Raw genomic sequence first — 72,089 nt, 5'->3', positions numbered from 1 at the left:
AAGATTAGAACTTGGCCTGATCTCCCTGTCTACCAGGATTACAATGAATAGGGGTCCTATGTACATAAAGATAATGGGCCTCATTACACGGACGGCGGTAAGGGTTAACGGTCACCGTTAATGGCAACGGTGACCGTTAACCCTTACCGCCGTACTACGAGGTCCCTTAGCAGGTTGGTGCTTTAACGCCTGCTTTTTGCAGGCGTTAAAAACCAACCCGCTAAGGGACCTCGGAGCTAATTACGGCACCGCAAAATTGCGGTGCCGTAATTAGCGCCTTCCCCATTCCCATAGAGCCCTATGGGGCAGAAATGGGAATGGGGAAGGGCAATGGCGGAAGGGGGATTTACCGCCCCACCGACCTTGGAATGGGGCGGTAAATCCCCTTACCGCCAAGGCGGTGCCGGTAATTTACCGGCATGGTCCAGGGTGCTAATAGCACCCTGGATCACCGCCTTCCGTGTAATGAGGCCCAATGTGTGCACAAGCAGGTTCCTTTTTGGGCCCGGTTAAGACTGCCTTTATTGGTGCACTTTCAACAGCTAAATGAAGTCTTCTTCCATATAGGCTGGATCTCAAGATGGGCGCATGGATTAAGTCACTTATTCAAATGATTCAAAATTAGCTCTGGAAATTGGGATTAGGTGAATAGCCACGAAGAAATAGCTGGAATGAGCTTGTTAACCACATTTGCACAGATGTTGTTTAGATTTTTTTTAAAACACAGCTTTCCACCTGTATCACCCCTTCCCCTACTATGCGTAGATTATCTATGTCACCTCGAATTAATAGGCTGGATGTCTTGAGTAACATAGGTACATGGCTTGGCATTCCCAAGAGATAAACGTGTTTGCCGTTTGTGTACTGACAGTCACCAAGAGGAGTCAATCCAGAACGCTGCTACTTTGTGCCCGGCCAGGCATAAGATCTACATTGTATACTATAGCAAACATGCATATAATATCTGTTTCATCAGAACTGATAACCTCTGGGTGTGGTGTGTATCTGGTGCAGTAGGGGATTCATGGCTGCAATAATGCAGGTTTGGAAAGTTGTAGCCGCCAGGTTAGCCGAACGGGGTATGAATGACTGAGGTGGTCATGGTGGCAGCTATGAGTTTATTTTTGAATCTAGGTTTCAAGTGGTATTTTAGCTATGTAATATATATAGATTTTTATTATAGGGTATAAGTGACATGTATGTAATATGTGTAATGATCTGATTAATCACAGGTGTATGTGTTGGTGTTTGACTGTGAGGACTATAATTTTTATTGTTTTATTGTATTAAATGGCTGAGGAATGTTTTATAACTATATACAGAATAACATTTTATTTTTCAGAAATTAGGCAATTTGCCGCAGTTGTACACTGTGGTGAGTTACCTGAACTATCCATCTTGAAGGGGAGTGAGCCTCTAGGAATTGGGAGGGTCCAGCTGCTGGAAGATGTTCCTCCCTGAGAGTCATTGAGGTGGAATCCTGCATCTCACTGTCCCCAATGAGTGGAGCTAAACCCTGCCCTAAGGAAACCCGTCAGGCTACGGAATATAATGACTCAATGGGCCTCATTACACGGACGGCGGTGGACCAAGGTGCTATTAGCACCTTGGTCCATGCCGGTAAAATACCAGCACCGCCTTGGTGGAAAGGGGAATTACCACCCTATTCCAAGGTTGGTGGGGCGGTAATTCCCCCTTCCCCCATTGCCCTTGCCCATTCCCATTTTTGCCCCATAGGACATAATGGGAATGGGGAAGGTGCTAATTACGGCACCGCAAATTGCGGTACCGAAATTAGCTCCCTTGTCCCTTTGCGGGTTGGTTTTTAACGCCTGCAAAAAGCATGTGTTAAATTCTCCAACCCGCAAAGGGACCTCGTAGTAAGGCGGTAAGGGTTTACCGGTACCGGTAAAATACCGGTACCGGTAAACCCTTACCGCCTACCGTGTAATGAGGCCCAATGTATCAGAATTTATTGTCTGAACTCAAAGTGGGTCCTGTACCACTTTCTACAACAGACCAAGGATTTCTAAGAATGGCTCAGTGAAATTTGTGAAACTTGCAGAGGAAACATTCTTTGCATACCATAATGAGAAGAGACACCAGAGAGACCAAAAGATCAGTGCCCTGGTGAGCATACCGCTGCTGTGCAGAGCAGACAGGAAAGCTCCGCTCCCAGAAACCTGCGATTCTACTTCCTGAGAGAGGAAGGAATCCAAGATGACGCTGAATGCTGCAGACACCTCTCACGCTTTGAGGCACCGAGGTAACCGCCAGGTTGATCATCAGGTAATTAACCAATGTGTGACATGGACTACTAACTACTTAATACATGTAATTAGAGATCCCCAAGAGAATAATCAATCGTAAGAGAACATTCAGAACTGCAAGGCTAATAACCAATAAGAGCGGGGATTAGGAAACCCTTCCCAGCCCAGGGTGTATAAATGGGTTGGGGAATAGTGTGAATGGAGAATCAGATGTGCAAAACTCTAATTCCTAGATTTAAAGGGAGAATACTGCGGGCAGTGTAGTGAAGGTGCGAATTGCCTGGGAAAAAAGGTGATTTCTGAAGGAACCTTAAGGAAGGCTCTGCCTTAGGGAAAGTGGTATAAACTCTGAAACACAGGTAGACATCGCTGGGATCTGCTAAGGACTGGAAGCCCCAAAGAAGGGCGGCTGTCTGAAGGTATACTCAAGCACCTCCCAGAACCATAGGGCAGTCAGCAAGCTATGGGCCAAGGGTTACCACCAACACCTGCTGGGAGAAAAGCCAAACCCTAACCCAGGGGAACATATTACTGCCTGACTGACAAGGATCCTTGGATGTGCAGAGAAGTGAGGAATAACCATTCAATCAGTTGTGAATCCAGCGAGAGATCAGGTCCAGGAGGGACCTGTTCTGAATGTTGAGAAAGCTGAGGTCAAAGAGGGATTGTTTGTGAATCCTAAAATAGCTGAGGTCCAGGAGGGACCTGTTGTGTATCCTGAGATAGCTATGGACCAACGGGGACCTGTCTTAAATCATGAGTAAGCCAAGCTTGAGGAAGGTCATTTTGAGAAGCCTGAGAAAATCCAGGTGCAGGAGGGGCCTACTGAGAAGCCTGAGAAGCTGAAGGTCCACAAGGGATCTGTCCGGAAACCAAAGTGGTCAAGATCGAGGAAAGATCTTGTTGTGAATACTGACGTTTACAAGTATAGAGTGTGCTAATGCATGTTGAACAGTGATTGGAGTTTTATGCATAGGAAAAGACTGGTTGGTTTTCTGACCATGACATCAGGCCATTGATTCAGCCTCCCTAGTACTAGTTTGCATTGACATCACCTGTAAGAAACAAGAGCTTGACATAGCAAGTGAACACTAAACTGGTAGTTGTGGGTGGCATTGCCGTCAATTACACACATGCTGCTTGTTTCAAAGATTTGGGTACCATTTTTCCAAGCTCCCACAGTCTCTATTTTTACTTTGGGAGACCAATAAGCATTTCAATTCTGGCCCAGATAATGCAGCCAAGAGCTTGAAAAGGCCTGATGAGCATTGCATGTTTTTGTGGGCCTGCCTACGACTAGGGAGACCTGGCACAAGGTAATGAGAGCAGGTACTGTTGCAGATTCATTCTCTTTATTTAGTGAACCAAGGATGTGCTAGCAACTCTAGCTATCTGCTTGCACGAATTAACGGTATCAGGTAATATTATCCCCATAAATAATGTCGCCATACATATAGTCGCCGGGAAATGGCATAGGCAACATTATTTATGGGGACAATTTATGGGGTAAATGGGAGCAGGGGTTGCAGGGGTGTCCCCTGCTCCCTTAAAAAAATATTGGGGTTGCAAGGGTGTCCCCCGCAGGTTCCATATGGTAATATTGCCCCTAAAAAAACGGTGCCATTCTGTATGGCGACATTTTTGCGGGGATATTATCACATGGAACCGAATTAACTTGATTGGCTCAACCTCTGAAGGCAAAGTTTTAAATTTTTGCATGTAACCTGGACATTATGCTATGTTATGTTATACGAATTTCTAAAGCGCAACATCCCGATGGAAAGAAAGGGGGTTGGAGGTGTCGCGTAATGTGAACTTTAGCGCCGGCCACTGAAAAAGCCGGCCCACTGACCCGGAAACGCTTAGCAACCGGTACTTGTATGGTCAGAGATGTTTGAAAATGAAGTACTCTCAAGGGAGCATAGGGGCGGAATTTAGCCTGAAGATATTCAGCTCGACATTAGCAAGTGGTCAAAATCATTATGTGAATCTCTTCCCTTAAGTCTACAATACAGGCTTTTGTTGCTCTATGGCAGTAGATAGTAATCTACTGAAATGTTTCTCAGTGTGCTAAATGTGTGTGTAATATAGTTCAGTGTCATTGCAACAAAGAAAATCGTTTTGCCAAAATGTGTAAATTTGCGCCCAAGACGCAGTGTGAAAAATGAGCTAAAGTTTGCGAAGAAAGAGCCAAAAGCATGGCAGCTACAGGCCGAAATCCATCTGCATCAGGATCAGAGAGGGTCTCAGATGAGTACATATATATGATGGTGGTCATCGATCAAACTGCTGAAAATAAAATAGAGGTGATAGTGGGCGACCACACAACCAGGTCAGTGATAGACACAGGAGCCATGCTTAACATTACATATTTCCATTTTTTCTATCCTTTATTAGGTTTTTGTTCTCAAATATTTAGAGCCTGTGTCCTTAACATCTAGAATGTGTGAGAATACATATTCCCCTCTATGTCCACTCGATTTGTTACCATGGGCTTGTCGATACATTTACTCTATGACTTTGTCACTTGTTGATTAGCAGATCAGGAATGGTGTTTTTCTTTTGAGGGTGTTAAACACATAGCTATATTGACTTGACTCACCAGTTCAATACCTCCTTTCAGTACAGAGATACGGCCACCTGAGATACCCCCCATAGAATTGCCATTTATATTGATGCGAGATGGGGGCAACCCGCGAATCCTCCTGGTTTCGCTGTGGTGCCCCCACTCGCATCCCGGAGTAAGCAATGTCTGCTTGAGTGTTTTCCTTTACATATGTAATATAGAGACCCCGCTACATGGGTTACATTAATTCCAAGGAGCTCTCACCTATTCCTCTAGGGAGCTCCTCTCTCCGAACAACGGTGACATCTCCTGATGCCCACACCAATATGGCGGATTCCCCGGCTGGCCCAGCGCGCATGCGCGTGGTTACCGGGACTACAACAAATGCCTACCGCAGTTGAGCCGCTGCGCTTACAGCGGTCGGCTCACTCGGTGTTCGTCTGCAGCCTTGGTAAGTCTTTGGACTCCTTTTGGACGGCGCACCTGCGCATGTACTTTATTTGCACCCGCCTCTCTACATTTGGCGTGATGCATTGAACTTCATATATCTCATAGCGAGATACTAGGCTTGCGCTCCTATTTACATTGAATATCTGCTTCAATCCCCTCGGCGGACAGTTTAGATATATCTCGTAGAGAAAACTTTTTTATGACCTTTTAGATGATTCATGACTGTTTGGTCTGATCATTACCCTGTTACTATTCCTTATAGGGTGTCCCGGTCGTATTCTGTCACTTCCCGGCCTCCGGCGCATTGCAGCTGTTGACTGGGTAAGTGGGTTGTCCTGGCATATTATTGAATATCTGAGTGGGAGCGACTTGCTCTTGTATGTTAGATATTGACTCTAGTCATATTTATGTTTCCCACATAATAGGTCCGAATTGGAACTTTATCAGCCTCAGATTGAGGTTAGTACCCATTACCTCTCTACTTATTTCGGTTCAAAATTACATTAGTTAACCTCACTGATTAGCTTAAATGGTAATGTTTATCCTTTTGAATTCCCCGCAGGAAAGGCTTTTAGAACGCATTTAGCAATCACTACCCTACTACATACAGGAACAGTGAAGTCCCCACCCTGAAGATGGATCATTTGATCCGAAACGCGTTGGTTACCTATGTCACCCACTAAAAGGGGCTTCCCTGAATGGAGCTACTTCACAGTACAAAATCCCAAGAGGGAACTTATTGCTGTTTGTCAAGTTTATATCGCTGGTTTGCAATTGGTTAATGAAATGTATACATGTCCCTTTGAACATTTACAGGATGTAAATAGTTATGCTAGGCTTTGGGCTACTTGCTTACTGCTTTTGTTGCTTTTATGTACCTTCACGAACCAGGATATACCCTGTTTGTAAATTGGAATAAGAATTCCTGGATGCTTTACCATTGCCTGTGAATAATTCTTTTGTACATTGTTCTTTTGTTTACAAAAAACAGACCTGGAGAGGTCTACTAAAAAGTATTAAAAAGTATTAAAAAGTACCAGATCTGTATATTTGGTTACAAAAGTGATTTTACATGCTCGGTTTACCCTTTATTGATGCTATTTATCTTTCTATTTTGCAATTTGTTAAAGTCAAGACTCAATTAACACTCTTTCCACATGAGAGTATTAATTGATCAACTAAGAGTCAACTTTTAACTCCCGAATGAAGATTCGGTAGGAGTGCATTTGGGCTTTCTGCCTAGCAATAGGTAGTTTAGGTTGTTTTAACATTACATGTTTATCAGAATATGACCCATTGAAGAATAAATCAGCCTTGCCACCTTGAGAGTACCTGTGGGTGATGAAGCAGCATGTTAAAAACAGGGACAATCACAGAGCTGTTAGTATAAAAATCTAGAACAGTGCTAGAAGACATGCCCTATAGGCAGAGGTTCTGGCCATTCACCTACTCTGTCAAATAATGTCCCAAACCATGGGCATCGCTGTCATACATTTATTGATGTCGCAAGAACACCCGACTGTTGAAAGGCACCCATCATTATTTCAGGGACTCAGAGCATTAGGAAGAGGGTCTTTCACTCTGCATGTCAATGTATCTGTGAAACAAGTGGAATCATTGCTGGGTTTCAATGCATATCCAACCACCAGTTGAGCAAGAGCTTGGCAGCCTCCTTGAAAAAGACATTATAGAACCCGCAAAAGGTCTGATGCCGTGGATCTCAACATTAATAAAGGTTCCATCACTCCCATCCTGTGCAAGCTCCTGGAGAAACTGGCCATCTCCCAGCTTAATCTCCAATCTGTTGGTTGTCTTCATGACCATCAGTCTGGCTTCAGAGCTGCCAGAAGCACGGAAACTGCTCTCCTGAACATCCGTGAAGACCTTCTCTCCAGCCTTGATACTAACACCCCCTGCATCCTCATCCCGCTTGATCTCTCTTCTGCCTTTGACACAGTCAACCATGCCATCCTGCTCAACCATCTCCGTGATAACCTGGGTATCACTGGTCAGGCTCTGGCGTGGCTGACTTCTTTCCTCTCCGACCGACCCTCCCAGGTCCAACTTGGTTCCTTCCTCTCTTCTATCTTTTTCTCTACCTGTGGTGTCCCCCAGGTGTCTAACCTCTCTCCCTGGCTGTTCAACCAATACCTGGCACTCCTGGCCCACTGCATAGCCGCTCTCTGCCCCAACTTTCAGTGCTACGTGGATGATACCCAGCTCATCTTCAGGCTGCCCTCGGCCTCCTCCTCTACTTCCCTCATCTCTGACTGTCTGTCTGCTCTCCAGGAGTGGTGTGCCACCAATGACCTCTGCCTTAATGCCAGTAAGACTGAGATTCTCCTCATCAGCACACCCGCTCCCTCCTTTCGTGTAGCTCTCTGGCTGGCCTCTTTTGGCCCTCTTGCTGTTCCCACCTGTAAGGCTAAAAACCTCAGGGTCATCTTCGACTTCACACTCTCCTTCTCTCCTCAAATCTCCGACATCTCGAAGTCACACTACCAACTGCACCTCCTCAGAGGCATTCTTCCTTTCCTTTCCTTCCCCCAGAATCTCACTGTCTCCAGAGCTCTGGTTCTCTCTAGGCTGGACTATTGCAACAGCCTCTTTCTAAATCTGCCTGCTTCTACTCTCCGCCCTCTGCAACTTATCCAGAACAGGACTGCGAGACTTGTCCTTGGCTTCAAGCCCAGGTATCATAGCTCTCCAGGACTGAAATCTCTGCACTGTCTTCCAGTGGCTGCAAGGATTAAGTTCAAAACCCTCTGCATCGTCCAAAAGGCCTTCTGGGGCCTCAATACCTTCAACTCTCTCTTCCTAAACATCTTCCTTCTCGAGCTCTTCGCTCATCTGACTCAAACTCCCTCAGGGTTCATTGCTTCTCCAAGCAACGAGTTGGTGGTAGATCTATTTCTTCGGCTGGGGCCTCACTTTGGATCAGCCTCCCTGAAACTTGAGGAGAATCATCTTCAGTTCGGAAGCACCTCAAAACCTTTCTCTTTGCTTCTACATTATCTCCTCCTCTCCCTTACTGACTTCCTGGCTGACACTGAAACTGCACTGGTTACCTGGCCACCCTCTGATCTCGGGCCCAGATCCCCTCCCCTGCCAGTCACACTCCTGCACTGCCTTCCCGGTTACCCCACACTTGGGGACTGTTTTCTGTATCCATACAGTCCCACTACCAGCACTTGACGCCTGACGCCTGCACTTACCTTTGAACATGACACCGGCTGGCCGTACTTTTCCTTATTGTTTATTTATTTTCTTATCCCATGTACTGCACTGTCCTCTCCCCCTTGTCCCCGCACCTTCTCCTCCGTCCCCTTACCATGCACTTGCGCGATCTGAATGACACCTGGCCTAGTAGGACATTGTCTGTCTTCCCTCTGTGCCCCCTCCCTTGCCTCATCGCGGCTTGAAACACTTGGGTATAGGCGCGTTATGAATGCCATATCATCATATCATATCATATCATTTTGTGTCAGTACCTAAGAAGAACACAAGAAATGAGATGCATATAAGTGTCGAAATGTTACAGGCAGATTCATCCACAGAATGGGAGAGCTACCCAGGGACACACATTGATGACATGAAAAAACTATTCCCAGATGTTTTCAAAATTAGATCTAAACAAGTGACACACCAAACAGAAGTTAATGATCAATCCGGATACATTACGACCTTCTTTTCTCACATGAGTCTGTATTTATATAAGAGGTTCGGCTTCAGCATGTCATCAGCTGTGGAAATCTTCCAGGAAAGTTATGGGACAATCATCAGAAATGTCTTCAATTACAGTGATGACATTCCTGGAGCATCACAATAGTTCACTGGAGAGGTATGCAATGAAGTTACAGAAGCAGACCTAACTTTAACTGTTCACAATTTGAGTTTACCAAGTGGAAATTAAAATTATTTGGCCATATCTTCTTGAACAAAAGTCTGCAACATGACCCGGAGATGAAGACGGCCATTGCTGTCCCCACCAATGTTACTGATAGCTTTTTTTCATAGGGATGGGAAGTTATTATAGCCTCTCTATAAGGACTTTGCAACAGAAAGTACCTCATCGAGAGAAGTGACAACATGCTGTCGCTTCAGATGATCACATGCCATGCTTTCATTCTTCTTATGCACATAGCTCACCGTAGAAGCCCATCCTACTAGGATAGGAGCCACTCTTGCTCAACACCAAACGGGAAGAGATTCCGTGAGATATGTGGTGGGATATACATGTCAGAACCTGTCTGGTATTGAAAGGTTATTCGCCCAAGCAGAAAAGGAAACTTTGGCGGTTCTATAGACGTGCAAAAGCTTTCACATATTCATTTTAGCAACATCAGTCATCATCGCCACATGCCGCCAAACCCTGATGCCAATTTAAAGAAATCTGAAATGGAAGCTGCTCCTGATAACTAAGTGATGGTGGGGGGGGTCACTGGCTGCAGGAATATGACTTCAAAAAGGTCCATAAGCAAGGTAAAGCATTTGATCTTGCTGATTTGATGTTAAGACATATGATACCCACAGTATCATACCAGGATTCTGATGCTGAAAAGTACATCAGTTTCTTGACTCAAGCCATGCCAGATTCCGTGGTCTTTCCACTATATATTATTGAATGCACCATGATGGATCCAAACCTCAAGATAATTGACCTTATCTCAACTCATCAATGGATAATACAACGTCTTATGCGGGTATGCACCAGGCAGATTTGATAGCTTTCAAGCAGTTTCACAAGGAACCTTTGATGTCCATGGACGAGTGCTTCTCAGAGGGATTTAAATGTTCAAGGTAAAAGGCTTACAACAACAAATAGTTGATCATGCTCATGAAGGTGACAGAGGGTTAGTGGCTGCAGAACTACAGATAACGAACACTCTGTTGTCTCCATCCCTGGCAAGATGTTGGAAAGAACGGTAGTTGCCAGTGCACCAGCATACTGAGTGCGTAGGAGATATTAGTTATGCCAAAAAATCCTTATACACGAACAGAATCTCTTACGCCGGTAACAATAGCAAGGGGCGCCACAAGATTGTCGCGGAATTAATGAACACCCTGCACTTCTCATCCCACACATGACTCCCAATCTCTTTGCGACACCCTCTCTGACCATTTCTGCAATGCAGCGCTAGAAAGGACCTGCACCATCAACAAGAACTGACAGCACTCCCAAGAACTCTACGCGCCCGCCCAAATGAACCTGCCAACCAGCGCGCCCCTCCTATCTTCTATTTTCTCTCTCCCATCTCTAGACCCAAATTCCTTAAATTACAAACTGACAGTCGTCCTTCCAGATCCCTGAAGGACCTTGCCCCTCCCCTCCTCAAATGAACCTTCTCCAGAACCTGGACAGGCAGCATTGCTCGATCTATCCTTAACTCTTCCCTCACCCCAGGCATCTTCCCAGCAGCTTACAAAACACCTCATGTCAAACCGCCCCTGAAAGAATTCTTCCTAGACCCCCTCGGCCTGTAACCCGTAGACCGATTTCTAACACCCATTCCCTAGCCAAACTCACCAACTGCACAACCTACTCCCTGCTCAGTACTTTCACAGAAACCAACCACCTCTTTTATCACACCCAGTCCGGCTTCAAACCCCTTCATGGAGCTCAATCACCCCTAGACTCCATATGGGAAGCCCTCAAAAACATTGCAGATCCAGAGGGCTGTCCGGCACTCATACTCCTAGACCCCTCAGCAGACTTCAACACCATAAACCACAGTATCCTCATTGACAGACTCCACTCCCTTGGCATTAAGGATGTAGCACTGAGGTGTCTACAGACACCAAATCAACCACCTCCCTCCTTTCACTTCTTCCGCCTGCCCCGTCAGTAATGGTGCCCCCCAAGGCGCCTGTCTTTCCAATCTTCCCTTTAACCTTCACATGTGCCCTCTCCCCACACTTATCCGCTCACACAACCTCACCTGCTACAACTATGCCGATGACACAAAAATCATCTTTAAAATGCACAAGTCATTCTCCAACCCCCACCCAGATGGTCGACCACCTCCTGCTCAATCCCGGAAAAACAGAGATCATGGTCTACAGAAAGACAGCCCACTTCCCGCAACCCACCCCCTGGCTTCCCTCCCTAGCCCCGCTCCCGCTGCATCCGGCACAGTCAAAAACCTGGGCTGCACGTTGGACACTGACCTGACTTTCAAGCAATGTAATATCACGTAATCGAATTTATATAGCCAAGCTACAGGCCAGAGGCATCTAGGCACTGAGAAAGTAACAAAGGAGAAAGAGCATTGTCAACAGTAAATAAAACAGTATTACAAAAGATAGGTTTTAAAAGCTTTATCACACGACATTAAAACTGTGACAAAATCATGCTGTCTATACCTCGGAACACTCAGACGCATCTTCCCCTACCTCCCCTACCCCCACAGAGTGGCTGCAATCACGTCCATTGTCCACCCTGACTAGGCTATGCCAACTCTCTCTACCTAGGAGCCCCTAACTACCAACTCAGAAAGTTCCAAAGAGACCAGAACTCTGCAGCCAGACTCCTCCTCACCCTCGGTCCCAGAGAGCACATCAGCCCCGCCCTCTGTATCCTCCACTGGCTCCCAGTTGCACAACAGGTCACTTTCAAAGCCATGTGCATCACTCACCAAGCCCTACACAAGACAGGCCCAAATTACCTTCAACGGGAAACCACCCCACTACCACCCCAAAAGAAACCTGTGCTCAGGCACTGCTCTCTTACGGGTGATTCCCTGCTTCAAATCAACCGGAATTGGAGGCACCACCGTCGCCGTACTTGCCCCCTCTATCTACATGCATACAAATAGGTCAGTAACTCTTTTGCTGTGTTCTTGTCAATTTCAATTCCGTTTGTCTTGTTTTGTTCTTCACTGGGGATTTGGGGGGGGGGCGGGCTCACTTCCGTGGCAGCATCCTGCACCCTCCAGTGCAAGGCCAGTGTGAGCCAGCTCGCGCTTCCTGACAAGAGCAGCTTAGAACAACAGACAGCTGAAGCCGGCTTCCTCGCTACTTCCATCAATTGAGCTCAATCTGTGCTGCGATCGCCTTTCATTATTTTTTCATTTTGGGATCGGATTTCAAAGTTAAGTGTAAGAGAGATGTGTAACAAATATAATCTCCCTGCTGCCTTTGCCACAGACAAAAACCGTCAAAACAATAACACAAGGTACAGTTTTTCCCTTGGGGATTCTTACTGCAAAACCTTTCTACCTTATGTTTGAGACTCTCAGCAACCTTCCTCTGTGGCGGAGACAGGGTGGGGGGAAGAGGGGCACCCCCCCAGGTCCTCCATTGTGCCCAGTGCTCCCACTGGCACCATATTAGCTGCCCCGGCCCCCCCACACACACCCCCGCACTAAAAGCTACCTTCGCTGCTGACGTTACAGTTTCAAGAGCAGAGCACCTAAATACAATATTAAACTGTAAAATTGAATAATCTCACTGTAAAAAACAAAAAAAATCACTTTGGAGAGCAAAATGTTATAGATAATTTGTATTGTTCTGGTGCTGCATAATTAGCAAGACATACATGTCCACTGCATGTCACGTGCACGAACTGATACATACATTCAGAACCGGAGGTTCCAGTTGGAGTTTGTGAGCAAGGTATGGCAATGGCATATGTAATCTGTTTTATGTTGCCTTGTTGTTAGCATATTGTTCTGCTTCTGGAAGTCGCTCCTTGATTTTTTATCCTCCAAATAAAAGCCACAAAGAACCTCGAGAGGTGAAGAAGCAAAGGGAAGGATAATCAGTGGGTAATGAAATGCTGGAACACAGCAGGCCTGGCAAAACTTTTGTAGTGTGATGAATTCCCCTGCCTCCACTGGAGTGCAACACTGGAGTCTGTCTTCCCTTTCTTGGGTCATGTGACCCTCCCTGCAGGCCAAGCATGGATTCAATAAGCTGAATGCAAGAAATGGCATTTGTTATTGATCTACAGAGTAGTAGACATACCTCATTCCGTGTAGCAGTGAAGTATGGGTTCGGGGAGACGAAAACTGCATCTGCCCACCCGATATCGCTGTAACTGAGACGGGAATCTACGGAGCCCCATGTGAGACCAGATGGCACAGCGCATGTTGGATACTCAGAGCGCTTCTAGCCAAGTGGATTTGATAGTCACCTGTTCACTGTGAAGACCAGGCCAACACTTCTACGCACTGACCGTGGAACAGGCCAGGTAAAGTTTAGGCTGAATAACAGGATAACTCGTCTCCAACACATGCCAATCCGGGCACCAGGTCCCGAGACGAAGCGGAATGTGAGAGACAAAGTGAGCAGATGCCCAGAGAAAGAAGATGGAACCTCCTGCATCCTGCACATATCTTCAAGCAGAGTGAGCAGCGCCACAGACAGGTGAACAGGTCTTGGCACCTTGCCCAGTGACCCTGACCTCACTGAACTGAGGAAGCGTTTGATTATTGAAATTTAGGATCCTTCAATCATAAGGTACCAGACAATCATTGACTTTTGCACATGCTAGTCCTTTATTGTTGCTCCAATGGTTGTGATACTATTGATGTAACATATCATTTAAGAGATCATAGATGTGGTGTAGGACCCTCCCAAGTGTGCTGCACCTTTCAGGGGATGTGTCCTTCCCCTGTGTACTGCCCTTTTAACACGGGCCATGACTGCGTCATGGTCCAGGCTAATAAAAGGAGCTTCTGCAGACACATGCACCAGAACATCTGCAGACTCCAGAAGAGGAGCTCCTGAGTCTGTGTCTCATTTTATGTAGGCTGCAGGCCTGCACGTGGAGGCACAGGCCTGCATGTCCTGATGCCCTGGGACCCTCGTGCCAGCACGGTGGCAGAAGCCCGAACGATCAGGGGCATGGCTGGCTGTGCCCCCACCCCCGATGGTGCTGATGCCATATAGCACCAGGGGGCCCCTGCCGGATGTCCAGGGCAGGCCCCAACCCCCACAGGCACTGGGCTTGTCGTGTGCTCATGGTTACCGCACTATGGAGGCCTGACGGATGTCCAGGGCAGGCCCCAACCCCCACAGGCACTGGGCTTGTCTTGTGCTCATGGTTACCGCACTATGGGGGCCTGCTGGATGTCCAGGGCAGGCCCCAAACCCCACAGGCACTGGGCTTGTCGTGTGCTCATGGTTACCGCACTATGGGGGCCTGCCGGATGTCCAGGGCAGGCCCCAACCCCCACAGGCATTGGGCTTGTCTTGTGCTCATGGTTACCGCACTATGGGGGCCTGCCGGATGTCCAGGGCAGGCCCCAACCCCCACAGGCACTGGGCTTGTCGTGTGCTCATGGTTACCGCACTATGGGGGCCTGCTGGATGTCCAGGGCAGGCCGCAAACCCCACAGGCACTGGGCTTGTCGTGTGCTCATGGTTATCGCACTATGGGGGCCTGCCGGATGTCAATGGGAGGCCACCTACAAGAATAGATATAGCATTTTTTTAAAACAAGAAAATACAGATTAATGCTATGCCGGATGTTTTTGATTGTTAATTGCTTTTATATGTACATGTTTTAAGGAATTTGTCAGAGAATAACCTTGTTGACTGATTGGCTGAAACAATGCATCGTGGGAAAGTTAATTGCCATAGCACACTCACAAAGCATTTGATTATTGCAAAACAGCATGTTGTGTAACTGAGTGTTAACACCCACAGAAAACGGACGCAATACAATCTAATAGAGCTTAATGCGGGTAAAGTGAGTGTAAACGGCTCCAGTGAAATGACAAAGAACGTGATTGCAGAACTGCTGCAACTTGGGAAATGTTTAAGCCGAGAAAATATGCCATGTCTAAACACTGCATAATGGTAAACGGAGCGTCAAAGCCCACATAAAACTAAAAGACGCCTTAAAAATGAAATTGTGTATTTCGGGAGACTTAGGGTAACAGCCTCAATATAGTTCATGAACACCCAAGCACTGCCAGAAGGCCGACCATGCCTTTCACCAACAGAACCATCCAGTGAAAAGAATCTGACAGCATCCTGAGCCCACCTGCATCAATTTGATAACGACATATATGGCTTGTACTTCCGACTCCGGAATCACTGAGTCTGATACATATGCTGTCAGAAGAGGGCAACCTAAGGTCTTGACATAGAAGACCTGGTCTCTGAAAACCATTTTCACTAAAGAAAGGCCATCATGACCACCATGTACACTCCTTGCACAAGTGTTACTAAGTTGACTCCCCAAGCCTGACTTTGATAGAGCATCATCAAAAGGAGCAGAACTCAATGTACACAGCACACACGTGTACACCATGCCATCACAGTCTAGGTGTTTATTCCGGACTGATAAAGAAGAAATTGTACTTGGGAAATATTACCGAACTATTGACCACAGGTCAAGCAACCTTATAAACACTTAATTTATGTAGAGGCTTGAGTGATTTATGATAATTATCAGAATCATATATCAGAATCTTATATTTCAGAGGTCCTCCATTTTAGATCCAGGCCAGGTGTAAGGTGGTGGATTTAGCTGTTGAAAATAGCTGTCACCTAACATTGGAGGAGTTTGCATATTAAGTAACTACAGAGTGGAGACGAAACAGGTTTGGCACCGCTGGTCTATAAACCTCATCACACAAAACAAATGATACCGAATGTGTGGGACAAACGGTGAGCCCCTTGAATCACGCAAAACAAAAGAGGTGATGGCTGGAAGATTTGGATTGAATCTTAAACTCTGCCATTGCTCTGGGCAACCCTCAAGACCATCACTCTTCGCCTGCCAAGCCATTATAGAAGGGGAAATACCATATGCAAATCAGGCTTGGTCACACCCCAAAAGGGTCAGTCCAGCCCAAACTGCTAGGTCACATCCCTTCTGCACGAGACCACAAGCATCCCCAAACATGTTTCGGCCTTGTTGGCCCCAAAAGTAAAATCCATTTCTTAGATAAATGTTTAGTCAATGGACCTTATATTAAGAAGGCATGGAATAGGGTGTTCCCAACAGAGAAGAAGAACGAGCCTCATCAAGTAGAACCTGACCCAAAAGTAGAATGTCTGCCTAGAAAGCAATTTACGGGCCCTAAACCTTTTAACTAAGGATTGATTGAATGAACACATGGTAGCCAAACAGCAGCTCACTTGGGGATAGCCATCCCCAAGAAGCATGTGTTGAATTAGATTTACTGCTAGTTCTTTTTGCAATATAAATAACAATAATTAATAATGCAGGGAACATTGCCTTTAGAAAATCTGACAGTGATCCTCTGATTGATTTCAAAGATTGTACATTACCTCCTGATGCTTCTGAGGGCTCATTTCCAAACAAAAAACCTGCTCAATATATGATCCTGTGTTTTGGCAATGTGCATCCGAGTAGCAGGATGATGAGCATGGGTTTAAGCCATTACGCTTATGAAACAATTTTAAAACTGTTCTGCTCGGGACCAAGAAGGATGCCAAGACCATGTGCTTCAGTTCACTGTGTTTATCAGGGAGGAGTTTACAAGAATTGTGCAACTAAAATCAAAATGGATTCTTCCCAAATAAAACAAATGTCTAGATGGATCTCCTAAAGGGGACCAGGTCCTATTCCCTTAAGAGACCCTCCCTTGTCCAGTGTCTCTTTCAGAATACGCAGGTACCTAGCTCTTCCCCGTTTCTGAAGCAGTGTTTGAGTTTATGCTGTTCCAAAATGGGTTACCTACCCCATTCCTGCCATGACAGGATTTAGGGTTACCCAGCCCCTTCTTCTTGGTCTGAACTAGATTTTGGGGTCCCATATCCCATGATTCACTGTGTTGATTCTCGTGAGCAGATGGGTCAGTGGGTGAAATCTGGCTGGGTCTGGCCCTCGCTTTCCTTTGTTATGACTGATCTTGCAATAATCTCCTTCACACCCTCTGTGCCCGCAGGAACTTATCTGTTTTGGCTGTCTACATCTTTGTTCCCTTTCTTCACCTTGATCTTTGTTTCACCTCCTGGTGTTCTTATCTCCCCCTCTCGGGCTGTCACCACCATGTCTATTCTGGTGTTTCTGCACTCTCTTGGAGTCCGTAAGCCACCCTCCTCTTCTTGGCTTCTAGGCGTTAAGTCCTCTAGGGAATCCTTTTCTCCTCCTGATGTTGCACCTCCAACCTCATGCATAGTGACTTCACCAATACCTTCAATACCATTACCACTACCACAATCATCTCTGCCTTGTAATGTTCCTTCCTCCACCTCCTCTGTTTTAGCCTCTCCCCCAATGTTATCTCCCATGTAACACTTCCAACCTCAAATGTTAGCACCTCCTCGCCCTTGGGGTATACCACCCCAGTCATCTGGCTAATTTCTAGGACTTCCTCCTGACTTCCACTCACAGGTCCTGATGTTACTACCTCCTCCTGAAACCAAACTCCTCATGATGTCACCACCTCCGCTGCCACTCCTGTAATTCTTACTATATCTTTGTGTCGCCTCTCTCTCTCTTTCAGTAGCACCACCTATTTCACCTCCTTCCTTCTCGCAAAATTCATCCTTTGATTGCATCACTTGATCTTTCAACCTCTTAGCTCTCACCACTTCTTCCTGCTCTCCACTGCTGCTACCTCTCCACTCCCCTCTGTCGTTTCAGCCTCTGCTTCTGCGTCCACTCTCTGGATTCCAGTCTTCTCCAAAAATGCACAACCTCCTCTCCCACAACCCTCCCTGCGCAACCTGGACTGTGTTCCTGCCTCCCCAGGAGCGTGGCATTTGATGGGGGTCTGCACCTGTTGCTGATAACTGGGCTGGGACTGGCTTTTGTTACTGAGCACACCTGATGCTGTTTCAGGCTCAGGGGGCTGGAAAAATCCTATATTTGGCCTCTCAGCCATCTTGGGTCTGAGTTCTACTCACCTGACCTTCCCGGCCCCTGCTCGTGTTATGCTGAGGTCTTCAGTGTATATCCTAGAGCATGGAAACACATCGGGTGAGCTTTAAGAAGGCTTTGCTTGTGTAAATACACTGGGCATGTGGTAAACCAGCCACATTCTATCCCTTGGATGGGAAACAATGCTTCAGAGTCTTCCCTCCTGTGATGAACTTTCTGCATTTGGGAAATAACGCAGAGTTCCTCATGCAATCCGCATGCCTTTAGTGTGTCAAGTGGGACGGGAACTATATCAACACACTTGCCAACACCTAGAGAAGAGAACACAATTCCCTTAAAGTGAACCAGTTATTTCCCCTGTGGGAGTTTTAGGTCTGCTCAGAAGGAACTATAGGCTGGTGGGCTGGGGACAGCCTGAGGTCTGTCACAGCAATTGCCTTCTGCCATGTGACAAAGAGCAAGGTGGGATGAAAATGGTATTCCTCTTATACTACCACGAAAGGCCCAACATCCTCAGGCTCGGGGAGCCACCAAGCCCCCTTCCCAGATAGTGGAGTTTATCCCAGAGCCATCGATTGAATTCAGAGTTGTGTATCAGCTTCTGTGTCAGAATTCAGGCCCTGACAACCAGGCAGATGCCACTCATGTCATCTTGATATTTGTCTTAAATGCTACCTCACGTGCCACCTTTGTCATACTCACACCAGGGGTTGCATCTGTAGAACTTTCCTGACTCCCCACACCACCAGGCCACTTCTTGTTATTTCCGCCATTACTCCTAGCATGCCCCATTTCCAGACCTGCTGCAGGGAATATCGAATCAGTCTGGGAACTACAGTTCCCAGCGTGTTATGCATTGCAGGTGGTGGCAACTTACTTATGCTGCTTAAATATGTATGTGCTAGCCTTCCTAAATGCACCTGCTGGCTACATTAAGGTAATTAAGTAAGCAACACTGGTGAGGTGAATATATAATATATATGATATATGATAGTTTATTTATATAGCGCCTATACACAATATGTTTCAAAGCGCTTCAAGGCAAGGGAGGGAACAAGGGAAAATACAATGACATTCTAAGAGGCCACGAAACAGTAAGGATGCGAGATTAACTATCGTACTCAGCCTGACGACATTTCAGATGGTGCAAGAGCTAATACATAGATAAGGAAGCGAAAGGGAGAGTGGGAAGGAAATGGAAACAGACAGGCGACTACCGTACTAGGCCTGACAACATTTCTGGTAGAGCCGGAGAAAAACAAAAGGTGAGGGAGAGGGGTGCAGAAAGGGAGGGGAGGAACAAAAGAAGCAACTATCATACTAGGCCTGATGACATTTCAGATAGTGCTGGGGGGGTGGACAATTAAGGGGAGGGGGATGGAGACAGATGAGGTTGCTATCATACTAGGTCCAGGGACAATTCCGATAGAGAAAGTGCATAGAACAAAGTAAGGGGAGGAGGGGAGGAGATAGGAAAAGGGAGAAAGGGAGAGGAGGAGAGAACAGAGAGTAAGCAGTCAAAAAGTGTGAAGAAGCAAGAGGGGAGAGCGAATACAATTGCAGAAGTCATTAGTAACACATAATGTTGCAAGCCAGGATCCAAGATAAGGATGGGAACCGCATGATTCATGTCCACCATGAGTACAAAATGCAAAGGAAGTCCAGCATGAGAGTTTAGAAAGGGTGAAGCACAGTGAATCAATGGAGTCCATAAAAGTCAAATCCAGCAATGACCACAAGACGGTGATGGTGAAACCAGAATGTATCAGGACAGACTCCTAATACAGGAAGAACGCAACAGAAGTCAATTCAAAAGCCACCAGATGAATGAGAATGTGGTGTGCAAGAGCCTTGGGAATACAAGCAGTTTTCACAGGGATCAGAACTAGGCCTGCTATTATAATGGGATTTGCAGGTATATTTGATTCCATAAAGAGTAACCCTGCTCAATACCTTATGGACTAGACCCATTAACCACGCTAACATGCTTATCAGCTATTAGAATGGTTTTCCAGTGCATATTTCCAGAGTGTAAAGTAAGGTGCCCAGTGCTCTGCAAACATCATTATCTGGTGTGGACAAGCACACCCGCATCTAATCTTGTGATCTTTTATTATAACGGGAGCACAGAGCATAGGGCATGCAATGGTGTAATCCCAGTATGAGAGTGTAATCCTGAGCGGTGAATCAGAGTCCAACCGCAGAACCTGAGGACAAGCAGGATCAAAGGCATTGTGCAGGCACCAGATAACGATGCCTGCACAACACCTGGCCCCCTACTTTACACTCAGGAAATATGCACTAGAAATCAATTGATGGAGTGGATGGAGTGTGGTAAGGTCCCTGAGTCACAGCCTGACATAAATAATAATTCATTGCTATTAGTCTCTGCAAAACTCTGAAGTGAGGGTAAACTTCTATCTGGCACAAGACCAGCATAGGGAACAGTATGGGAATGAAGGAGTACACATACCATGGTTTCTTCCTAAACATCCCCAAAAACAAAGAAGACCGTAATCCTATTTCCTCTCTTTATCCTGCTCTCAATGAACAAACCCACACACCCTGTTCCCTATATACTTATGTAATACAAAAAAACACTAATCCTCCTTCATCGGGGTTGCAGTGCCTGTTTTGAACTAAAACAACAAACGACGAACTTGGGTGGGGAATCAGGGTGTTTGCTACTCCTAAGAGGGCATCAAAGCTTAGATAGCCTTGACATTTTGTATCGGGTTATGCTCGATGCAAAAGTACTCATCTCTCAGAAAGGCAACTTTGCTCTTTGCCAGGTCATCCACATAGGCGGTACGCGGATATATGCAGTGTTTCAAAAGACCATCTACTCTTTGTGCAAAGGGGAAGTCCGGAAAAAGCGGTACATTTATCATTTCAGAGGTTTGAGTGGGCCCCATATACCTTTGGGGCACTACGGTTGGTCTGTGGATCTTGTGACTGGGGGTGGAGCCTGAAAAGTCACTCGAACCAAAAACCCTGATTGGTTGCCGGTTATCTTCAATTTTGAAATAGGATTGCAAATCTGTTCACAAATCAGCAGAGCTCCTTTGTCCCCTAGTAGGACTTCAAAGGACACCTTCTCAAAATTGAACTGTACAATGCCCATATTTTCCCAGTATTCCTTAACTATAAACCTTCCTCAGAGCACGATCATTGTGTGCCCACACCACCCTCATGAAATTATTAAAGTAAAACACCTAGACCTCATTGCAATTACCGAACATTGGCTTCATAACATAGCAGGCCTGGCCCTTTCCTTAGCTATTCCCCCTGGATATATTATCTTAAGATCTGACCTTCCCTCCAAACGAGGAGGCAGAGTAGCGCCTTTTTTCAGGTCTACCTTGCCTAGTAGAGAAATCCATGTGCCATCCCTGCCGGGCTACGAAATCCTACTTACCAAACTATCAATTAACCCTTACACCACCATAAACGTGGTACTCCTCTACCGACACCCTAACAGGCAAAGCATCCCAAAGCCGACATTCCCCTTCTTCTTACCTCTTTCATCAAACCCTCTACCAAACCTATTATACTTGGTGACTTCAACGTATGTTTATGTTTAGCATATTTCTAACGTGCCTTAGGCCCATGGGCAAGTGGGCGCACAAATTCAATGACCGACTAGAAAAAAGGCTACTGTCCTCGCCACCAGTCTCTTGGAGATTAACTTTACACAACTGATCTCCTCACCAACCCACAACAAAGGCTGCATCCTAGACTAGATTGTGAGCCTTATCCTCAATCTATCCATCACAACTATCAGCCCCTTACTAATCACTCATTGGTTGAGTTATGCTTCTCGCATTCACATTATGCTATTAACCATACTACCACCCCCACCCTATCATAGCCCGTAACACTGGCAGGGTCTCAGAGAAAATCCTAGCACCTACCTTGTCTTGCCTACTTATAGCCCACGACCTGCAGACTGTGACCCTCAATTACTTGTCACTCACTACAACCATGCCCTTTTGGAAACTCTAGACCAATATGCTCCCTAAATCTAAAATCCTGAAACAAGCATGGTGCAACAACACCATTCCGAAGAGCTCAATTTTCTCCGGAAGAATAAATGTGCTCTGGAAGATATCTGGAGAAAACACCCCACCTCAACCAACAAAAAAGCCTTCTCTGACACAGCCAAATTGTATACAAATATTCTCATATTCACCAGAGCAAATTCATATAATGCTACTAGGCTAGCTCTAACGCCAACAAGCACTTCACCCTCCGTAAAGAGCTACCTATATTATCTGTGCCTCAATTCCACAAAGATGTAAAAAATTCACATGCTGATGGAGAAAGCTGTCGCCCAAAAAACACAGCTTGCTACTAAAAATCCACTTGCTACCGATCTCACGCTCACACACTTACTCACCTGCTGCCACTCCCTACTACTTTTCACCAGTCTCCACCAATGATGTCACCAAAATGATTCAGCTTCTTAAACCCTCAAACTGCAAAGGTGACACCTGCCCAGCTCATATTGTGAAACTCTACTAGGAACCCTTGCCCCTATTTTCATCAACTTCATCAATTCCTTGTTTACCTCAAGCACTCTCCCTACATGCATCAAAGAAGCCTGGGTGACCCAACTACTCAAGAAACCTATCTTTGATCCAACCCTACCCACCAATTACTGCCCCATCACTACAGTTCCTTCCCTTCTCAAAATACCATATTGCACAGTCTACTCCCTAATCCAGTTCTTCCTGGAGCCTGGACAGTCAGGCTTTAGACCCAAACACAGCACCGAAACAACCCTCATTGAATTTAAGATATAACTAGACAGTATCCGTGACTCAGGTAACCTTGTTATCTTGCTCCACCCCAACCTCTCAGGGGCTTTTGACCTTGTGGTTCATGACATCTTATGCCAACACCTCATTAGGAAGTTCTACTTCTCCACAGAGCAGCTTTATGGATAAAAACATTTCTTAGTGAACTAACATGCAGAGTCTTCACTGGTGAAGCTGCCACTGATCCCATCCCTGTCTCCTGTGGTGTCCCTCAAGGCTCCTGCACCTCCCCCACCCTCTACAACACCTATACCAAACCCCTATTCAACCATTTAGTTAACCCCTGCATCTCCTACATCAATTTCACTGACTATAACCAGATCCGCTTGCCAATCTCAGGAAACTACACCCAAGATGCCGCCCTCATTAAACAGACCTTTGGCATAATCCAGAATTGGATGGCTAACCACCACCACTGCCTTAATGATGAAAAATCTGAGTTACCCATCGTTGTTTCCCCCCATCGGCTGAAGAACGTTGACCCTACATTCTCTCCTTTCACCATTGACAGAATTTGTATCCCTCTCTCAAAATATGTCAAAACTCTTGGGGCCTAATTACACGGACGGCGGTAAGGGTTAACGGTCACCGTTAATGGTACCGGTGACTGTTAACCCTTACCGCCTTACTACAAGGTCCCTTTGCGGGTTGGAGAATTTAACGCCTGCTTTTTGCAGGCGTTAAAAACCAACCCGCAAAGGGACCAGGGAGCTAATTACAGTACCACAATTTGCGGAGCCGTAATTAGCACCTTCCCCATTCCCATTATGCCCTATGGGGCAAAAATGGGAATGGGGAAGGGCAATGGGGGAAGGGGGAATTACCGCCCCACCAACCTTGGAATAGGGCGGTAATTCCCCTTTCCACCAAGGCGGTGCTGGTATTTTACCGGCATGGGCCAAGGTGCTAATAGCAACTTGGTCCACCGCCGTCCGTGTAATGAGGCCCTTGGTGTCTACTTGGATGCAGAGATTAACATGTCCAAATATGTCAATGGACTTGCATTTTCTACAGCCTACACGACCAAACACATCAACCTCAGCGGACAATTTCTTTTGCCTGACAACTGCCTAACAATCGCCAGAGCCATCATAGTCAGCAAGCTCGACTATTGCAACACCCTAGTCATGGGCACCTCTGCCAAGAAACTCTCCAAACTTCAACTGCTAAAAAACAATGCTCTCAGAGCTGCTTGGGATTCAAAGCGCCCTGATCAGACTCGCAGGCCAGAAGTGACGCCCACTGGCTACCCATCAATGCGCGCATTGACTTCAAAACCTTCTCTATCACTCACCACTATATTCAAAGCTCGGCACCCTTTTCTTCAACCACTGTATTTCCATCAAATCTGCTTCTTGACCATTACGGTTCTCCTCCACTTTCTTACTCTCCTTATCGCCAGATTTAAAAGCAAGTGAGTTGGTGGCACCAGATGCACGGTCACTGCGGAACTGTCTCCCTACCGCCATCAAAAATGAATTCTCCTATGGAATCTTTAGAAAACTCGCAAAAACGTGGCTGTTCAACAAATATGACTGATGTAGCCTGAATCAGGTTCTCCCTTGCTGACTGTGCTGCTACAGTCACGCTTCTTTCTATTTCACCTTCTTTTGTACACACTCTGTGATACCTCTAGGTTTGGGCGCTATATAAATGCAATACATAAATTAAGTCAATGAGGACAAGCCAGACTTGATGCAATTAATTCATAATAGCAGATGGAGATAGGAATCTTTAAGTCTGTATGGACTCTGTCTTTCACAGGGATCCAGTAATCATAGGCACTGTAAAAGAGGCTAGCGCTTTACATCTGATCGATGTTTAGGCTTGTGGTGCAAGTTTAATGAAAAAGATATGCATAAGTTCATTGTTGGTGTTCACAGTCATTGTGAGCCTTTGCTTCTGGTCCGGTTGCATTCATTTCTAACTACATTTGTGGTGGTTTTTCAAATAAGTGACGTTATAGCAAACTTACAATTTAACAATTTTTTAAAATATATACTCTGTCAGGTGTTCTGGGTCTCACGTCTTTGCTCGGTTAGGAGCCACATTTCTTTTGGCCTCTTTCTCAACTCTGTCAGGAAGTTCTGATGATAGTCTTCATTAGTTAGCAATTCTGCATTCAGCGTTTTCTTTATATGACTATGGGAAGGTGGACTTAAATTCCCAGTGTGCATTGTTTCCCACTTACTCTCTTTCTCAGAAGATTCACAGGTCGCATTGCTGGGCCTCTCAGATTTCACACACATGGATGCCATGTTGTTCCACTGAATCTCCTTTACACTTAATTCTGCGAACTCAAATCCCATAATGCAATGTTGTTCCACTAGATTATCCACCTGTGATGCACTTTAGCCGGTTGTGAAAGGCCTGTATTTTTTTCTTTTTATGAACTAATAAAATGATGCAGGTAATTCTATCCCTGAAAGGGTAATCTGCCAGTCAGGTTCCCCTTTGATAAGCTCCATGCCAAAAGCATAGTGTGTACCTTTGTCCTGCTGCATCAGTGTCCTGATTTGCAGCACCTGCTCTGCTAGTGGCACAGAGCAGGTTCAGAGGTCACAGCTGCAGTGACAGCCAAGTCTCTGCAGCTCAGGTGCTGAATTTATATATGCACCCTCAACCAAAACTATGATGATCATAAGTGGCCCAAGCTGGTTGCAGGGTAAACTCCAAATATAATCTATGCCTGATTTAAGGCATGGTGAATGATACTTCTTATGATCATTACAGCCACATCCAGTTTTATCTCACACATGTGTCAGCACATGTGAGCCATGCTCAGCTGTGGAAGGTGATGTGTATTCTGGCCAGACAGCCTGAGTCTGCCAAATGACAGGACAGAAACCTTAATGTTCATGCCTCTTCTTTGATCTCTTTGTGAGGGCAGGTAACACCCTCTGCCAGAGACAGCCACACAAAAGGCACCTGCGCTGGACCCAGGCATCAACAGAGCACACCCATATAAAGGGAGTAGCCTCACACCAGGGTGCTGCATTCATAAAGACTTTTTTTTCCTTGTGAGACAGAGGGAAGGTGGTGGGGTTATAGTAGACAGGAGGGATCTGTTCAGTGGAGGAAGACTTCCACCATCTTGATACTCTCTACCTCTCCCTCTTCCTTCCCATCCCCTCCACTTCCTCTGGAGCAAAGCACTTTGGGTGTGATGTCAGACGGGCAATGTCCACTCATTCTAGGATTAGGGATTGGGCGCCTAAAGCAGGCTAGCATTAGTCCAATCATCTGTGGACTTTTAACTTTAAAAGAAAGGGTTTCCCACCACTTCTTTTAATCAACGTTTGGAATCCAACCTTTGAGTAGGATTTTGTTTGGACCCTGTTGGGAGATCATTCCTCTCTAGGGTCCTCCAGATGCGAGGTGAAGACAGGTGTTCCAAGGCAGAGGCAAGCTCTGTCCTCTAACCATACCCATGGACTATTGGGGGTGAACCTGCTGCTGTAACAAGGCCTGCCTGTCTGCCAGCCACAGCAGTTCCCAGGATCTTACCATGTTGAAGGACCCCTACAGTTGTGTGTCAGACTCCCTTGTGCTTGGTGGCCCGAGAAACAAGGATGTCCCTGAGCACCTGGAGTGGAACACAAAACAAGCTGAAGAGTGACATGCTGCTGGAGCAAGACTTACCTCTCTACCAGCCACAGCAGTGCCCAAGACCTCAGGGCGTTGACTGGAGTGGGCCTCATAGCACCTTTAGAGCCAAGACAATCAGGATCCTAGTGGTTTTTGCCATTGAGCTGATTGGAGCCTTGTTTCAGGAACCGTTCAACACATTTGAACAAGAGGCCACTACGGTGCTGCCTTTTGCACACTCCTGATCTTTGCAATGCTTGCACAGCGCCAGTAAGTCTGATTTGGCGCTGCTAGCCCACCACTTACTGCAAAAAGATACAACTGACTGTTAACTGACTTCCTTGATCCATGTTTGGGCCCTAGAGACTAGTTAGGTCCCTTGTATACCTTTTGCAGCCAAGAACACATCCTGTTTGAACATTTGTGTATTTAATTGCTTTTCACCCACTGTCCCATTACCCAGAGTGCTGTATCTTCTATGTTCTGTGTTCTTTCCACATGCATGTTTTTTACAGTGTTTTCTAGTTAGTTAGCAGCATACATGGTATGAGGGGTGGGTTTTTTGTAGTGTTTTCTAGTTAGTTAATGTTGTACATGGTGTGTTTAATTGTCCTCATTACGAATCCGGCGGTAACCTTGCCGGTCGTTCTGGTGGATTACCTCCAGACTTGTAATATTTTACCAGCGCCTGACTTCCCGGTGCCACCGGGACATTACAAGTCCACAGCCCAGTGAAGTCAGGCGCCAGTAAAATGTTAGTCCCCATTCCCATAGAGTCCAATATGAGGCTATTGGAGTGGGGACTCAGAAGCGCTGGCACCGTTGCTAACGGTGCCAGTGCTTCCCTGGAGAGTCTGCCTACCGTGGTGGCTGCACCTGACAGGGTCAGACCTGTCGGGCACAGTGGCCCTGGCAGGCAAACTCGTACTTTGTCAGTCGGGAAACATAGGTGCCGGTGAGCTTAGCGGCACCCTTGTTTCTGGACTGTCAAACTTGCAATGAGGCCCATTTTTAAAGCACCTCGATTGGACATGCCTTTATTTTGGACTGCTATACTGTCTGGGGTGCTACTGACCTACATTCACACCCATCCTGAGAGTCTAGCCTTCCACGTTACCACCAAAGGTGCAAGAAGTGCATCTTGTAACTGTTATTGAACAAGAGAAAGCCTAATATCAGATATCAGACACAGACCATATACAAGTTACAGAGTGTCATGGGAAATCAAATAACCCCTATGGCACTTAGCCTTACTACTTGAAAAACCTCTAAAACATATAAATATACAAATGATTTCAAAATTGATAAAAACCTATAACACACAGAAAATACATGTATACCAAAACAACAGTACTACTCTAAAATGTACCAGGTACCACTATACAATACAGTGCAGACATGAAGTGCAATTCAGATAATTAAAGTGCATCACATAATACATCACATATAGCACCATTCAATACAACTTTCTATCACATTAGAACGAGTTATTGACATTTCTTGGGTAGTTTGGATGCTTGAACATTCTGTGAGTGTATGATGTGAACCCACTGTACCTTTTAACTGCCTGTTTTACCTTTATGATTGTGTTGTCTCTTGGTTTGTAGAAATGTGAGGGCTGAGTAGGTGTGTTAGCCTCTACACATCCTTACACTCCTGCAGGGAAGAGGTTAATTTTACAGAGGGCTCAGTAACATCATACTTCAATACCCACAGTACGTTTCTCCTTTCAAGCTGCTAGATGGAGGAGCTCCAGGTGTCACCATTCATTTGTTTGGTGTCAATCTGATTTTCGCTACTCACTGCTATTCTGAACACTTTCGTCCCTCTTTAGCATTTTGGCACATGTATCTGCTCCTCGATCCTAGAGCCATTCACCTATTCTATTCCTCCCTCGGAGCATCTCTGGATGTATATTATTTACTACCAACAAGTGCCCGTACTCTGCATGGGTTCTGTAGCCAGACATGATAACACTCTCATGAATTGCTGACAATCACAGAGCAGACATGGAGGAGAGGTGAACATTGCCATGCTTCAGCATGATGGGACCTTCTGTGCACTCTCCCCACCTATCGCCTCACTGTGACGCTGTGCAGTATGCTGCGGTGCATTGCGGTGCACATATCTCGAAAACGGTGTGTCCTAGGGCTTTGAAACATGGTTTCAAGTTCTGTTCCTGGCAACTAGAAGGTCAAAATGAGCCTTGTCTGGTCTATGGCCACATTGATGTTTTGAGTGTTGCAGTGCAAATATCTTGGAAACAGTGCATCATAGGGCCTTGAAACGTGATGTTCACTATGGGACCTTGAAGTTCTGTTCCTCGAATCCAGATGCTTGAAATGAGCTCTGCCCAGTCCTTCTACAACCACCTTGATGTTTTGCTGCTTCAAGGAAACCATCTCATGTGTGCAGGGGCTGAAATCCAGGGAATGGGGTGGGGTGTCCACATGTAATGTAGCTAGTGACACCCAGAAGGGTCCTTACAGGTAACTGTGCAAAATGTGGTGTAGATTGGTGGAACGGTGTGGAATTGTATGAGGAACAAACAAAGAAACAAACTAACTAAAAGATTTTCCATTTTTTATATAGATTCATTAATAGATTACATTACACACAGGAGGGACTTTTCCTGGGTAGGGTGCCTTTAACATTTCAAATGATTTTCTAAGTAAGAATAGGCCAGTGGTTGGATCGGTAGAGCGACGGAACATAGACCTGACTATGTGACCAGCGTACAACTACGTGACCAGCGAACAGACATAAATAAGGTGTACATTTCGGACACAGTGCCAGTAATTGCATAGGTACAATTTAAATGTATACATCCATGTGTGATAAAATGAATGAAGGTGTGGTGTGCAGTCAGGTAGGAAGGGGCAGCATGGGGGCTGGAAATGCCCTTGCACAAGCGAGTGGAGCTCAAGCTGGGTCTTAAACAATTCCAGTTATGCAATGGCTTTGGTGGCCGCAGGAGAGCATTGCAGCGGAATGGGGCAAGTAGAAGGAAGGAGAAGTGTGACGAGGGCTACAGTACATGCACACTGCAGAAGGACGCCAAGAAGGAGAGTAAAGGATGACAGAGTCATCAAGGTACTGGTGAGCAGAACCATACGCCTGAAGACGAGGAGTAGAAATCGTAAAGAGGGGGTGGTTTTGCATGGAGAGTCACTCAGGGTGTTGTCAGTATGATGAGGTGGAAGGGGATCTGGGTAGTTTGCAAAGGATGCATGTTAAACAGTTGAGAAACTTGTTCAGACAAATCAAAGAGTAGTTGGAAAGGTAAGATCAAGAAAGAGCCTGGTGTGCTGATCACAGGGGAGTGATCAGAGTTTTTTCTGATGAGGTATGGGAAGATTTTCTGCATGTAGAGAGGCTTGATCCTGGCCATGGTGGCCATATTTGCAATGAACTGTGGGATTTCTAGCAAAAAGTACCCCAAAGTATCAAGCCTTGAGTTTTGGAATGAGGACGTCAGGAGTGCACAAGGTGGAGATTATCGACAGTGTCAACGGCTATGTAGAAATCCATTAGAAGGAGGCTTCAGGAATGGAGAGAGGACTATGAAGTGGTTTCAAAGTTGGAGACATGGATGTGAGCAGATTTGCTGGAGTATTTATTTCAAATCCCTGATTGGAGGGAGTCACCTAGTGTGTGCATGCATGCACAATCTTCTCCACGTGGCCTTTTGCTGGCTTCATGTTCTCACCACTTCTCTTCTTGAGAAGGATCATCTCTCCACATTGTAATCACAATGTCCTGGGCTGGACATAGTGGAATGCATCTCGCACCGGCTTCTCAAAGTGGAATTCATTTGGGGGCTCGGCATCTTGGCGAGGTCAATGATAGTTGTGTGCCTCTCTGTGTCCTTATCATTACTCACTACTTCCATCTTATACATGGACTATTATTCTATGCCTTCAGCTCTTCTCTTCTCGTCCATGCCAACCAAAGGTTCACAGGACATTGCCCTGCAGATGAACCCACCTCCTCCAGCTGACCGTTTCCCAATGATTTATTTGTCTTTCTCATTTACAGGAAGTACCAAAGGAGCTGTCACGTGTAGAAAGCCATGGAAAAAAGACTCTCATTGCGTAGTTTATTCAAGGATTCATGCATCTACCATATTAGAGAACCCACGTACACCCGATTTGATGACTGGAGGTTTCTACTTATTAGTAATTCTTTTATGATAACACTTCTGCCTCTGTTGTTATTGTTGTATATGGTTAACCCAAGTCAGTCATGAGCAAACCTTTAATGCCTTCAAACCTTAAAGTGCCTTTGTGGCCACTTCCCTCTTTACCACCAGTGACAAACACCAGATTAGCAGCTGACTCCCTAATCCCACTAGATATTTTATCTTCCTTATCTCCCTCTTGCAAACTCCTATAAAATGCCCAACAACTCCACATTTTCTGCAGTGCTGTTTTACTGCAGGAAGTATGGCAAAGGTGGCTGAATTATCACAGGTTCCACATCCAGAACATCTTAATAGAGTGTTTTATTGAGAAACTATCTAGAGTTCTTTACATTTTTATGGTTCCATCCTTATTAACCATATTGATACTAAATTACAACACCCAACAATTTTTTTTTCACCCATGGCAGTCTTTGCACATGTGCTCTACTTTCTTGGAGATCACAATAACTTCTTGCAATCTAGGATCGCACGTGAGCCTCAACCTTTCGTCAATGATAATGGCATTGGTGCCTCTGTCTATGTTATCTCTTATTAGATCATCCAAAGCTATTTCTGCTCCAAAATTACACGACAAAGGCAATTCACTCAAAGTAGCTGCATATTATTTTAATGCATTAGTTGTCTCCTTGTTTCCTGGCATAGACATTATGGAAAATGGTTTGCATTTTTTAGGTCCAGTTTATGAATTGTCTTCTAGTCATTGATTCTAGCACCAGCTTCCTCCAGGCACATTTCAGGTGCTGTCTATGGGTGAATGTTTCCCTTAGGGGCAGGAATATGCTGCAAAAGTTGCATTCTTTTTCACAGACACATCTTCATGCTCAGATGCAGACAATCAGTCTGCCCAAAGTTCCTTCCATTCCATAAAATGTATTTAATTCATTGTTTTTTATAACTTGCCTAATACCATATCTGCGCTAGGGTTCTAAGCACGGCTCCGGGATTCAAACCTATGTTTCTCTGCGTGGTCTTGCTTCCAAGACCAGCACGTTTCCCCTGTTCTCTCCTCCGTTCACAGACAGCACAAGGGACAGCAGAGGTGTTGCTGGAGGGAGAGGGGGCGGAGGTGGCTAGCTATAGCCCATTGTCTTTTGGTTGTAGCCCTGGATAGAAGCCTAGGTGCTACAACCAAAAGGCTAGCTAGCCCCGAGTCCCGACATTGCCGACATTAGCGTAGTCCTTGGTCTTTTCCAGACCTAGCAACACCCCTGATGGAGAGCGCTCCCAGTGTGACCCAAAAACCCGGGGTAGGAGCTACATTCATATCAATGCTCAGTATCATGAATCATCAAAGGAAACTCTCAGAAAGACGGTAATAGGAAGTTGGGTCAAACGCAATAATTTGCTAGTACAACTGAAGCAAATGCATTAACTGCACCACACAGTATTCATCCACACTGCATGCATGTGCCTTGGCACGATCAAAGCAACATCCTCTGAGGAACCCAGGAACATGTTCCGCCATGGCATATGCAATACATGTTTCACTGTGGCGTGCTCTGCACCCAACTCTTGAGGTACCTTGCAAAAGAATGGATATACAGCTGTTTTTTTTCTCCCCTTTGGATATTGTGGCTCACTTTGAAACTGGCATACATTGCGTTCTACGAAGATGCAGTCATCCCAAAATCCCCTAGTTACTCAAGAGATCACGTGCGTTCCCACAGAAGACGGCCCTGTGGGATACGCGGCTTACAAGGAATTGCTGATTTCGACCACACTCTTCTCTATAACAGATCACCTAGACAGCCACATACACTGTGGACCAGGCTGATGATGAGCTGAGACAAGAAAGAGTGGTGCACATCGATGGCAAATACCGGCCACCTCTCCTGTCCTGAGTAGCCGTGGAGAACGTTCTAGTGATTGAAGCTCTGGCCAGCGCATCACCAACTCAACAACTTAGGCTGGAGCTCGAAGATAAAGGTACAACTGTTATCCTGTGGTGATAATCTCAGCACACTGCAGATGTTTCCACCTCTACAGTGCCTGTTCTATTTACTCACAACCCACTATGAAATGTACACAAAGTAAGCGACGTGACATGAGGACACCATGAACCACACAACATCACCCTATGCTATCAGATATGATGGAGTGGTATCAATGAAATCATTATATCCCCTATATTTTATAAATCAATACAGCCGAAAACACGAAATGAATAAGTCTTCCATTGTATGTCAGGATGTTCTGTTTCTCCACAGAGTTTACCTTCTTTCTTTCACGTGATAGTTGTCAAGTTCACGGTGGCTCAAAGCACTCCCTGTATCTTTTTTTTGTTTTGTTATGGCCCCAGTGTTGCTAACAAAATACGTATTTTTCTAGATGTAATGTGCTATCGCTCAATCAAGTTTATTTCGTATTGTTGCAATTCCATAAAACATAAAGAACAATAACATAAAACATAACATACACATTCATAGACATTTAGCAAACATTCCACCCTTTTTAGCCTACACAGATTATACAACGATAAACCAACCAACCCTACAGCAAACAATTATAGAAATAAAGAGAAACATTTCAAAATTCAATTCACTCTTAGTCAAGATAATCCCAGAACAGTTCAAATAGCCCAGCGTTACCCTCCATCAATTTAGTTGGCCTTTACCAGGCGTTCTTCAAATAACGGGCAAGGGCAGAAATAACCTTAGTGTTTGTTGAAAATCATTGCTGATTGACATAACCTTATTACGCCGTCTCTAAGGACTCCCAGTACTAGACATGTCCTTATATCTATATAAAGAGGGCAGAACAAAACACAATGGGCCAGGGTCTCATGTTCCCCACAAATACAGCGGCAATCGATTGCCCTCTGTGAAATCCTTCAAGCATGTGTGTGTTACTGAAGTCACTGCAAGAATGATACACCTGGCTCTAAAGAGAAAAAGACTATTATGAAGGACAGTCACCTGTGACAATTATTCTGCAATGCGGGGCATGTGATAGGAGACATAAATTATATAGGGGTGCCGTTGTTGTATATGAAAAAATCATACTTATATAGTGACTGCCTTAAAACATGATACGCGTTTAGGGAATGCATAAAGTGCATCACTTTGTATGGTATTTGCTGTAGGTGGATCATTCAATGGGACTTTCTCACCCTGTCCAGTGAGCCAGATCTTCAGGTCTTTTTAGGTTTCTTTCTCAGAAAAACAGACATTTTGGCGTACAGTCTCTGGATCCCATAAGTACTAACACAGTGGGTAAGTGTCACTAGTCTCCAAATATTGCTACCCCAATTTTGTGGGATTGCCTTTCTCGGGGTTCAAGGTTGACTTCTGTATTCTCAGCACCTCTCAGGACTCAAGTGCTTCTTCAGATGCATAGCACCTCTGAGGGTTCAGCTGCATTTTCAGGTTCACAGTACCTCTCTGGGTTTTAGTGCTGCTCAGGTTCCCAAACAGTTTCATCATTAAGCAGACGTTCAGGGTTAAAAGGGCTTCTCAATTCCATAGAACATTCAGCTCATGTTCAGGGATCCAAGTGCTTCTCAGCTACATAGTGTCGTGTCCTGGGAAGGATACGGTTAATGGGAGGCAAGCTTGACTGATCACCCAGACACACAGCTAATCAGAGAAGCGCAGTTGCGCGGTAGATTTGCACGCGCCCGTTTACGGTATGACAGATTAAAGAAGGTTGCACTCGCACACTTGGCTCCGTGTGTGTTTATTCTTTCCTGCACATACGTGTATGGACATATATCCTGTTCTCATGGAAGCTTCACACACCAAGTGCTATCCCCACACCCACACAGGGACACGAAACATGAAACATAACACTCTCGGTATTCTGCCCACTTTCAGGGATCAAAGTGCTTCTCAGTTACACAGAGCCTGCAGCTAACTTTCAGGAATCCAAGAGTCTTCTCAGCTGCATAGCACTTTCAGCATTCAATTCAGTTTCAGTGAAATTAAGAGCACTTCTTAATTACACAGCACTTTCTTGTTCAGCTCATTTTCAGGGATCAAATCACTACTTTCTAGGGCTTTCAGCATTCATCTTTTGCCTCGGTCTGGATGGTAACCAACTGCCTTGAAATGTGGCTGGCCCATTTTATTTTAGCTTCACCCCTCCAAGGGATAGGACAAGGCCCACGGCTCCGATAATTGAGAAGAAGAAGAAGAACAAGACTCTCACCCTCTTCCCATGTTTGAAGAGATTCATTGCAATCCCTCAAGGTCCATCCCCCTCCTCGCAGGAAGAGTGACCTGATAGGTGGTGATACAATGGATGCCACCATCTTAAATTCATCCTAAAGATATGCAAGTACCATATGTAGTCTTGGGTTCTTCTCTAGGAACGTTTTCTACTTGCTGCGGCCTCCGCTGGTTTCTATCCCTACTGTACCGCTGTAGTGTATTAGCATCTGACCTCTGGATGAATATCAACATCTCGCTCCTGTGCAAATGTTGTAATCATCTTGCCATCACCCCCGACATTTTGGGAAGCGTGGTGGACTTCAGGTCACACAAGGGTATTGCTTAGCATTCCTTTTTCACAAACCTTCTGCATTTTTTCAAGTCTACTCACTTTTTTTCTATTTTTAATATGCTGCACTTAAGGGCTATATTTGGTTGGGTGTTTAAATAAAAGAGAGAAAAAGTACCCACCTCCGCGACCATAGATCAATTACCCTCTAAGCTGTCTGTAAGTGGGTCTACGCAACACAGATTTGGAAATCAGAAGCAAATTAATCCAAAGTGTAACGCTTGAAAAAAAAACTTGGTCCTCAGCAAAGAAACAACATGATTCAATGACAGCGAAACATCAGGGCGATTGCGCTCGAAAATGAAAAGTCCTTCTCCGGAAGCTCGTCTGACGGATGCAGGTTCAAGACGATTGTCCTGAAAATATTGTTGATGTTCGCTACCGATGCATATTGGCTTCCATCCCTCACTCACTTGAACTGGAGAAACTGTATTTGTATTTGACCTCCCATCCAACCCCACACCCCCTGCGAAGCTTCCTGCTACTCCTACTGGCTACAACAGCCACACATGTATCATGAAGGTAGATACCCCACTCCGTGCAGGTCAGGAAAGTGGGGTGAAGAAGAAACCGAAGAAGGGGTGTGGAGAGTAGAAATTACCATGGAAAATAACTCACTGTAAATGTCCCAAGGCTGTCAGGTAATATTATCCCCACCAATAATATTGCATATATATGGTCGTGGGGTAAGGCCATTGTCGATATTATTAAGGGGGATAATTTATGGGGTTATTGGGACCGGGGGTTGTGTGGGTGTCCCCCGCCCCATAAAAAAAAATATGGGGGTTGCAGGGGTGTCCCACGGAGGTTCCATGGCTTAATATAGCCACAAAAAATATAGCAATATTTTTCTATGGTGATATATTTGCGGGGATATTAACACATGGAACCGTCCCAAGTCCGGGTCACACTCTTGTGTGGCCGTCATGAAGGCTACGGTGCACACATGGCAGACCTGGCACTGCAGTGCCCTCGCCCATTCTGCTTATTCAAGATGTCTGGTCACATTAAACATACTCAAAAGGTATAGAAGTAGATACTGGTAATTTCTTCTTTTAGGGTTATTTCACCACAAACTATCAGAGGAACTTAAAGAACATTTTCTACAACTCAGATGAAATATGTTATCTACGCCCTGATCGCTCATTACTTTGCCTGTTGTTTACAATGCAGTCCTGTTTACTAAATTGGCAATCATAAAACATGATGCCACTAAATTGTGACCACTGATGTGGAATGACAAGTGTAGATATGACGTGGCATCTTATCCCAAAAAGCTCTCTACGCAAATCCGCGACCACCTATCAAACCTTACCACAGAGCAACTACCTTCCAAATGCTTCCGATCTTATAATATCAACCCGCTCCACACTGCTTCCTTCAAATTCATTTTCATGGTAGGAAGAACATTTGCATAAGACGAGCCACTCCCCCTTTGGTGCCTTCTTCACAAAAACCTTCTACGCCCTTAGAAACAACTGAAGATCTGCCTCTTACGCCAAGCATTCTATATATCCACATCGTTCGGTGACTTTGCACTGTTGACACATACCCCGATTCATGGAACTGTGCAATTTGTATTTTTGGACTGCAAAGTTCATTTTGTACCGCAAAAATGACTTTGCACTGCAAAAATTCATTTTGCACAGTTCCAGGAGTCAGGGCTTGTGTCGGCAGTGCAAAGTCACTTTCCAGCAGTGCAAAGTCACTTTGAACCGTGCAAAATATTCCATGAATCAGGCCTAGAGTATTTCTCAAACTCGCCTTCATCCCTGTGAATTGCTGTGTATGCAATGTTTTCCTATCGTCAGTTATATTCATCATTTACTCCACAAAGATGCTTTTGGCTTGGGCGCTTCTTTTAGTTCCTCCCAGCTTTGCTCAATAGAATAATAAGTTATGATATTTTAGTGCAATGCCACAATTAACAAATGTACAATCAGAAGGTTTTGCAGTACAAACAAGGGCACAATGCTAGCCTCTAACAGGGTTCAAACATTGCAAAACAACTTCCTGTCTAATCCTAGACAGAGCAGAGCTGCGATGACTGTGTCGAGTGACACTTGTTTGACCCACCCAGTGCTTTCTCTAAAGGAGAAACTGTCAACCAAACACTCAACACAAGAGACGGAAGTAGGGCAACAGATGTGTCTATACCGAGCTGCTATGCCTTCCAGCACCCAATGCATGACGCATGCACAGCAAGCCCCCTGCCTCCACTCCACTCCCTGGCATCTAGACAGGGTGGGGTGGGAAAGATGTGTGTAAGCGGATTCCAGAGAGACAGTCACATCCGCACTTTATACAACTTACCTCTAGGGAGACCCAAACTCGTTTTTACAATAATGGACATGAATCGAACAAGCACCAACCAAGCCAACAGAGACTGGTTACTGTGTAGGAATAGGACAGGCATCTTGCCAGGCACTGCCGGAGGTATTGCTGGGGGGGGGGCAGCTGAGGGGGCTATAGCCCCAGGGCTTTTGTTTGTAGCCCAGGATAGAAGCTCAGAGGCTACAATCAAAAGGATAGCTAGACCCGAGTCACAACAGTCCCGACATTAGGGTATTAGGGTAGCCCCGGATCTTTTCCAGGCCTAGCAACACCCCTGGATATAACACCTATACACAAGCAAAAACGGTTGGCTTCATCAATACTTATTTTTAACCTCAGTACAAGGTGCAGATATAAATAAAGGGAGTCAAGGCACACGTGGGTTCAGACATATTTTTGACAACAGTAGCTCATTTACAGTTGCTATTAAGACAATAACATTCAGGGGCAACTTAGAAATAAAACTGGTAGACCAACGTTTGATGTTACTGCTTACTGGAGCTGGCTAAAGCTGGCTAAAGGAGATACCAGAAGGATTTTATTTGTAGCAGGGGGGGCGGGGAGGTAGTGGGTGGTAACAGCCATGAGGGTTAGGATGGCCTTGGTGGGTAAATAACCAAACAACACCACAAGTTGGGTGTCCCTACTCACGTGTCATCTCCCCCCCAGCTGATCTTCAACACAATAGTTTTGGCCTATAGTCGGCGCATATGCGCCACTTAAAAGTCAAAACTAAAAACTCTAGTTGTGTTGCTGCCTTACAGCATACCTCGAGGAATGACCTCAAAGGAGTCACAGTAGCTGTGGTCTTACAACATTGAAGCCCACGGCCAAGGTTTTGACCAGCTGTTAGATAATCCTAATTGAGAGTCTATAATAAAGACAAGTGTGAATATTAATTTTGAAGATAAGATTATTGGTGGGCATACCAAAAGGCTCTTAAAACACTGAATCCATTGAAGACAGAAATCAAAACAGCCTCAAATTAGTTTATGCAAACACATTATCACAGGGAAAAAGAAGGGGACTGCTTTTGGCCAAGTCTTGACATTATTTTACATTAAAGCATTACATCTATGATTGTAACTGGACATCACATTTACATGATAAAACATTCATCTTCTTAGGTGCAATGCAAGCAGGCGGCAACATGTGTCTAGATCCCAATGAATGCCAGTAAATAAATAGCAAGAAAACAATCACCAACACTTAAATGCCACTCAAGTGTGACAAGGTGAACCTACTGACATACTGAGCTCAGCTGAGGGTATATGAATGTGTTCAGTGCACAAGTCATATGATAAACAAACCTGCACTATATTACTCATGTGTTTTATTGTAACTCTTTTCCCCACCCAGCATGCACAGTAACGAGACTACACAACATTTCTAGACAGAAAGGGAAATAAAATGCATGTCAGGATCACAATTTCATGTAACCTGCATGCAGCTTGATCTGTACACCCATATGTTTCAGGGAATTGTTGCAGGGATGCTTTGAGATTGGCAGTCATACATTGCATATCTAAGTCTCCAAGCTCTAGAGCAGGTGGCTGAAATCTCTGGCTCTCCAGATGTTTTGGCCTAAGTCTCCTATGAGCCCCACCTCCTCCTTTTGACTATTCTTGCGACAGCTGATGGGGGCAGTAGTCCATAAGCTGCAATCAACAAAACATCTCATTTGAAATAGATTATTGAAACCGTATTAAATTCACTGGCAGTTACCATCTAGCACCGCACATCACTCCCCACTGTAAGTGGTGTGCTGAGAGGTGTTGCAATTATTATTCAGATCTCACTGGGAGGCTTCAACATTTGTGTGTCTAACCAAATGCTCCTGATCATGATCTTATTGTTGCCTGAACTCGGAGAGACGGTGGCTTTCCCTGGCTCCCACAGTCACCGACAGCTACATTACAAGCACAACATATGGTTAATTTTGTGGTAGCCCTCGACATCCTTGTACAATTAAGGTTATAGTTCAAGTTTTGATGTTTGGTCAAATTCATCAAATGGACAAAAGGTTTGCTGAAGTTGTCAAATGGAGAAGATGCCAAAAGGACTCACCTATCCTCATTTCCTTCAAAGTGTTGATGAGAAGTGTTTAACCCTCAGCAGTCCCATAACCCAAATCTTTGTAACCCACTGATCCAGGACTCTGGCGTTGCCGTGAGCCAGTAGGTGCACGAGTAGATCATGGAATGTGAGGCCGCCGGATTGCGCTTCACTAGGGATTGAACCCCAGAATGGGACCTAGTGGTATCTGGCCAATGTCAGGATGCGTGCATAGCTTGTCTTCGTCTCCATCACTTGTAAGAAGAAGTTGCGTTGCAACAAGGGATGATTTGAGGCCGGCATGGGGGTGTAGAAGCCGTTGCTAAACCTAGTCCCGCATCATTCACTCTGCCCCACTACAGGGAGTCTTGGACCTGAAAAGCGGGGGCATTTCTTTATTTCTGGCATATCAAGGTGAGATGAAAAAAGTAGTCTATACAAGTGCTGAACTGTTTTTGTATCAGGTAGACCTCTTGTTGCTACCATGGGTAGTTTGTTGGAATACTGAATGTAAATATCTTCAGAGCATTTTGCAGCTTTCTGTGCACTGATGCATAGCTACAGGAGTAATGTATTGGCTTAGACATGAGGGCAGCCTGCACTTCGCAAAGTCAAATTCTGTGGCATGGTGGACTTAGCCTTACATGATTGCGAAGCTGATAACAGAGCTGTCTTTCAAAATGGGTTCATTATAAAAACGTGTTGTTACAGCTCTTAGAAGCTGGAGGAGTCTAGGAAAAAGAGCTATATATAGGAAAACAATATTATTATTATAAAGGGAGGAGTATATATATATTAGGCAGGCTAGGGATTTTTCAGTAAACATATTATTTATCTTACAAACATGCAAGTAAACGTGTCCTGTTTACCTTAGTTGTAAAATGTTGAGACACCTCCATCCCCCACAAGAGAAGGCTTTGATTCCTTCTCTAAAATTATATGCGGCTTGCCATTTGTGAATTTATTTTGTAGCTAATCAACATCATTCATTTTCATACATTGCTTTGCCTTTCATCATATATATGTTTTAAAATCCTGCAGTTCTCTGGACTCATATGTTGCTCCCGCCTATGCTAGTATCTGTATTAGTTTCCTTGAGAATTATTGTTTGCTCAATCTGCTTTTGCACAGTAATTGTCCAATTCCACTAGTGACTATAAGGCACTACCAATAAACATGACTTATTTTAATACTTAAACAAGATACATGGATGGCTCAATATTTTACCCTACAGCAGGGCCCTACAACATTTGGCTCGCCACTTATTTTGGACTAGTGCTCCCATCAGCGGTCGCAAGAATAGTGAAATATAACATCGTGGGGGGTAATAAGAGACTTAGGCCAAAACAACAGGAGAGCAAGAGATTTCAGCTTCCTGCTCTAGAGCTTGGAGACTAAGATATACAGTTTATGAATGCCAATCTCAAAGCATCCCTGCAACAATTGCCTGCAAATATATACAACAGCCCTAAAGACTGTAACAGTGCACTACATGCTCTCAGTTTCACCCCACTTGACTTCCATCCTGTCAACTACTTCATTGTCTTCAGGTTCCAAGGAAACTGATGAAAAGAGTGAGATGATATTGAATTTATCGAGAAGACAAGGACACAACGAGAACATTTTACAAAAAGCAAGAAGGATATGCAAAGCAAAACGTTCTGAATTCTTACAAAGGAAATAAAACACGCATTGGCAATGCCAACAGTTTGGGCTTATGTGTAGACATCGGAAAGGCACTTGCCAGGCACTGCCGTAGTGATATTAACTGCCCATTGATGATAGAAGGGGCACAATGCTGCGAGTACTTGGGAATCTAATAGCAATTCTTATACACCAGCCAGAAAAGCTGGCTTTGCCAATGCTTGTTTTTAACAGGGGTTCAGTGAAGGACATGCATAGTGCTTATAAATCAGGGGTTGACAGCAGACCTGGTTAAGACATACGTATTACACCAGTAGTGTGTTTACAACTCAAATTACATCATTAACTTACAAGACTACTTTGAAAAAACACTTACAGGCACTTTGAGTGCAAAGTTTGACGTTCAGGCTTGTTTGAAGCAAACTCAAAGAGTTCCCATGAGGAAGTGTTTTGGGAGGGGAGGGACATGAGCTAGATGGGAATGGCAATAAGAATTAGCATGGCCATTGGCAGTCAATGGGTGGGCAAATAACCAAACAACATCTACAAGCTTTGTGTCCCACCTCATATGCCATTTCTCCCTATCTGTACACTAATGCAATAGTTTTGGCTTATCAGTGGTGGTAAAACACCACCCAATAGCCCAAACTGAAATGAGATATGCTCAGTCAATTTGCTATCAAAGCAATTTGAGAGAACACATATTCTTCTGAAATATCAGGATGATAAAACCTTATAAAATATTAAACACATTGGGCCTCATTATGACCCAGGCGGTAATCTGCCGACATTACCGCCATGGCGTAATGAGCGTTTACGCCGTGGGTCAATGGCGTAAAGAGTGCCACATTACGACCCATCGCGCACAAGCATTAAGCCATGGCGGTAATGTAAATAACGCCATGGCGGAAAAGGCCCCTACCGGTATCGTAGGGCGAGCAAGGTGCACTTCCGCCACCGTAATTAGCGGCCACCGTAATTAGCGGTGGCCGCAATTAGCGGTCACAGTAAAAAGCAGAACCGGAAATAGCGTAATCGCGGCGGAACGGGAAACAGCACGTCGGCCATCTTTAAAAACACAATCCATTGCCATCCTTCCGAACAACACCAGATCCAACCCTGACACCTGTCCCAATCCATCACCCACCCATCCAACCACCCAAAAATGCCTAAAGTTGTTAAGAAGGCATGTGACCGCCAGCGCCAGGAAAGATTTAGCCGGGAGGAACTCTGCATGCTTGCGGAGACACTGCAAGACAATGCAGCTGTCGTTTTCTCGCCGGAAATGACCAGGCCAGCGATAGCAAAAAAGAAGGCCATATGGGCCCTGGTGGCCGAGCGCATCAGCGCGGTGGGGACCGTACCCCGCACCCCACAGCAGTGCAGGAAGCGCTGGGATGACCTTCGCATACGGGTCAGAGCCGTCATCTCTGCGAACCGCAACCTTGCCCTGGGTACCGGTGGAGGTTCGGAATCCCCACTGAAACTCCAACCGTGGGAGGAGATTTGTGCAACCACGATTGGCATGGAAGGCATTGAAGGCGTCAGAGGGGTGGAAAGGGGAGTTCCGACATCAGGCGATGAAGGTAGGTGCCTCAAACAACACATGCCATAGTCACTGCAGTCCATTCATGTGTAGCACAATGTTGCCCTAGAGTGTAAATGCAACACATTAGCTCGACACTGCCCATAGCCACATGCAAGCTCCACCCTGTATACACTGCTGGCACCCACATACCTGCATGCACATACCACACAAAAAGGAGACAACCTGCATGGCCCTGCCTGAAATCTGCCTCATCGACTGACCAGATTCATGTCAATCATTGTCATTCCAAAGTCCGCAGACCCATCAATAACGCCCTCCCTCCTTTGCTCCACCACAGGCACAGATTCACACCCCGAGGACCAGGACACCCCTGCGACAAAGAGAGCCAAGAAGGCCAATAATACCATCCCCGCACCCTCAACCTCAGCTGCAGTGAGGCAGTACCCACAACAAGCTGAATCCACTGCAAGCAAACCAGACGGCCCACCGACAAGCACCCCAGTGGGCAGCAGGCCAGCAACAGCAGCTCCACCTGTACCCACATTGCCTGCCACAGAAGGCACCGGGTCTGCGGCCAGCAGCAACATGGGTGAAACAGCTGCAATTGCTGCATGTTCAGACTCTGACATTGAGGAGCACGAAGTCAGAAGCCCCACTGACCTTCTACATTCCCCCTGTTTGTCAAATGCCAGCCCCCATGAGGATCACACACAGGGGCACACAGAGGAAGAGGAGTGGCCTTCTACCCCATGCCCAGTCCTCAGTCCACAGGAGGGGAGCAGCCCCTCCATCACACCACCAGCACTGGGCATGGCCCAGCAGGGGCAGCACTCCCTCGAGGACATCATAGAACGGCAGCAACATCTGTCCACAATGCTGACTGAGCATGCTGCGGAATGTGTGGGGGCTAAGGCAACCATTGAACAGGCCACAGAGACCCTAAGGGCCGAAATAGCGCAGAGCACTGCCACCCTGAGGGATGCTATGCAGGCCATGTCTAGAGATATTTGTGGTGAACTTGCCGGGTTGCGTGGTACGCTCACTGAGCTCACCCACACCCTACAGGACGTGCATGCACGGGGGCAGGCAGGGACATCCTCCGCTGCCAGTTCTGCACAGAGCAGCCCCGTCCGACGTTCCGGACGGAACCTGCGCTCCACAGCCAGGGGTGCCCCGGGGGCCGGGAGAGGGGGCTTGTAACAGCCTGTGGCCACTGTCACAGGCATCTGTTGACACTTACATGGCGTGTGTTGGGGTGTGCAGGGGAGAGGGGGGAGGTGGGAGGGGATGTGTTGGGGTGTGCAGGGGGGAGGTGGGAGGGGGTGTGTTGGGTGTGCAGAGGGGAGGTGGGAGGGGGTGTGTTGGGGTGTGCAGGGGGGAGAGGGGAGGTGGGAGGGGGTGTGTCACGACGTTTTATGATTGAAATACACTTTTTGCTTTTCCGAAATGAAATGTGTGGACATTTTCATTGCATATGTGTGCTTTATTGGTGTACAGTCCACAGTGTGCATGTCCCAGAGACACACAGTGCCCCAAGTGCAGTCTCCATGTGATACGCACCAGCCGTGTGTGCTAGAAGCAGTGGTCGATGATATTTTGGCGCATTGCACGCCCCTCCTGTGCATCGCCTCCTCCATGGGGTGCCGCCTCATCTGCACCCTCCTCATCCTCATCGTCAGGTGGTTGCAGTTCTGCGTCAGGGGGCAGGGGCACATTCCGTCTGACGCACATATTGTGTAGCATGATACATGCCATGCCGATCTTTGCCACCTTCTCATGGCGGTACAGGAGTGCCCCACCAGGCCTGCTGAGGCATCGGAAACGTGCCTTCAATAGGCCGAATGTCTGCTCTATGACCACACTGGTCCGTGTATGTGCACGGTTGAAGTCCTCCTCGTGCTGGTTCTGCGGGTTCCGGACTGGTGTAAGGAGCCACCTCTTCAGGGGATAGCCTGCATCACCTGTATGTAGGCGAGAATGTATGTGTCAGTCATGACGTCTGATCAAGAACATGATGTGCCACCATGGCTTGCATCCAACTGTTACTTTGGCTCACTTCTACATGCACTAATTGATTCACACAATGCAACCAGTAAATGCTCATGGCTCCCATGGCCTGTTTTGCATGCCATCACCCAATGTATGCAGAGGGGTGGAGTGCATTGTGAGTGCCCATCCACTGTGTCCGTTCATGCCGTTTGGTTAGTTGGCCTGGCACATGTCCTGTGATGGCAATGCGCACATCATTGCAACATTGCTGTGGGCCTCATCATGACCCCAGTGAGCAATGCTGATGTAGACAGGGACATTTTGGGGGCCCTGCTGTCTGTGTAATGGTGTGTTGATGTTTCTGTCCGTCATGTGCCTCCTTCGTAGGCAGTTATGGGGGACAGGCCTATCGGTTGATGGTGTTTGGTGACGTGCATGTAGGTGCTTTTCATTGTTGACAATGTGGTCTGATTTGGTAGAATGCACTTGCAGATGGTTGTGTCATGGCTGGGACACAACCTCATTCACATGGTAGGGCTGCATAAATTGGGTATTGGCTTTACTGGTGTTGGGTGGAGTTTGGGTTGCTTTAGGGTATCATCTGTCTCCGTTCTCTCTGCTACTCACAGCCAGGTGGAGTATGCATCATCCCCCCCCCTTTCAGCCAGGTGGAGTATGCATCATTCCCCCCCCTTTCAGCCAGGTGGAGTATGCATCATCCCGCCCCCCTTTCAGCCAGGTGGAGTATGCATCACCCCCCCCTTTCAGCCAGGTGGAGTATGCATCATTCCCCTCCCCCTTTCAGCCAGGTGGAGTATGCATCATTCCCCCCCCTTTCAGCCAGGTGGAGTATGCATCATCCCCCCCCCTTTCAGCCAGGTGGAGTATGCATCGGTACGTCATTCACCTACCCACTTCACATTTCCATGGTCATGACATTGGACTCACCGAGTAGTCAGGATCTTGGGCCTGCATGTCGCTCCATGTAGCGTGGTATTGTGGAGTTCCTCAGGACCATAGAATCATGGGTTGATCCGGGGAATCGGGCACAACAATGTGTGATGATCTTGTTGGAGTCAAAGACCATTTGCACGTTGATTGAGTGGAACTGTTTCCGGTTGCGGTACGGTACCTCCATGGCACGTGGAACCACCAATTCCACATGGGTGCAGTCGATGGCACCAATGCAACCAGGTATCCCGGCTAGTGCATGGAAACCCACTTTGGTGTTTGCAATCTCCTGGGCAGTCTGTGGTAATGAGATGTGGTCGTCTGTGTGCTTGAGGAGGGCATCGAGCACTTGGATGAGTGTTCGTGAGAATAATGGTTGTGAGATGCCATGCAAGCGCCCCACTGTGTGCTGGTAGGTGCCTGTGGCCAGGAAGTGGAGTACAGGCACTACCTTCAGTCGGGGTGGGATGCCGGTTGGAGTTTCTATCATGCTGACGATGTTGTTGTGTGTCATGTCTACGATGGCGGTGATGGTGTCCCGGTCCAAACGGTACAGGGTGTGGATCTGCTCAGCAGTGAGGTTGAATGGATTGGCTCTGATGCGTGGGATTGGGGGCTGCCTGCGTGGTGGCACTGGCTGTGCTGGTGGGGCTTGCTGGGCCTGCCTTGCCCTCCTTCTCCTCCTGTGTCTCCTCTGTGCTGCCTGTTGTTGTTGTTGCTGTTGTAGCACTTGCATTGCTATCAGGTCCTCCAGCCCCAACATTGCTAGTCGTATTGGTATCATTGTGGAGTGTGACTGGGTGTGGGAAGGGGTGGGGTGTGCTCTTTTTGTACTTCCTGAGTCTGTATTGCCTTCACCTGTGTTGTTTCTGTGCACCTGTGGCAGCTGCATTCACTTTACATGGCCATTTACGGTTGGTTCGCGATGGCGTAATTAGCACCATGGAGGTAAGGTACTTAACGGGCTGGGTGATGGTGTTAGGTGCATGTCCGCTTGGGTCGGCATTCACGTACCTTTCCGCCATGGCGCTAAGTACGGTGTGGGAGGTCGCGTGCGCGCGCCCTTGGCGCAGTTAGCGGCAGCGTTAACTACGATGCAGCTAATGGCATCGTAGTTAACGGTCACGGGTCATGATCGGACCTAGCGAAAAACGATGGCGGTAAGCATTTACCGCCATCGTTTTTCACTTAGCGCCAGGGTCGTAATGAGGCCCATTGTCCAAAAACTTCCACATTTCACATACAGGCACTGTAATACTATAAGAACTATCTTAGTCACTGTAGCTCTCTTCTCCTTTGTTCCTATTTTAGTAACATTGTAAAACAAAACACCATCTACAGTCCTATATCAGGTAATACAAGTTCTAGTGGGGGAGCGTGTTACTTGTGATAACAAATAAGGTTATCTGTGGGTAAATATGCCCCTGTGGCGTTTTCTAAATAGGCAAAACTAGATGCATGCTACACTGAGATAAAAAGTACTCAAATGGAGTATAGAAACCCAAAATGAAAAAAACTCACTCCAGTTTATAAGTGTTTTTTAAACATAAAGACATACAATCTCATCGATTAATTTCACTGTTCTGGAGGTTGTGAAGACATATATGAGAGCAACCAACCGTGAAATGCAATTAGCTGACTGTGGACTGGATTGATATTTTCTATGTCATATCCCTTACAGAGAAGAACAATGTAATTGCATTAGAATGTTTGCTATAAGCCATATTAGTGTTTCTAGTATTCTGAATTCTGAGAATCTTATCCATTTATTGTACTAAAATAAACAGCTGTATGAGGCTAACACAAGCTTGTGTGGGCCTCATACAGCTGTTCATTTTTATACTACACCTACTGCAGTGGCAGGAGGCATAGCCACTGAACCTGTTGGCACGCGACAGTCTCCAAGCATATCTCTGAATGGCACAGCGCTGAGACAAGTGGATCTACATGCCTTACCACTCTTATCCATTTATTGACAGGTGGCAGCTAAGAGACACGGGGATTCATTGGGACCAGTTGTTTCCCTTGGCCACCTTGTCTGCTTTCCTTTTTTCATATATCAATTAATCATGTTAGTTGTGATGGTATATTATTTTAATCCTTCCCAATGTCTTTCCAGTAACTGCTTCGAAGCTGAGTATGTTGTACAGTGTTCTTAGTTCCATATATAATAATTTCTGCATGATGTAGTCTCGTTTGAATACACCTCTTGGAACTGAAGTGTTTTCGAACTACAACATATAGAACGCTGGCAACAGAATTCTGGGAAAGGCAGTATTCATGCTAATGAGGGATGCTGGGTTAAACAGCATTCTGGATGGATCCTTTGAGTCAGTGGGGCCGATTCTTTGAAAAGAGTGCATTAATCCTGCAAGCGCGACGTGCCAAGAATGACACTGCACGAGCTTGTGTGCAAAATAATGTGTGTTGTGTTAACCCACTTATGCTCTGCCCTGCGGCATCACTGTGTGCTGATGGTGCCAGAAGTATCAAAATGGCCGCAAAACCCCTATGCAATCCAAAACCTATGGAAATCACGCTTTACAAGACGAAAAGATGGCTGCCAAATCTACCATGCATGTTGTCAGTGGTGGAACGGAGACCTCACTGCTGAAACATGTCACTGGGCTTCACAGCAAGTAAAAATGGAGAGTGCATGAAAAGCAGTGTTTTGCGGAAAAGAATCCAGAATCTTGTTTTCAAATCTTTTCCTTGGTTGCTGAAAATACAGAATGCTGCTCCAAAACACCATCAAACATGCAATATTCTTGCTGGGTGTTACTATTCACTTCATTCAAGAAACCATTATGAACATACAATGTCATGAAAAGCGGAATTTGTCATCAAAACATTCACAGCAAATGTGCCTGCCTGTGAAATCTGTCAAAATCTGGGTGCAGTACCAGCGGCCACCTGTATGACAGCTGTCAATAGATTGCATCATAAGGATTTAAACTTGTACCATTGAAATCTAATGTCTGAAAACTAAGTGACCTGTTATTGAGAGTAACCTAGGTTGTAACTATTTAAATCCCATGGTCTAGAAGCTGGACTAAGTGAACTAGCTGCTTTAAACCAAGAAAAAAAAATGTAACAATATGGCATTGAATTTAAGCTGCCTCAAAGCCACCCAACCAGTATGATAGCTTCCCCCCATGAAGGCCAGGAAATCACACCTCTGTGAGGATTAGATCAGGGGAAGAGGACAATGGACTTCCTCTGGCTGAAACATATGCAGAGTCATAAACGGCCTCTCCCAGAAGGAAGGGGGTGGAGATTGCTTCTGAGCTGCCAGATGGAGAAGGAGGCGGGGACATACAAACATGTGTTGATTCACAAGGACAAAAAGCACATTTTAAAAAAGACTGATAATTTACTGTGTAAGATTGTAAAAAATATGTACACCCCGGACTTATGAACCTAATTTTCGGCTGCACATTTTAAGAGGCGTCAGAATTCTGTGCTATGTTCTGGGAAGTAACAGTGGAAATTACGGTTTTATACCAAATGTAATTATGTCTTGTCACGAAGTCCAGAATCCAAGGCGCAGGAGCGACGCAGTACCAACCACCCCCACTTTGGTCGTGGAGCCCGCAAGTCAGAGCTTACACGGGTTTCCTGGACCAGAGCAGGGAAGGAGGGTTAGGGTCTCGATGATTGGATAGGTAGGGGGAATTAGGTAAACCGGATTGAGGGTGAGGTAGAGGTTATGGGTGGGAATGGGGTGTTTTACAGGGAAAGTTTGGTTGCTGCTCACTTTTGTTCTGGTGTCCTCAGCCCTTACTAACTACTTGTTCATAAGCACCAATTTGCACATAAGAACATTTTTACTCTGCCTAACCCTAAGTCATCGGAACAGTACAGGAGTTAGCATGCAACTTAGCTCTGGTCTTCTGTGTCCTGTCCATGAAGAGCAGTCACGTCCTTGGCACGTCTGAAGGGTTGTTTTCGAAAGGTCCAAGCTAAAAGAAATTAACAAGCATTAGAACATGCCCTCTGTTATTGTCTGCATTCACCTCATGCAGCCTCACTCACACAGACACACTCTCTAATGCCCCCCTCAAGACCTGTATAGTGCTATTGCACTATGCTACGCAAGCGATCTCCTTGCAGATCCCTGCAAACATGTTCAAATGCACAAGCGATCTTCCTGCAGACCCTCGTGATCGATTTGTGCCTCAAAACTGTGGCAAGTATCTCCGGTGCTGTGTTTTCGCCTCACGGGTCTGCTATGGTCTCCAAGAGGCGGAAACACCCCAAATGACAATCGCCCGTGCACAGGTCAATTTATTCCCAAAAGAATGCCGCCGGCACATTGAGCGCCGAAGTTCGAAGCACTTAGCTTTTCGTAGCGGTGCAGGGGCTCTGGGGTGGCAAGCGATCGCCCCCTGCACTTCCCCCTCGATCCCTTTGGCCCCTGAGCAAAGAGGAGTACTTATCTCGTGTGGGCGAGGGGCCGGGCTGCTGCTCGGGTGGGGCTGGGCCCCTCGCGTGTAGTTTTGCTGGAGCTCCGGTCCACACGTCTTGTCGGCATGGAGTCTCAAGCGCAAGCCCCGTGTTCGGGGCTCTGCGCATGCGCGATGAGGCGGCCGCGCCCTTCCTGGTCGCTGATTGGTCCAAAACGTCCCTGGGCATGCTGGGGATTGTAGTCCTTTGGCGCCGGCTGCTGGGAAACGCAGTCTTTAGCCTTTTTCTCCTGCACATGGGGCAAAGCAGCCTTTTGTATGGTTGCATCTTTGTTTGTCTCTCCCCACCAGTGCCCATTACAGTACCCACAACACCCCTGCGCCTAGCCTGTCTTTGTCTCTGCCTACCTGAGCCCCTGACATGTCTAAAGCATGAAACTTCACACACTTATGCCCATATACAATGCGCACATTTGTGGGAATTTGCCCCGGAATTGGACTATGTGTTCCGGACAAAACGGGCGGAATTCAGTCAAAAGCAGACCCAAGATCATAAAGCAACGGGGCTTGGAAGAGTATCTGCTCCACAAAATATGTGATCTATGTATGTTACTGTTAGAAAGGTTGCACATTTGTAAATATGTATTGTACTAAAAGTAGATTTTATGTTCAAAGGGACAACGGGAGGATTCTCTGACTCCTAAACCCACATCATCATGATGACACCCTGTTTTCTTCTCTAATCAAGGGGGAGAAGAGATTCTAACCTTTAGCCTGCCTAGGGGGCGCGCTTAGGATAATCCGGCACACACACCCCTTTACCACATGCATAAATAGAAAAAGCTGAGGATTTAGAAACACACACAGATTCACCCACTATCCTTGTGAAGCACCCTGAAGCAGATCCATCCATATTCCTTGCTCCTGACTCCAGAAACTTGGCAAGCAGAAAAGCCCATTCCATTAGTTGAACCATTTTCAACTAGGCTTTGAGTTTCCAGGACCAGAAAGAATCCCACAAAATCTAAGGGGAAAAAAGAAACAGCCGGGCTGTGCTGTAACTGCTTTCCTGCTAAAATAATTATTACCAGAACCAAAAGATCCAATCCAGTTGTGCCGTGCTGTGCCATGCTGTGACCAGATAGCTGTGACCTGAGCCATTGGAGACCCAGTCCAGTCCGGGGTGCCCAGCAGCCTGTCCAGTCCGGTGTGTCCAGCAGAATTCCTGTCCAGAAATCTTGACGGACCAGAATTCCTGACTGTTCTGTTCAAACATATATAGTGAGTATCCATAGAATAGGACTGTGTCACAAGCATAAGTACTATCCATAGTCCAATCCCTATCCTGATCCATCCTATCTTGTCTTCAGAACCTGCATTGTTAGAAATCTTTTTGAATTGCCTGAATTCTCTACATTATCCCTACTATCTCCTTCGGTACTAGTATTGTTAAATATCTTTGCGCTCATATAGTTCATCTGAAGAAGGCAAGCTCCTCGGCAGGCAGTCGCCCGGATCCAGTGGCACCCTGGTCCAGCGACTGTGCTTCCGTGTGGTATTTGCTTCTTCATAGTCATCCCCTAGTGTAAAGAAATCCTGTTTGTTTTTGAAAGCGCATCCCTGTTTTCTCATTCTTGCGCCTATCTCAGAAAAACGACCTCCACTAAAACGTCCATAACATCCGCAAACTGTATGCTAGAAACAGAATTTTAACTTCTGCGTGTAGCTAACATCCACAGCTTCCCAAGCAACCATAAACCGCATTCCAAATCCATATCGTTTTCCCGCAATCACGATTACTGCGCATGGAAAAGTTTGCTGCAAATTTTCGTTTTGGCAAAACATTACATGTTTAACACAGTTTTTGATTGCACCCAACCTCAATTTTAAGTTTGCACATTGCTTATTAGTGTCAAATCATTGCTGGTGTTTGTCTGCAACTATCCAAAGTGGCTCCCATTAGAATTTAAACAATTTTAGCAATTTAGCCCATATTTAGTGTTTTACCCAATCCATTCTCAGATAACTTTAAAACCATTTTGACAGTTTGCCCATCAGTTCTGTTTCTCTCTTGTGTTTGCTGAGGGGAAATTGGGATTGACATTTGGTTGAATTCTGCATTCCTGAAACCTCTTCTTTCTTCTCCTATTTCGTTAGATTGCTTGTTGGGGGTTGAGGGGTGTGCAGGGGGAAGTAGTAACCACATTGCTACTTGATTCGAACACTCACAAAAGTATTATTTCTGTGCTGAATTGTTTTGCTCACTATTACTCCTTGTGATTAAAGAGGTTGCTTAGTGTTACCTCACCCCATTGGTGATTATTGTATAACCATCAAACATAGTGTGATTATATTGTAAACTACATAAATAAATATTTTAACTTTGCAAACCAGCCTGATTCCTGGTTCAGTGTGACCGGGGGGGGGGGTTCCAAGAGAGGGCTGTGATATGAGTGGTACATCGTTCAGAATAAAAGAACTTTTAGACAGAAAATAAATAAGGATTTCAGTTGTGCATTACACACTAGGCATTGACTTAGGTGAAGTGCCGGATTGAAATCACTTACAATAAAAAAATGTGTGCCCCCCGTATTCATGGAGTTTTCTGCGCAAAGTAACCATATACGCAAGTCGTGGACAGAACACCCCCTACATGCCCCCACGCAAAGCAAAAACATCCAGTACTGCTACATTTGCGTACTGCCCCAAGTGCAAATACACACACCCTTCAAACAGTGTGTGCGAACCCCCGCAAGCGGGCCTGCATCTTGCGGACCCTGTGTAGGGTCCTCCGTAACTGTTACCGGCATCCCGACAACATGCATACGATGTATCGTAACTCGGGTAAAACTCAGAATGTCTGCATGTGAATCCCTGTAAACCATTTCTGCTCCAAAGTCCACTGCGTGTGCGCACACCTAAATCCTATCTGCAAGTGCACTTACGCCTGCCTTCGGGTGGTGGAGAGAAGGAGGGATTTGCGTGGGAATTCCGTAGGCGGAAGGTTGCGTGGTCACATCCATGAATACCCTTTGTCGTGCGCATTTGTGGGCATGTTATGGACTGCCTGCGGCCCGTCCCTTGTAACGGCCACTTTTTTCCTTGTTCTTACTCATTTTCTGAGTTCCGCCCCCTACTGCGCCCTCTATGCAGGCCTCACCCACGCTCTGCGTGGTGTCTCGCAGACGGCACTTCACTGCTCGCGGAGACGTTCTGAGCCTGCGCAAAGTCCACGCAAGTTAGGAAAAAGTGCTGCAGAGTCGATTCTGTAAATCGACAAACAGGGTTTTGCACGCTGAATGGAACGCAAATCTTTGACTTTCCATGCAAATAATTCCATGCATCGGCCCCAAAGATCTCCATTGGTGAGCCGACCATGCAGTTGTATATCCTTGAACACATTGGAATAAGGGTTATGAAGATATTTTCTTTGAAATTAGTTCCTAACAATACAGATGGTTGGAAATCCAAGAAACGTACTATTTGTCAATGCTTAACTATAAAAGTGCATTTTTTGTTATTTAGATGTAGTTTATCGTGATAGAAAGTTATCCTCGAAAAATGTTGAGCACAATTTAGAATTGATGTGAAAGTACAGGTGATGTGCCAAATGTACCATAACGTGGTATATAACGTTGCATGGAGAGAGAACTATGGCCTCATTGCAAATTTGGCAGTAATTGTGTTTGCCAGTATTGCAGTGGATTTACCGCCAGAATACCGGCAAATGCAATAACCATTACCGGCCCTTGTCTGCCGGTATTCCCAGCAGATTACAAGTGCCAGCATACACAATAAATCCCCATTCCATGGAGTCCCAATGAGTCCCATAACAATGCCGATTCTCGGAACCCTGAGAAGCTTCATATATGTCAGTGCTTAACTATAAAAGTGTACTTTTGTTTGTTTGTTTGTTTATTTTATTTATATAGCGCACCAGACCCTGGAGTAAAAGGGCGCCTAGACAAGTTACAGAAGGCACAGTATAGGTAGTATTTACAGTTATACAGTACAATATATACAGACAGTGTCATTAAGGTAAGCAATAGAAGCAATCGAAAGGCATGTACAGTATATGCAGTATGCGTGGTTTTAGTCTGGCTGAGGATTAGATTGTTTGTCCAGTAGCTGACCGAAATACTTTCAAAATACTTTTGAAAGTATTAATTGTTTGTTGTTTATACGCAGTTCATCCTGATGGAAAGTTATTCTCAAAACATTTTTAGCACATTTTAGAATTGATGTGAAAGTGCATATGATGTGCCAGTACCATAAAGTGGAAAATAAGGTTTTATGAAGAGAGAACTATGAATTGACATCATAGTAACTAATTGGTACATTCTTTATTTATTTTATTTTATTGGGCATTTGTAAGGCGCTTATATATCAAGAAATTGTGTTTCAAAGTGCCCACAGGGAAAAGGGAAGGAGACAACGGAACAGCAAGACAATGGAGTATGACAACAGTGATGAGCAAAAATACAATAGCCGTCCTACTAGGCCTTGTGAACATTCGGAGCGTGCAAGTGCATGGATTGTTATTAATTTAACAGATAATTGCGTGCATCCAGTTGCATCCCCGCCGTGTGAGCAGTGGCCAGGATTACACCCCAAATAAAGCAGCCGTAGAGTGAGGCAGGTACCCATTTGACATTGCATGGATCTTTAGTCGTTCTACAGGAAACACCTCATATTGCTTAGGAATATTTGGCAGCCCCTGCATTACTGCTTGGTTGCATTTCATGACTGATCCTAAAAGATGAGTCAATGACCAATAATTATCAAACACCAAGCCTCAGTAACCATACCTTCAGATGTTCCCTCTTTTACACTAGCCCCAGAACAGTACATGTAACACCACACAACTCCCAAAAATGTAAACCTTGGTTTTAGAAATATTCACCCACGAACAGTTGAGAGAACATCACCCAAGCAAGGAATTTATTTGCCACTGTAAGCCAATCAGAGTTACATGCATGAGCGCTACACGCTCATTAGCGATCTTGTATAAAAACCCTGCAAAATGCTATAGTGGTCCAAAATCAGATCAGTTAGGAAAGCTGACAGAGGTTTGACTGTTTGAGCCAATGAGTCCTGTAGTAAAATAACGTCTATGTTTCAAGAAACTCCCACTCACTCAAAGGTACACATTTTCAGCCACCTGTCTATGCCTCTGACTCTGGCCATCACTGTTTAATGGATATGTGGCTTCTTACAGAACTCTCTACAAAGGATCAAAACAATCTACCATCTCTCCCTGTCACTCACTGTGTAACATATATTATGTCTCTTAACAACACTACCTCACACTTACAGTACCAATATCCCATGTCCCACATTTCTAGGGCATTTTGTGTTTGAAGTAAGGTTGAATATAATCATATTATCAACGATTTCAGTGTCATGTCATCAGTAATAGTAAGCGTGCTGAGTTAATGCTGTAAAAGTTCCTTGATATTTTTGGTTACTTGAAAAATAAAGTTTTATCTAAGTGTTAAACCTAACCATTTTTTCTACCAAATTAACATTCAGCCCAAAACTAGATCATTGTCTTAAATATTTTGGAATGTACTCAGAAACAAACTCCATGCCTGTTTGCAAATCTTCTCTTGAGAAACTTTAATCTCCAGATTGTGCTGAAACTACTGGAAAGTTGGGATAGCATTGCTCTGCCGCAAAACAAGCAGACTCACTTCGAATCCATAGCAAACCATGCTTATACAAGAATGGGGGTGTCCTGCCCGCACTGCCGCCACCTACTAACAGGTCAAGGTCGCACCCCACAATCCATGTAAAACTGTCCTCTGCCTACCTTCGAATTCTCTAGCACACAACTCCAGATGTGTGGGCAGGCCATTGCTGTTCATCGGTGATCCTGCCTAAGCTATGAAACCAGCTCCCATCCAATACCGAAACACGCACAGCCTTACTTGCCTTACCAAGGCAGCTTCTTCCCAAATCTGGGCAACACACACCACCATGTACTTGCCTACAGCCCTAAATGCATGTTGATCTTCTCTTTCCTCCTCTTCATCGGTAGCTCCTGGAGATGAGTGAGCTTGGGATGTCTCCTTTATCAACACTGGGAAAAACCAAATACATACTTTCAAATCTTAACTTAACAAACCAACTCAACTACTGCTTTGAATCCAGTGCTCAAGTATTTTTAAGCGTGAAAATAATATGTAAGAACTCTTATGCAGTCCATTTCCAAAACTGGCACCAAACTATTAGCAAGAAGGGCGTGTAAAAGAACAGTAAACACTAGAAACTGCTTCCTTGGGTACGACATTGATGGTTGTGCCTAATGCTCTCAGGTGCATTAAACATTTGCCCTTTTCTGATCAGCCCTATGATTTGATCTTTCTACACCAGCAGTCCACCACATGTTTCGGACTATGACTCCTATGGTTTCTCAAAATCTACTATAATGTTTACGACTGATGGGAGTTGTAGTCCAAGGATCTGAGGAGCCATCGATTGAAGACTGCTGTTCTACACTGACTCTACTGGCATGAACATGATCTAACTTCTGTATCCTTCATTCCTCGCTTACCTACACATATCTTACATGTGCATATAACTTTACATCCCACTAAGCTTCTCTTTAGCAGCCTGGCATTCCTTTCTTTCTCCAAAAGAAGCATGCAGGTGAAAATTGAATGGAGTAACCTTCTGTACAAAACATGTTTTTGTAAATGTGTGCGTCTACAGAATTTTGTAAATTGCGGTGCAGTGATTTAAACCAACACAAACAAAAACACAATGCACAAAGGCCAGCCAACTGGCTCATACCTAATGCCTGCCCTCTCCCACCAAATTCCCTGGATCTAAACTGAGATGTGAAGGGCGGGGACAATCCACTTCTTTGTCTGGCTTTGAATAGCCCTGAAAAAAGCAGTAGACCTCCAATTAAGTCATTTACTCTTGCAAGACTACTTTGAAAAATCACTGGCAGGCTCTTGGAGTGCAATGTTTGATGGTGAGGCTTGTGAAAAGCAAACTCAAAGAGTTCCGATGAGGGGGTGTTTTGGGAGGGGAGGGGCATGAACTGAGTGTGAATGGAATTTGGGATTAGCATATCCATGGGCAGTCAATGGGTTGGAAAATAACCAAACAACACCTACACGCTTTGTGTCCCTCCTCATATGCCCTTTCTCCCTATCTGTACACTAATGCAATAGTTTTGGCTTATCAGTGGTGCTAAAACACCACCCAATAGCCCAAACTGAATTGAGATATGTTGCATCAATTCTATATCAAAGCAATGCGACAGAACGCATATTCTCCAGAAATATCAGGATGGTAAAACCATACAAAACATTTAACAAATTGTTCCAAATACTCCCAGATTCCACATACAGGCACTGTAATAATATAAGAACTATCTTGGTCACGGCAGAGGAAAATGAACCTCAGACACAAAGATTCCTTTCGAGACTCCAAAGAAGGGTTCTCCTTGTATTAATGTTCCTATTTTAGTAACATTGTAAAGCGAAACACCATCTACAATCATATACCATGCACTTAAAGTTCTAGAGAGGGCGCTTGTTACCCCTAGTAACAAATAATGTTATCTGTGGGAAAAGATGCCCCTGTGGCGTTTTCTACATAGGAAAACTAGCTGAAAAGTACTCAAATGGAGTATGGGAACCCAAAATGAAACTCACTCCTGTTTATATAAGAGTTTTTTAAACATAGAGACATAAAGCGAGCTACTGTGTCGGAAACGGCTGCTTGTGTGGGCATTGGTGTTGGCTCGTCAGCAGTGCCGCTTGACACGTTTATATGGCTTTGGCTCCTGCGGTCTTGTTCCTGTGGTCTACCTGCTAGCCCATTATTCAGGTAGAACAGGGCTCTGCGTTTCGGAGTACCGTGGATAGAGGACTGAGATAGCGTGGGTCAGTGACCTGCTGCTGGACGGCTGCTGGACTGCAGCCTGCTACTCGGCTGCAACCTCCTGCCTGGCTGTGACCTGTTGTTTGGATGCCGGTGTTGGTGCAGTCAGTAGGTACGTATTGTGAGCAGAGGTGGGGGGTTTGGGATGAGAGTGGGTAACAAAGCGGGAGCTCGGCGGCAAGTGCACACCGCAACCTACCTGACCCCCGCTCTGCCCTTGGATTGAGGTGATCTCCTCCCTCTTTTTTTATCTCCCCCATCTCGCCCCCACCCCCATCCAGCTCACCTTGCAACGTGTATTGTGCGGCGATAGACACTGTGATTACGTGGGGCTATCCGGTGAGTGACACACAGCGTTGAGACAGTAGGCACCTTAAGGAGATTTGAAAACTGCTGCTACCCACATAGTTGCCCCCCAACTTGATCATAGTTTATGGGTGCTGGATAAGGGGGGTGGATTTATTTTATTTTACTTCACCTTATTTTAGGCACAGCAGTTAATTAATCTATTATTTATTGATAGTCACTGTGGTGCAAGTTGACCGGTATTCGTGCAGTAAGATCTGCACTGAAGTAAGGCTTGTGTCCCGTGTGTAAGTAGGTTTACTCCTGCTGACATTGTAAAGATACTTGCAGTTAGCCACATTAAACATAGTGGGAAATAAGTTACTTGTACCACTATGAAATTGAAGAATACTGGCCGGCTTGGACTGCGTAGCGATGTGGTACAGACAAGCAAACGTTTGCGCAGTCCTGTGCAGACCTGTAAGATGTTGAAGGATGTACCCAAAACAAAAAAGGGGAAGAGGGATTGTGGTAGCAGCGAATATGTCCCTTGCCACTCAAACAAGCATAACTGGCTTTTTTTCACGAGACTGCGTATTAAAGAGGTTAATTCTATTGCATGTTCAAGATTGCCATCTGCACAGCAGGAGTCTAGGACGGCCAAGGGTCTGGCTGTTGGTATATATCCCAATACGAACCAGGATTCCTCTGATATACTGCCTGGGTCCACCCACTCATTGAACAATAATGGATCACTACTAAACTTGTGTAGATCTTCACTGCGTAATTACAATGGGAAAGCTAACCAAGGAAGCAGTGTTGATTTGCCAGGTAATTTCTCCTCTAGTCCTAATCTTGAATTACTGGCAATATATTTCGTATTGAGGGGTATGGTGGAGAATGATAATGCTGTGATAACTTCAAAGTGGGTGGTGGCACCACAAAATATTGATGGGTTCTTTAACATGAATTGAAAGACATTTCAGGGAAAATTAAGGCAGTGTTAAACTTGTGTGCTAAATTGGCTAAGAACCAGGGCATAATAAAAAAGATGCTGGCTGTGGTAGCAGAAGGTATCGGGATACCGATAACACATAGTACTAGGAACCAGAACTGTGAATTGGGGAATCAGGACATCCCTATGAATGAGGCACTAGCAGATCCAGAAATTACAGTGGATCACAGAGCAGTGGATGAGTATGAAGTGAGAGACCCGAACCCCTATTTATCCCTGGATGACACTGTGAACACATGGGGGTCTCAAGACTCTGTTAATATAGCGGCTGAAAATGAAGAAGATGCCCTTGATACCTTGTGTGCAGAAATATAATTAATTGAAAAATCCACATCATCAGCTACTAATAAAAACCATAATAGACTATTGTACAAGTACCCTGAGTTAGCTAAACCGTCTCTTACTAATATTACACTGCCTTACAGAGATGCATTGAGAAAACCAGACAAGGTTAGAGTGGACTGTTTGGGTGCACATGCTAAAGCAAATATATTAAAGAATACCCTGATAGATGGGACAAATAGATTGGTAATCCTACAAGGTCCTATTTACAGGTGGACCCTCCCAAAGCCTAAAGTAAGTTTTCACACAAAGAAGGTGGAGGGGATGACCCCGGTCAGTAACCTGAAGGGTACGGGATAAGTGTTGTATAATAACGCAAGCACACAAGAATGTGGATGTCTCTGGCGGTGGAAATGGTTAGGGGAGGTTTAATATGGGATGTGATTGTCTGGTAAGGGAGAGATCCTCGAAACCAGGGGAGTTGCTAGGTCTGGAAAAGACCCGGGGCTAAGCTGATGTCGGTACTGTTGGGACTGGGGGCTAGCTAGTCTTTTGGCTGTAGCTCCTGAGGTTCTATCCGGGGCTACAACCAAAAGATCAGGGGCTATAGCCCCTTAGCCCCCCCTAGCAACGCCCCTGCTCGAAACAAGTAATGTTTGCTCGAGACTTGACATCCAAAAACAATGTTGCAACTGAGATTATTAATGAAAAAGGGGTGATAGGTACTAAAGCCACCATTGGCTATAGCAGCACGGCTATTGGTCTGATCAAGCCTGGATGTCTCGTTAAATTGGATAAGTATACCACAGCACAGAGATCCCTTTTGAATAGGTCAACACTACTTCAATTATCCGCAACGATTCCCTGGCTGACCACTATTTCGTCTGCAGACATTATAGTACTGGCTCTCCCAAAGTGGGATAGTAGCACTAATTGGGTGTTGTTATGGTTTGCTACACCTGCAGTGGCAGCCTTGCTCTGTGTTAATGTCGATGCTCTAGATTCTTTGGGGTTGAAATTATTGATGTGTGGTAAGATATTTGAAATCGTTGGGAGATGTAATCTGGGCCCTCCAGGGCAGGCCGGTAGAGGGTCAACGTTGGGTAGGTGGAAAAGAGAGTCTGTTGGTTTTGCCCACCCTGTTTCAGGGTTTGGGCAATATTCGTGTGACCCATTGGGCCAGGAGTGGGTATACTAGGTACCACCTAAACCAAGTATTGTGAGACAACATCCTCATATAGGCTATAACTGACCAATTAAGATGGTGAGCTGGAACACACAGGGACATAGGCACCTCCTGCAGATAGATGGATCGATACAAATTCTGACTTGTTATGATGTGTTTTGCTGCAGGAAACATGGCTTGATTGTCCAGTTCAGATTGAGGGGTACCATCTTTATCAAATATTCGCCAATAAAGGCCCCAAAGGTAGGCCATTCAGTGGATTAATCATTATAATAAGCCAACGGTTTAATTCTCCCGAAGTATGGAAGACAATGGGTGGTGGGTATACACAAGGGGTGGAAATATGGTTTGGAACTAACGACGACACCACACGGCTGCTGATAATTAATCTGTATCTCCCACCCAGCTTAAAATCTATTGAGGTTACCCTCCTAAAGTTGGAGGAGATGTTGTCAACAAACACCTCTCAGTATGGGGATGAGGGATTTATATTACTGGGAGTTGATTTAAGCGCAGGATTTTGGGATGATCAGCTGTGTCCACCCTATTGTAACGTGGTCCCTTGTAGCGAAATGTTGCAAGGTGGTGTTAATCTAAGAGGGAAACGATTGCTGAACCACTTTAGACAGTGGGATCGCACCATGCTAAATGGTAGAACGGTGGGTGACACCCCAGGACAATACACTTGGGAGGGGAATAATTCAAAGACTACGCTAGATTATTTCTTTGGAAATAACGACTGTTTGATGGCTGTTGATGATCTTGGAGTTAAGGCTTGTGAGTATAGTGATCACAAATTACTCACCCTTACTGTATATTTGGGGGATAGAATCAAGGAGCAGGGTGTTAATCGTGGGTGTTTGGGATTACTGACAAATCATGCTGGGAATAGTATAAGATCGACTAGTCGGAACCTAGGTAAAATCGGGACACTAGTTAAGGCTCTAGAATGGGCAGAGATAGAATTACTTAGTTCCCTTACTGGTAATGAGATAGAAGTCTGGCTTAAGAACGTGGCCAATACTATTGGTAAATGCCCTAAGAGGCAAACGATGATTAGTGATGAAGCTAAGAATAAATATGGCCAGGTTATTAGGGACGCCAAATGCACCATGCAGAGTGAAATTAGATTTATGACTGGCTCTTCCAAGCCCAGGGATATGAAACATTGCTTGATAAGACAGATAAAGAATAGATATAGGGGATGGCAAAAACGTTGAAAATACTCCATAAAAAATAGACAATGGCAAGATATGATTGTGGCTTTGGGGAAGGGTAATATCTGTACCCTTTTGAATAAAGCTAAAGGGGAGAACAAGGAACAAGTCCTGAACCGTATTCAGCAAATCGAGTGGCTTGGTTTTATAAAGGGGGAACATTTGATATTTCAGAGGGCTCCACCCCAATACTTGCTTGGGGGTTGGCACTTAAATATTAGCGAAGTTGGAATTGAAAATAAAATCAATCAACTCAATTACTCTAGGGCTCCAGGTCTGAATGGGTAACCGATTTTGTGGCAACAGGCAGTTTTGGTGCCAGTTCATAAAAAAGGGGATCGTAGTGTGCCCGCTAATTACTGGTTGATTTCTCTCTTGGACTCCACTGGGAAAATATTTGCATCTTTTGTGTTAGGTGCTTTGCAACAGTGAGTGGACGAAGCAAACATTTTGAGCTTTGCTCAGAGAGGGTTTCGCCCGCGGCATGGAACCTCCCACAATATTAGATTGATGGATTTGCTCTATAGGGAAGCATTGGATCCCAAGGGTGTAAGGGGGGTGGGGGGCCTTGTACTCCATCTTTGTGGATTTCTAAAGCAGACTATAATGGTGTGTGCCGGACACAAGAATTTGTGAGATAAAATGGAGTTATGGGGGTGTCCCATCTGGTTGCTGAGCATCCTTAAGGATTTGCACTTCAATACTATGGTGCAGATAAGGTTGGATGACCAGGGTAGACTAGCATCTCTAGTATGGGCAAATATGGTAGTCAAACAGGGATGTACCCTGGTGCCTTTGTTATACAGCATATATACAGCTGACCTACCACTATTATTCAACCAGGCCATGGGTTGTTACCCTAAAGTGGGGGGTTGTTCTGTCTCATGTATGCTGTATGCAGAAGATCTTCTTCTCTTCAACCATACATTTATTTGAGCAAAGCCAATGTTTGAGAAGTTGGTCGAGTACAAAGTGACTAATAAACTGATTATACATATGGAAAAAACTAAGGTTATGGTTGTTGCCTCAAAAACGATAAAATGTCCAGTGTTTAACACCAGTCTTGGTGTCTTAGAAAGGGTGGGAAAGTATCAGTATCTGTTTTTGGAAATGAGCCCCTCTAGATCATATAGCAATATAAAGGAAAATAAAACTATAAGAGTCAAACGCCTGACCCACCTGATAGGCAAGTTCGCAAACTATATTGGTGTTAGGCAGAATCACATGCAGTACCCTTTGGGAACACTACATGCAATTAAAACTACAAGTGTCCGTACAATTTCACCGTTGGTACATCCCCGTACTACGCAGTTATGTGGTAGCAGTGGCTGAGCAGCCAGACTTATCTAAGAGTTGAGTGAGCAGTAGAACAAGTTACACAAAGGACCAACCAATACAGTGATTCAAATATACACTTACTTAAGATTTCTTGGTAAAAGAATTTACATTTATTTACTCACTCAGTTTGAAAACATTACACTAGCAAGAGCAGCTCAATATCACACACTAATATACTACAAATACACAACCAATAAGTCACTGAACAATTTCAGCTCCCCTGAAGTGGGAGCAAAATGGCACTTGAGATACTTTTAAAAGGGATAAAAAGACAAGGTTATAAGAATCAATAGCACAAATACTTTCATAGGCAGGGCAAAGGGTTTCAGTAAACTACAACCAGCAATTCAGTTTATAGGCCTGGGCCAAAGTCAATGGTTCAGCTTCTTTGTATAGGATGGCACAGTTCTGGTAGTAAACGGTTAAGTCGTTGCCATGGAGTTTAGAAGAATTTGGCTAGGAGAAAAGTTAGACAAATGTTTAGGGAAGTACAAGCCTTCGAAGTTGGGAAAGTTCTGCGAACTTTCACGATGGCCGAAAAGATTTCTGGACCGCGTTTGCACAGTACCTTGTAAGTGAAGAAGATCTGTAGCTGAGGCAGTTGTTCCTGGCAGTTCGAGCAGATCTCGGTGTTCCTGGGCTTCAGTCGTGGGGACAAGAAGGAGGACGTCGGAAGGTTCCTGCACTGACCAGGGTTGAGGCCACAAGCTTAGCAAAACATTGGTTTAAGGTGTGAGTGCCTTAAAGACCACAAACTGGTATCCTTCCCACTGGCAATCCGGTTTTCCACAGCACTCTGCAGAGAATTCGACCAGGAGGGGACGGTGTCCAGGTGGCTTACAAGTTGGTTGTTCCCACCAAACTGAAGAGAAGAAGTTAACCTCGAAGAGCTTCTCTGTCGATTGAGTTTCAGGCAATTCGGAACTGCAGCAGGGCTTCACCGGTCGTCCAGGAGTTGCAGCAGTTCTCTTCCTTCAGCTCGTCTTTGGTCCTTTCGTTCCAGTGAATGACTCTGCTTTCCAAGTCCCAGAGACCTGCTTTTAAACAGTTTTCCGCCATTCATTCCAGCCTGGCTGTCACTCACACAGCAGGGTAGCTGTCCTTGCCAGACAGCCAGCCGGCCAATCAGGCCAGAGTGCATTCAGGTCTCCTTGGATACTAAGCACAGGCAATTACGGGCACCTCCCTCACATCCTGTCCACCCGAGACACCCTGGCGCCAGAGGAGGGCTTCAGCAATGAAGCCTGCCAAAGGCCAATGAACAAAGGGACCAAACCTGGTTTGGCACGCAGAGACAAACACAAGAAGGATCTTTCCTAAAAGAAATGGTGAAAAAAGTCGACCGGAGTCGGTTTTTACAGATAGGTCTTGGGCGCCATATTAGAAAACATGGCTGACCCGATTTTTAGCTACCATTGTTCTCTGTCGGGAAATATCATGGTAGTTTAATGTAAACCACTGCCTCCAGCCATTTAAAGTAGGAAACGGTAACATTTGACTGTTACATGAGTTTTTTTACTCAAGGGAAGCTAGGCTACCCCTCCAACACTCTATAGTAAGATAGTGTGTGCTGGGTGTGTAAATTTAAAGAGACTAGTAAAGTCAATTTAACTTTACATGTTCTGGGAGACAGTAGTCAGTCCCAGAGAAGGTATTTAAACCTTGGGAAGCCTGAAAGACATCCCCGTGCCACTGCACTGAAGGTGCTGTGTGACACACAGAAAAAGATGATGCCTATGGAGTTGTTTTAAAACTACATAACCAAAGAACACAAAAGGCTCACACTCTTCCCAGTTAAAAAATCAAATCCTAGAAATGCAGCAAATTGCTGGGGGTCTCAAAAGGTAAGGGAAATTAGCACATTCTGGAGAATTCTCCCTAACACTCGTCCCACCCCAGACTAAGGGACAGGAGGATTTAATCCACTCCTGGATGAATCTCCATACTCCAGTCGGTCAAACATCCTAGAGAGACCATCAGCATTTTGGTGGTGACACCCAGACCTGTGTTCAATGGTAAAATCAAACCCTTGCAGGCTGATTGACCATTTCAGTAGTTTAGGGTTTTCCCCTTTCATTTGCATCAACCATCCGAAGGGTTGGTGGTCAGTCTGAATCACAAAAGTAGATCCATACAAGTATGGTCTAAACTTCTTCAGTGACAACACAATAGCAAAATATTCTCTTTCAATGGCTACCTTGTCTCGGGTTCCTTCAGATTCCTGCTGATGAAGCAAATGGGGTGCTCCCTACCTTTCTCATCCAGCTTACTCAGAACTGCACCTATACCTGTATTTGAAGCATCTGTCTGCACAGTGAATGTTTGGTTATAGTCAGGAGCTCTTAGGACTGGAGCTTGAAAAGGGGCTTTCTTTAGGCCTTCAAATGCTTGAGTGCACTCCTCATTCCACCTGACCTTATTAGGGAATTTGGGAGAGGAGACCACATTCTAGGGCGAAGCTATGATCCCAAAGTTCTCTGTGAAGTTCCTATAGTAACCAGTGAGGCCTAGGAAGGCTCTCACTTGGGTTTTAGTAGTCGGGGTGGCCCAGTTTTGTACAGCTTGTACTTTGCTAGGCAATGGCCTGATTTCACCTCCTCCTACTTCATGTCCAAGGTCGACCACTTTACTCTGACCAATTTGACATTTGCTAGCCTGTATGGTCAGATGGTTCTGCTCAAGAGCCTGCAAAACATATCATAAGTGGTCAACATGTTCTTTCAAAGTAGGGCTGAACACTGTAATGTCATCCAAGTATTCCATGCAGAAATCCTCCATCCCATTCAGAATCTGGTTAACCATCCTTTGGAATGTAGCAGGTGCATTCTTTAATCCAAAAGGAATTACCTTAAACTGGTAGAGGCATGCTGGGGTTGACAATGGAGTCTTCACCTTGGCATGGTCTGTCAGTGCTATTTGCCAATAGCCTGAAGTGAGATCAAATGTACTGAGGTACTTGGCTGAACCAAGTTTGTCCACCAGTTCATCTGTCCTTGGTAAAGGGTGGGCATCAGTCTTGATGACTGCATTAAGAGCTCTATAGTCCACACAGAATCTCAACTCCTTGGATCCTGCCTTTGGTACTAGAACAACTGGACTAGACCATGAACTGGTAGAGGGCTCTATTACCCCGAAATGAAGCATCCTGTTGACCTCCTCCTTTATGTGGGATCTTACATGATCTGACATCCTGTAAACTCTGCTTTTATCAGGTAACAATCACCAGTTTGAATATCATGCTGGCCCCAAGGGGTCAAGCCTGCTGATAGTGAAAACAGGGAGGCAAACTGATTTAACAGAAACTTGCACTCCTCCTGTTGTTCAGGTGTCAAATTAGAAGAGAAATTAACTCCTTCTATTTTCTCATCTAAAGGCTGGTCTCTGAGTAGGTGAGGTAGAGGTTCACTCTCCTCCTCCTCTTGAGCTGAAGCTAGAAGCAAAGCTCCCACTTCTGGTCTTGAGACATAAGCTTTTAGACGGTTGGCGTGAAAGACTCTGTGAGCCTCCTTAGGATTGCTTAAGTCCACCAGATAGTTGACCTCTCCAAGTGTACCCACTACCTTGAAGGGGCCTAACCACTTGTCCTGTAAGGCCCTCTGCCTTGTAGGAACCATAACTAAAACTTGCTGGTCTTGAGTTAACACAACCATGTTGGCCTTCTGGCCATGCCAATGTTTGACCAGAGCCTGTCCTGCTTTTAAGTTATCTGATGCTTGTGCCATCATGTGTGGCATTCTCCTCTGGAGACCTATCACATAGTCAGTGACTCTCACTGGCTTGGGGGAAGGAGCACTCTCCAACCCCTCCTTAATTAGGGCCAAGGGGCCTCTAACTGGGTGGCCATAAAGAAGTTCAAAGGGACTAAATCCATCTCCCTCCAGAGGGACTTCTCTATAAGCAAATAGAAGGCATTGCAGTAGATGCTCCCACTTTCTTCTAAGGGGTTCCTCTAAAGCACTTATCATGTTCTTCATTGTACGGTTGAAACTCTCTACCAGTCCATTTGTATGAGGATGATAGGCAGTTGAGAATTTGTAAGCTACTCCACAGTTTTCCCACATGGCCTGCATGTAGTGGGACATAAAATAGGACCCCCTGTCAGAGATAACTTCCTTAGGAAAACCTACCCTGGTAAAAATACCAAGTAGGGCCTTAGCCACAGCCTGAGCTGTAACAGTTCTCATAGGTGTGGCTTCAGGATACCTAGTAGCATGTCTATCACAACCAGGATAGGCCTGTTTCATGAAGATGTTGGAGGGTCTAAGGGACCAACAATGTCAATTCCTACCCTCTCAAAAGGGACTCCCACCACTGGGAGAGGCACCAAGGGTGCCACATTCTTGGCTCCACTCTTGCCAGCTGTTTGGCAAGTTTGACAGCTCCTACAGAACTTATCTACATTAGACCCCAAATTACACCATTAGAAATATACAGAGAGCCTTTCCTTGGTCTTCTTAAAACTTAAGTGACCAGCGAAAGGTATGTCATGGGCTAACTGGGCTAACTGTAGGAACTGGAGTCTGCTTTCAAGAGGCACTACAAGTCTTCTGTAGTCCCCTGGGATAGACTCAGTCGGTTCACCGTAGAAAAGGCCATCTTCCCATTACAACCTATACTTCCCTGTTCTGTGCTGGGAAGTTGCCTGTTGGTGAAGACCTTCAAGAATAGGACACTCTCTTTGACCTCTGCTGAAGTCTGCCCTACAGGGTCCACCTTCTGCCAGTAAAGACGCAGCTCAAGATGGTGTGCAGGATCCAGATCTCCAACAGGAGCAAGGTCCTCTTCCAACTCTGATTCCTCGGCAGCTAATTCAACCACACATGGTTGTTCCACACACTCAGCCTCAGCTGGTGGAAGAGTCACAGGTGTGAATTTGGACAGTCCTCTCGGGGATGTCCTTGTTGGTAGCACAGGGGTGCTGGCTGGTTTCTTCCTGGAAGTTTTATGTTTCCCCTTTTCCTCCTTCTTCTTTGAAATTGCAGTCAGTAAGTCCTGTGGACTGGGAGTTATATCTTCTTCTATAATCTCCTCTTGAGAGCCCCTTAAGGTACTCTCTCTGGCCTTCCTAGTCTGCTGCTGTTTCCTTTTGCTCGGAGGCCCGGGGGTGCTTGATAAAACTCCAAGAGTTTTAAAGTCATTCCCCAACAGGACTCTCCCAGGTACTTCACTCTGCACACTTACAGGTATCTTGACAGTCATGTAATTTCACTGGATGAGAGCTGGTAACTGTGGAAGCATTTGGACAGGGCCTCCAGCAAGCTTAGTTAGGAATTTGGATGCCTTAGCAACATCCTCTTCCTTGAAAAATTATTCATCAACTACAGATATGCTGGCCCCAGTGTCTCAGGTAGCAGGGGTCTCCTGACCATTCACAAGAACACTGTCTTTATAAAACTCTTTAGCATTGTCTGGAATGGAAATATAGACATCTAAGTTCTTTTGTTCCCACAGACCCAAGATACTAAAGAAACACTGGCTGAGACTTTCATGGGTTCCTCAGCCAGTAAGTGAAAGTTTCCACTTGCCTTTGCTACTTCATCCTCTGGGGAGAAGGCTAAGGAGATAGTGCGGACCCCTGAAGGTTTACCCTTACATCTGGGATCCCCTTTCACATGGTCAGTTGACCCACAAGCATAACATTTACCAAATGTCTTTATGAATGGGGGGGTTTGTTCTGACCTCCTTCTGGTTTGGCACCAGGGGGTACACTAGCCTGATTTGGTTTCCCTTGTGGCTTACCCTTGTTATGTTTGGGGCCCTCTTTTGGAGTGGAAGTATTAGAATTCTCTTCAGTATCTTTCGTGTGCTGCTTTCCCTGATCCTTCTTCTGAGTTGCCCCAGAATCCTTGTGAGTAGCCCTGTTGGCAACCCACAAGTCAGCAGCCCTTGCTAACTTCTTTGGATCAATTTCCTTAGAGTCAGCTCAGGAGAGCAGGCATCATAATTAGTTTCCAACATAAACAGATTTCTCATACCTTCATAAGTGTTAACTCTGTAATCCTTAACCCATCCATCTAAGTTTTTTAAACATTCAGTCACCCAGGTAGCCCAAGGGGTACCATCATGCTTTTGGAGGGTTCTAAACCTCTTAAGATACTGAGAAGGGGTCTTCCCAAATCTAGCTAACAAAGCTAGTTTCACAGTTTCATACTCCTTTCTGTCTATATCCCCCAACTCCATTACCACATCAGTTGCTACAGGCGGCAGCCTAGAAAATATCCAAGGAATCAGCTGATTCCCTGTAATGTCTTGAATCCCATGGTTATATTCAAAAGCAGCCAACCAATCCAAAATATCAAGATTAACCTCATACATACTTACTGCATCTTTGGGCATGCAAGGCCTCTTAGGACTGGAAGACCTAGAAGACTCTGGGAGAGAACCAGTTTCAAGAGAAAACATTTTCATTTCAAGTGTATGATTCAACTCCATTTCTCTGAGTTTAAGTTCCTGATGTTTGCTTACAGATTGAGCTTGAATTCTCTTTTCCAAAGAGACAAATTCAGGACATAGTGTTGGACCTGATGGGGTCCTGTGGTCAAAGGTTGAGGCCTATGAGCAGGTAGAGGAAAAGCAGGGCCTACATTGTGAGACTCTTCTGCTTCATCTAACTCATCCATAACATTAGAGCTGGGCTCTGACATATTATCATCCTCATCAACATTTTCCACATTTGCTGAAGGTGTGGGGGGTTCAGACCCACTCCTCAGACTTTGGTATTTTAACAACTTTTGTATCAATTCAACCTTCTTGCCTTTTACAGTGAGATTCCTAGCTTTACACATATCTCTCAATTGATCAACTGTTAAAGTGACTAGGGTCTCCTGTCTGTAGCTTTCCATATCAGTCATGATAAAACAATTGCTTGTCTAGTGTTGATTAGCCTTGTGAGGGTTATGTGAACAAAGTGAAGAGTAGCACTCTAAAGGTAACAAGTGCACTTTATCCTCACCACTGTAAACCAGTGTTAGGCAGAATCACATGCAGTACCCTTTGGGAACACTACATGCAATTAAGACTACAATTCTCAGTACAATTTCGCCTTTGGTACAAGCCCGTACTACACAGTTATGTGGTAGCAGTAGCTGAGCAGCCAGACTTATCTCAAGAGTTGAATGAGCAGTAGAACAAGTTACACAAAGGACCAACAAATACAGTGATTCAAATATACACTTACTCAAGATTTCTTGGTAAAAGAATTTACATCTATTTACTCAGTCAGTTTGAAAACATTACACTAGCAAGAGCAACTCAATATCACAAACTAATATACTACAAATACACAACCAATAAGTTACTGAACAAGTTCAGCTCCCCTGAAGTGGGAGCAAAATGGCACTTCAGATACTTTTTAAAGGGATAAAAAGACAAGGTTATAAGAATCAACAGCACACATACTTTCATAGGCAGGGCAAAGGGTTTCAGTAAAATACAACCAGCAATTCAGTTTGTAGGCCTGAGCCAAAGTCAATGGTTCAGTGTCTTTGTATAGGATAGCACAGTTCTGGTAGTAAACGGTTAAGTCTTTGCCATGGAGTTTAGAAGAATTTGGCTAGCCGAAAAGTTAGACAAATGTTTAGGGAAGTACAAGCCTTCGAAGTTGGGAAAGTTCCGCAAACTTTCGCGATGGCCGAAAAGATTTCCAGACCGCGTTTGCACAGTACCTTGTAAGTGAAGAAGATCTGTAGCTGAGGCAGCTGTTCCTGGCAGTTTGAGCAGATCTCGGTGTTCCTGGGCTTCAGTCGTGGGGACAAGAAGGAGGACGCCAGGAGGTTCCTGCACTGACCAGGGATGAGGCCACAAGCTTAGCAAAACGTTGGTTTAAGGTGTGAGTGCCTTTAAGACCACAAACTGGTATCCTTTCCACTGGCAATCCGGTTTTCCACAGCACTCTGCAGAGAATTTGACCAGGAGGGGACCGTGTTCAGGCGGCTTACAAGTTGGTTGTTCCCACCAAACTCAAGAGAAAAAGTTAACCTTGAAGAGCTTCTCTGTCGATGGAGTTTCAGACAATTCGGACCTGCAGCAGGGCTTCACCAGTCATCCAGGAGTTACAGCAGTTCTCTTCCTTCAGTTCGTCTTTGGTTCTTTCGTTCCAGTGAACGACTCTGCTTTCCAAGACCCAGAGACTTGCTTTTAAACAGTTTTCCACCATTCATTCCAGCCTGGCTGTCACTCACACAGCAGCGTGGCTGTCCTTGCCAGACAGCCAGCTGGCCAATCAGGCCAGAGTGCATTCAGGTCTCCTTGGATACTAAGCACAGGGAATTTCGGGCACCTCCCTCACATCCTGTCCACCCAAGACACCTTGGCGCCAGAGGAGAGCTTCAGCACTGGAGCCTGCCAAAGGCCGACGAACAAAGGAACCAAACCTGGTTTGGCACGCAGAGACACACACAAGAAGGACCTTTCCTAAAAGAAATGGTGAAAAAGTCGACCGGAGTCTGTTTTTACAGATAGGTCTTGGGCGCCATATTGGAAAACATGGCTGACCCGATTTTTAGCTACCATTTTTTGCGCGGTCGGGAAAAATCATGGTAATTTGATTTAAAGCACTGCCACCAGCCATTTAAAGTAGGAAAGGGTAACATTTGACTGTTACATGAGTGGGTTGACTCAGGGGAAGCTAGGCTACCCCTCCAGCACTCTATAGTAAGATAGACAGTCAATTTAACTTTACATACTCTGGGAGACAGTAGTCAGTCCCAGAGAAGGTATTTAAACCTTGGGAAGTCTGAA

Source organism: Ambystoma mexicanum, chromosome 14 (assembly GCF_040938575.1).
Source record: "Ambystoma mexicanum isolate Mex_15411 chromosome 14, UKY_AmexF1_1, whole genome shotgun sequence".
NCBI lineage: Eukaryota > Metazoa > Chordata > Amphibia > Caudata > Ambystomatidae > Ambystoma > Ambystoma mexicanum.
This window is presented reverse-complemented; position numbering follows the sequence as displayed.